General features: G+C 48.5%; 3 protein-coding genes across 3 annotated transcripts; 1 reads left to right on the top strand and 2 right to left on the bottom strand.

Moving 5' to 3' along the window:
- The first annotated feature begins 14,368 nt into the window (after positions 1–14,368).
- LOC119382081 (palmitoyltransferase ZDHHC20-A) lies at positions 14,369–20,020 on the top strand. Its single transcript, XM_037649813.1, has 3 exons — positions 14,369–14,610; positions 15,297–15,536; positions 19,450–20,020. The coding sequence occupies exons 1-3, from the start codon at positions 14,369–14,371 to the stop codon at positions 20,018–20,020; spliced, it is 1,053 nt and encodes a 350-aa protein (XP_037505741.1).
- Positions 20,021–23,717: 3,697 nt separating this feature from the next.
- Positions 23,718–33,183, bottom strand: LOC119381412 (NADH-cytochrome b5 reductase 3). The gene is made up of 4 exons (XM_049413000.1): positions 32,953–33,183; positions 29,615–29,830; positions 26,531–26,796; positions 23,718–23,931 (listed from the first exon to the last, which is right to left on the bottom strand). Exons 1-4 carry the CDS (start codon positions 33,181–33,183, stop codon positions 23,718–23,720), a joined length of 927 nt encoding a protein of 308 aa, XP_049268957.1.
- Positions 33,184–45,684: 12,501 nt separating this feature from the next.
- LOC125757414 (uncharacterized) lies at positions 45,685–47,205 on the bottom strand. Its single transcript, XM_049412999.1, has one exon. It carries the CDS (start codon positions 47,203–47,205, stop codon positions 45,685–45,687), a length of 1,521 nt encoding a protein of 506 aa, XP_049268956.1.
- Between the last annotated feature and the right edge of the window lie 19,778 nt (positions 47,206–66,983).

Here is a 66,983-nt window from a genome sequence, read left to right as displayed (position 1 = left end):
GATTGATGAAATTAAACAACGAAAGACGCCAGATGTTTTGTAAAAGCAGAACGAAGAACGCCAGATGTTTTCTTAAAGTGTAGTAGTAGTAGTTGTATTTAGCCACCTCGCCCGATCGTCAACGGGCGAGGTGGACCGGCAACGGCGCGAGGACCCTGCCGTACGAGAGTTAAATCACACTAAAAGACATACTTGCGGGCGATACACTCTAGTGAGCTTTCAACTTTTCGTCTTAATGTACATGATAAAGAAATTATTTCTACGAAAAACGCAAGGCACACCTTGAGCAATATGTTTGGTTTGGGACGCTAAATGGACCATGAGGCGATGCGAAGCCGGAGCACTTGCACGATCGCGTTCCGTTGGCTTCCGTTGGGCATGCTACCGACCTCGCGTCGTGGAACGCGCGTCCTGTCTTCCCTCTAGCCTTGCCTTTAATTCGCACAGGGCGAGCGGGGAATGCGGTCGCTCTTGGCGCTCTTTCGCTCGGGAGCGGACTTCTTCCTTGCATTTCACCGATCACAAGTGATAATGAAGGGACCACGTAAACCAACAGTACAATAAAAGTTTGATGTTTAATATACACACGATGTTTCACACTCTTTATATTATGTACTGGGCGCATTTCACGGAAGAGTTTCACGGTTTACAGATGATTCCCTCCGTAGCTTCGCCCCACTCATCATCATTCACACCGTGGATATGCTGTGATTTTTAATTCACTCATTGCTATAGCCAACAGTCCTTGATATTGTTGAACCTGCCCTTTGCTTGGCGGGGAATCGGTTACAGACATCTTAAAGGCACGTTTCCAAACATTTTCTGCACCTTTTTGTCGTTTGCTTAAGGGATAAAATGGAAAGTCAGCTTCTTTTTTTAGCATATTTTATTGTGCAGGTTACACGTAAACATATGTGGATAGGCAGTCCAACTGTGAAACATAACCCGACCTAGCACGGAGGCTTTTCAAGGTGACTTAAGCTAGGTGTGTCCTTGTAACGTTGGCCCCATCCATAGAATGTTCCAGCTTCCGCCTTCAGGTCGTATGCTCAACCGTATAACGAATATTCACGAGTTAATTTGAAGCGGCATCGCACTTGTTCGTCAAGTACTGGACTACACATGTAGCAGCAGTTCCGGTGTGATGTAATATTTCTTTTTTCTACGAGTGACCCGTAACAAGTTATAGTGACTTGTAGTTAGGGCTCCGGTGTTTTCGGATAAATCTGAAAAAATCCGATAAACACTCGCCGGTAAAATTTTTGACAATTCGGATTTATCCAACGAACTCCGATCTTAACGGCCAATAGGGCCATGTTTCGTTCTTTATCTAAGGGGCATGTTCTAGCGATCCCTGCTACAACGGCCGGTTTGGTGGATATGAGCTTTACCTCACATCGAGAGAATGTCGTAGACCGCACCCATCGCACATTTAACAAAGGGCATGTCGAGCACGGATCGAGAAAACTCAACGTATATAGGACCCCAAGGAGAACACAACATCCTGATATACAGTCCCCTGGCAGCTCTGGGGCGCGCCAGCTGACATCGAATATGCGGATCTCGTAAATATGCTAGCATCTATAACAACAAGCTGTAAGACCGTAATACGCAGAAACGTTCGTGTATAGTATTCAATTATTTGTGCTTGCATGTATATTCGTTTGTGCGTTCTAACATTCCAAACAACTAAAATACGCTTCGTGTGTTCTGATATTTTCGTGTTCAGATATCATTCAATCTAAGATATTGGAGTATTGAGAATAACGCAAAATCAAACTCCGAACTCCGGAGAATAGGTGATTTACGAGGAGTACGCACCAAAAACGATAAACACCGAATTTTCGCCAAAAAATAAACTCCGAAAAACACCCTTGGAATTTCAAGAAAAGTAAACCCCGACAACACCCGACAACACGGAGCCCTACTTATAGCCTTATAGTGCAATAGGACAGATAATTGTGTGCTCCTGTGTGTATGTAAACTTTTCTTTGGGCAATATGTTTGTTGCCTGATTTAATTACGGTCACCTGAATGGGCCGTTGTTACAAGTACCGAATAAAATTCCCTCTGTGAATGCTCGAAGGCATAGGGGTGTTGATGTCCTTTTAAGGCGCTGGCGCACTCGGTTTTTCGTACTGCGCGCGGAAAAACTGGGATATCCGGAGGTGGCCCCGCCCCATCCTCGTGACGTCATTGTGACGTCACGTAATGAAGTCGTATAGCCTCAATCTCTGATTCCGTGACATGTTGCATCGTTCGTGTTGCCGCTGCCGCTTTTCTCGTTTGGTGAGTCGTCTAAGGCGCCTTGCCAGACTCTTCACTTGAAGCAGAATCATCCAATTCGTACCACTTTGCCGAAGCGTTTATACTAATTTGAGCTTTATACTAATTTCAACTAATTATGTGGCTCCAAACTTATTTGACACACTGGAAAATTCACGCACAATCTTCTTTAGGAGTTGTCTAAGTGATGCTTAAGCGTTGCGTTTCACTGTACGTAGCTGCCGTCCCTGGAACGCCATATTCGGGAGGCATGCTGCGTGGCGTCTTACAACTGTCCAGCACTCGTCAATGCCTCGAACGTTGTCCTATGGCACGCGCATCCCGCGACCACTGAAACGCCTGTTTGGCATCAAAATTTCTCGAAGTTTGAATTTCGCTGATGTGTGCAGTCCTCCTTTCTAACTTTACGTGTTGTCCTGCAGATGGCTTTGATTCCACTTCCACGAAATTCAACGAATCCTTCATATACAGCGTGTCATTTTGCTACATTTGAACTGCACCGCGGGCACAGCGCATTCGTGCAGGTCCCATATATTTATATATATCTGTCATACATGGATGCTTAGCGTAGTGGCTAGGACACTCGCCTTTGGAGCATGAGCGCTCGGGTTCATGCACAACCACCGGAGGTAACACCTATTTTCTTTTATTAAGTTATACATATATTCGTAGCGGCGATCGTCTTATATGACGGATGGACGGACAGTTTACTCGTTAAGACGGCGCAGAAATGCTTACGCATGTAAAAACTGTCGACCACGCCCAAGCTTCAGCTCTGCAGGCAAAGTTATGGCAGCACAGCCTGCCCAAGTGTACATCAATAAAAACTACCCCAAACCAGACATTATTTGTTTGGTTTGGACCGATAGAACGAAGGAAAAGCTCAGGAAAGGTTTTCAATGAGTTTTTGCTCGCCATTTCTTATTGAACTCTTGAAGCATGTGTGGTGAGGTGGAAGAGAGGGATAGCTCTTGACTCAGACGGCTGCGGTATTACCTGCGACTCTAGAGAACAGCTGACACAATATAGACTGCATATACAACATCAGCTTATATATACATACATTAATTTATATATACACTGTTAGAGCGTTAATCTCATTTGCCCACCATGCACTCGCTGAAGCATCCGTGTCGTGGCTATTCCTCGGCGTTTTAGTACAATTTCGAAATGGTCGCGTCACTCCTGTCGGTGCCTGTAAATCGATTAATCAAAAGGGTTTAATTGATTAAGTCGATTAAATGAAAGGCGGCGACCGACGCAGATTAATCGTTTTGCAGGGCACTTTTCATGTAATTATCGATTAATCATTCAGTGATACTACTGTTACGAGAGGCACCAGGGTTTCGTGGGTAGCATGACACGAGGGCCAAAGGACTGGGCTGGGAAGATGCAGGCAGTGGCAAGGCAAAAGGTAGCCAACGAAAAAATCACAGCATATCCACGGGGTGAATGATGATGAGTGGGGCGAAGCTACGGAGGGAATCATCTGTAAACCGTGAAACTCTTCCGTGAAATGCGCCCAGTACATAATATAAAGAGTGTGAAACATCGTGTATATATTAAACATCAAACTTTTATTGTACTGTTGGTTTACGTGGTCCCTTCATTATCACTTGTGATCGGTGAAATGCAAGGAAGAAGTCCGCTCCCGAGCGAAAGAGCGCCAAGAGCGACCGCATTTCCCGCTCGCCCTGTGCGAATTAAAGGCAGGGCTAGAGGGAAGACAGGACGCGCGTTCTACGACGCGAGGTCGGTAGCATGCCCTAGCGAAAGCCAACGGAACGCGATCGTGCAAGTGCTCCGGCTTCGCATCGCCTCATGGTTCCATTTAGCGTCCCAAAACCAAATATATTGCTCAAGGTGTGCCTTGCGTTTTTCGTAGAAATAATTTCTTTATCATGTACATTAAGACGAAAAGTTGAAAGCTCACTAGAGTGTATCGCCCGCAAAGTATGTCTTTTAGTGTGATTTAACTCTCGTACGGCAGGGTCCTCGCGCCGTTGCCGGTCCACCTCGCCCGTTGACGATCGGGCGAGGTGGCTACATACAACTACTACTACTACACTTTAAGAAAAACATCTGGCGTCTTTCGTTGGTTTATTTCATCAATCAACGGCGTTTTGAACAAAATTTTTATTGTTTAATCACGCACAGGAGAAATCTCACCAGGCACTACCTTGGAGGTAAACAATGGCTGCTAATGGGAATGAGAGACAGAAGAAGTCGGCTTTTAGCTAACACTTACACTTCTACTTCTACTAACGTTTCCTACTGGAACATGCCAATGGCTGCTAATGGGGAATGAGAGACAGAAGAATTCGGCTTTTAGTTAACGCGCACGCTGCGAATTTTTTATTGTTCAACAACGCACAGGAGAAATCTCCCACCGGCACCACCTTGGAGGTCAAAGCGTAAGACTTGTTACGGACTACTACGATGACGACGACTACGAGGGACGAACGGGTGCCGCCTTAAGGAGCTTCGCCCCTAAAAAAGACGTTTAATACGAGACGAGGACAAAACACACACCAAGCATGTGGAAGCAGAAGCTCCCGACGCTCGATGCGCCGGCCTTTTATCAGCACTCAGACGCCAAGAGGAGGAGGGCGCAGCTCCGCTGTTCGGACGCGTCCGGCGTCTCCGAGGAACGCGTCCAGTCACCCTGAGAGGGACGCCAGCAAGGAAAAGAGCACTGCACAGGGGTCGCGCGTTCTGCACGTTAATGCAGCTCGGTTCTGAGGCACCTTCCCAGGTCCAGCCTGTGGGAGCCTTTACGGTGGTGGGTCGCAGCGCGATCATAACACTTCTCTAATCGATAGATTTACGCAACAAGGAGTTCTATAGGTCTGCACCGCCAGTAGTAGAGCTATCGCTCTAAAAAATATAACCAACACGATTATTTGAAGCACACGAAGCGTTATGCTCCGGGCACTGCCTCCACCCTTTCTGAATAGCACGACAGGCTGCCAGTCATGCTTTTGCGTCACGTTTCTCTTTTAACCCTATTTGAACGGGTGTCGTGGTTATTTATGATTCGTCGAATAATAATGTTTCTTTAGTGAAAATTTTTAATCGTGCCTAATCATACTTTTCCTTCATAAACAATTTTTATGAAGCATCTTGCGCCAATTTAATGCCACTTTCGTTCTAAATATCTCGTGTTTCAGACACCCTAGCCGATCGCAAAAATTAAGAACACTTTACATTCGTGGCCAACCTTTATCGGGAAATCCTTAATGCTTTTATGTTTTCGCGTTTCATGTCTTCAGCATTCGTTCCAGGGTAGACGTAACGATTGTGTTTGTAATTTGCGAAAAATATCACGACGATTTACTGATTGCTGTGAAATCCGCCTTTGCCTACTCAGTGTCTCCTCTACACATAATTATCATCACAGATGGCAAAGGCCAGAGAAGTGGGCTCAAATTGGTTGGTGCACTTCTTTTTCTATTTTTATTCACGTGTCGCTGAAACCACAAACATGTGAGCTTAGCGCCGCATCTACTAGATCTCTTAAAGGCTTATGATTTAGGCTCGTAATTGATTTATTAAGACGAAAGCCTTAGATGCCTCATAAAACGCGAAAATTGACCGTCGGCTTCGGCGTCCTGCGGCGTCGTGGACGACGCGAGTGATGCAAAAAATCATCATCACGTCACGAGGTCACCGTTACACGTCATCAAGACGGCACACATGTACAAAATTTGTGACGCCACTATGACGTCACTGTAACGTCACTTGACGTAACGTCCCATAATGACGTCATTACATGACATCATAGCTTGGTTAAAGGTAGGCCGATCACGGAGGCAGTGCAAAACAAGGTGTGGTGTCTCCAATCCTGGAGGCGGTGCAAAGTCGCTGTGGCAGACTTTTCATCCTCTTCTGGCGCGTCATCAGCTAGGACATGAACTAGTAGTGGGGAGGCTGCTAAAGACGAGGACTAAATAGTTTGAACGACGGCGTAGGTTCAGCAATATCGCGTACTAATAAACCGATCTGTGTTCTCCACCGTAGATGATTGTGCTACACCAAGTTGCAGAAATGCAGAAATTTAAGCATTCGGAGGGGGGTGGGGCAGGATCAATGCGACTAAGAAGAAAGAAGATGGCTTCGCCCCCAAGCCACCATAAGGTAGAGCCACTTTCCCCAAAACCCCTACAGTGTTTGAAATGTTGGCGATATGGCCATAGCGAAAAAGGGTGCAGGTCAGTTGCTAGATGCCGTATCTGTGGCGAGAATCATGACAGCCGCGATTGCAACTCTGAACAAGAGAAGTGCTGTTTATGTAATGGAGCCCACCCTGCTGACTCTGTAGACTGTGTGGCAAAAGAACGAGGACTTGGGGTTCTTGAAGTTGTGGAACGCAGGCGTTGCTCCCGTAGGGAAGCAGTTGCGGAACTGCAGGAAAGATCAAAAGGCTATGCAGGCGTAACAGCGCGTCATTCCGCTGCCATGGATGCATCTTTCGCAAAATCTATAGCAGAGGCCATAGAGAAAGCTACTGAAAAGGCAATGGAACGCCTTACAAATAATCTTTTTGAAACCTTGGCACAAATGATATCAAATCAAGTGACTCAAATCCTTGGTGTAGTGTCAACACGAGATCAGGAGTCTCAGGATTTTGTGACTCCAAAGCGTACGGAGATGGAAAAATTGACAGCACATCAGCGATCTGGCTCTCCGCAAGCAGGACCTTCCAAAAACTTGGGCCAAGCTGATCTGGAAACCCTAACAGATGATTCCGACGATATTACAGATATGGACGCGGACTCTCAAAAGACACTGAAGCGTACTAGGTCGCCCCCTGAAAAAATGTCTCCTCATAAGTCGAAATCAAAAAAGTACCTGTCAAAGAAAGACTATTTTGAGAACCTTTCTAAAAAAGACTTTTCGAAAACGGATATATTGGATCAAGCAGTTTCGGCTACTGTTCTAGCACCAAAATAGGCTCCCTAAAAAAAAAAAGAGGGTGACCTTAATTTTTAGGTCTGGCGGACCCATGCCGCCAATTTCCCACATGGTGGGTGCCCTCCCAAGCGACTTTGAACTTCGTTCTGCCGAGCACCAGGCCGGAAGTGCGCTTGTCCTGTAAGTACCCGGCGGCAGCAATTCTCTGCCTCCCACAGCAGAGGCTCAACTGTTTCACCAAGGCTGTGGTGGGTTAAGGTGCGCCCAGGAGTCTTTGCAGAACCTTATGGGGCCACCTTTCGAGATGAGTACCCATTAAGAACCGAGCGCCAGGTAGGTGTACTCCTCTACCCCTTTAGAAAAACCGGTGGTTTCCCGGTCGGCACTGGGAATCGAACCCGGTACCTCCCGCATCGGAAGCGGACGCTCAACCATGTAGCCACCGCTGCGGTATTGCCGATGGATTGTTTCGGCAGCCACAGATTTATCATACATTTGTTTGCAACTTTCCCCAGACCTCATTGCTCTCCAAGAAACCTGGCTTACAAATGGTCAAAAATTTTCTCTAAAAAATTATCAACTATTTCGATTGGATCGACCTGGCAGAGGAGGTGGACTTGCCTTCTTGGTATGAACTAAGTTTAGTCACAGAGCCAAGATATCTTATCGGTGTATGGCTACTGACTGTGAAATTCTCGTATTAGACGTAACATTGCCAGACTGTTTTCCTTTTTCTTTTGTTAAGGTATATTTTCCGGCAGGAGTGCAAGACACGAGATTCCTAGACGTCATGTTAGCTTCCTGCAGAAAGGACATATTACTAACTGGTGACTTCAATTCACACCACGTGTCTTGGGGTTTCAGAACAGATTTAAGTGGAAGACGCTTGTAGGAATGGGCTGTTGACAATAATCTATCTTGCTTGAATTCGCACGTTGCTACTTTTGTTAGAGGTCAATCTAAATCGGCAATAGACTTGATATTTTCGAGCTGCTCTTTAAGTATATCTTCGTGGAACACTTTAGACTGCGCTACAAATAGTGATCATCTGCCTATTGCCTTTGACATTAACTTTCCGAGGATATGTTTCGCTGAAAAGGTTGGCTCATTCGTTAATTATGTAAAATTACAAAAAAGACTCAAAGGCTACTTTGATTGCTCGCAAAGACATGCAGGAAGATATTAGGGCTACGAGCCTGTGTGCAGTATTGAAAAGATCATTAAATAATTCAACTTTTAAATGAAACTCGGGCACAGGAGGATCTTTTAGTCCATGGTGGAACGCAGAATGTATGAGGGCTTATAGAAAACGAAAAGCTGCGTGGAAACAACTGCTAGTCAACCAATGCCCCAAAACTTGGTGTGATTATAAATGCATAGCAGCTGATTTTAAACGCACTATACGCAAAGCAAACGATGACTACGATATTAACAAATTTAGTTATCTTTCTCGGGCTAAGAATAAAAAGCGCTTTTTAGATTTTTACGTTCTCGAAAGATGATTCTGCCGTCAGAAAATATGGATTCTTCAACTCTTTCACCCCGTAAACTCTCTGCATTATTAGAAAATATTGCTAAAGGATTAGAAGATAGATTTACATCAACTATGCCAAAATACATTGTGAACCCAATTGCAGGTGAGGGCTTCGAAGAGGTTAATGTAGAAGAACTGGCGGATGTAATAAGGCATTTAGCTCCTGCAGCACCTGGACCAGATGGGGTGACCTCTGCAATGATAAAAGTAATATTCGATATATCGCCAAATGAAATCCTTAATCTGGTCAATTATTCTTTGAAAAATGCTTGGATACCTGCAGGTTGGAAGCTATCCAAAGTAATTCCGATACTTAAAAAAACGGGGAATTGGATTTGCCCTTGACAATATAAGGCCAATGTCACTCACGTCTAACCTGGTTAAACTCATAGAAAGAGTTTTGAATGTCCGATTAAATAAATATATAGATGATCAATCAATACTAAACCCCAGGCTTCGGCGAAAATACTGTGCGTTAATTACTCTGGATTTAGCTAAAGCATACGATAAGGTTGAGCATTCGATACTCATTAAACAGATGGAAAATTACCGGTTTCCAAACTACATAACAGTGTGGGTTTCAGAGTTTTTAAGAGAAAGGGAATTTTATTGTTTTAAAGATGGTTGCTCATCTAATAAATATAGGCAGAAACGTGGCATACCACAAGGGGTCGTGCTGTCGCCCGTATTGTTTAATATATTATTAAGCTCCATTCCTACTCATCAGGATATTCAATTGTATGTGTACGCAGATGATATTGCTTTCTTCGCGTCAAATAATGATCTGCACTCAGTATATCAGACGTTACAAAATTATCTCAGTACGCTAGAATCATGGCTTCAAAATATTCATATGACGTTGAACGTCAAGAAAAGCGCGCTTCTTGCGTTCTCTTTTAAGGAGCCTGTCAAGATCTCGCTGATTTATAGTCAAGAGCTCATACCACAGGTAGGTTCCCTTAAATATTTGGGCATCATATATAATAAAACATTAAACTTGCGAAGTCATATTGAAGAAGTATACTCTAAGGCAACACGTGCAATGGGGTGGCTGCGGAAGCTTGGTAACCGTAGAACGGGATTGCGAAGAGATACGCTGGTAATGATTTATAAAATGTATTTGCGGCCTATCTTGGAATTCGGGTGCGTTTTATTTTCTGGCAGTGCAACTTATAAAATGAGACCCCTAGTACTATTGCAAAGGGAAGCTATGCGTTTGTGACTTGGACTTCCAAAGTTTGTTGCTAACGATGCGTTGTATATGGAGGCGCTACTACCTTCTTTGTTAAATAGATTCAAATTACTTACTGTTCAAACATTCCTAAAGATATGCGATTCGCCTCAGAGACGATCATTTTACGTTTTCATTAAAGAACCGAGTTTATTCTTTGAAAACATTGGTCGCGACTACACACCCCACAGATTATATTTGTACAAGCATTGCTAGAACCACTGAATGTAAAAATTAAACATATTGGCTCAACAGGTAATCCCAATTCAAATCTTCACATACAGTTTGACGATATTTTCCCTTCTAATGCGAAACAAATGCCATTTCGGTATCTAAATAACCAGTTAGAAGATTATATAGCTCACCTGAAAATAAGCAATATAATTGCGACTGATGCATCAGAATCACAGGAAAAGGCGGGGGTTGGCATCGTCTCTCCTTTTCTTGACTGGTCTTTTTCGGTTCGTCTTCCAGATTATACTCCTATATTCATTGCAGAATTATTGGCAATTGTTCTAGCATTACGCAAACTTCTCTCAAGTGAATCAACAGCACTGATAATTACAGATTCTCTCTCAGTATGTACTGCACTCTCTGCAACAACAAATTTAACACTCATTCGTTTGTTTAGTCACCTAATACCGGCAAACTTACAAAAAGTTCAGTTGCTATGGGTACCAGGCCACCGCGGATTATCTTTGAACGAAATGGCTGACTCATTAGCCACAATCGCCCTGAGTGGACCCCTCATCCCAATTCTACCAGATACGGCTTACGCGACAGCATTGAGATTCAGAAATGCTTGTGTGTGTGTGGGGGGGGGGGGCAAAGAGAAATAGGCGAATTCTCATTGGATAAATTTAAAGATTTTGCACCTCTAACATATGGCTGGAATGAACAGCGGTGTTTATTTCGCCAGTTACAAGTTTCATACACCAGATTACGATGTAGGATTCCGCAATTGAATTATTACCTAAATAAAGCTAGACTCAAGGCGTCCTCGTTATGCATGTTTTGCAATGAAATTGAAACAACAGAGCATTTCTTTTTATTTTGTCGCCGCTACTCTAATCAGAGAAAAAGATACCTTGTAGCTCCATCTAAGAAGTTAGGATTAGCAATGAATGTTCCAGAAATTTTATCATTTGGCGGCACTTTGTTAGGGTATAGCCACAGGGATGTCTGCTCTGCTGTATTCGATTACATAAATGAAACAAAAAGATTACCGTGTTAGTCTATTTATCTCTGTCCATAATCTTGATCCGAAATCTGTTATTATTTATCTTAGAAACTACCGAAACGATAGTCTGACCGCTTGCTCCTTCAACAATTACATTTTTAACCTAAATTAAAGATTTGTTTAGTATCATTGGTGTTTACCTTAAGCATCCTGCCGCCCGGTTCATGGCCTATCCCCCATTGTGGGTGAGCGCCATCAAGACGAAGACATCATCATCACCATCATCATCTCAAGTAATTGCGTAAGGAACCCTTTCATTTTTAACGCGATAGCGTTAAAAAGCTCGTATCCGCGAAATCCCGCTGCCGGGGTCGGTGGTTGTGAGCGGAAAAATCGAGAAAGATGGTAATAAAATAAATAATAAAAGCCTTCGGTTCGATTGAGAATCGAACCCAGGCCTTCTGCGTGTCAAGCAGGAGTTTTACCATAGAGCCACGATATTGCTTGAAGCTGCTTCGCAAAAAAAGAAAAACGCTATATGCATATCATGTAGTGGACGGAGTCTCCTTAACGTATATACGTATATGTAATATTGCATGGCAGTAGAGTAGAATCGCGCCAGGCATCAAAACGCGTGCATTGCGGAACGAGTGGACGTTTTGAAGGTCCACTCATTACAAAGCGCTCAGACATATTTAGTCATCATCAGCAGCAAAAGCATCAACAAAGTGAGGAGCTGCGTAGGTTCGCGTGTTGCCTTAGGGACGTGTAGTGGGCCCTTCGCTGATTCGCAAAAGGGAAAATTATCGCGTAGTGAGCATTTCGCAACTGTAGTTGCAGTAGGCATTTTAGGATAGTTTGAAACGGCCAATGTTACGCGCCCAGACTTCGTTTCCTCGAGGCACCATCGAGGCATCCACCTAGAACCGAAGCCATGCTGGCATTTGAGAAGGCGATGCGCACGGGACCAGATTAAGCTATCCTGTTCTACTCTTGAAGGCAAGGCTCGAGCGTCCTCCAAGTTTTTCTTATAGGCGATTTTATTGCTATGTTACGATGTGACGCTGATCAATATGAATTACGATTTTACCATTTAGAGGAGACAGCAGTTTCTTGAGCACTTCGAATCGCATGGAGCTCGAAATATGATTTGTCATGAGAAAATAAAAATATCTAAACGCCGCGGAAGCAGAATTGTCCGAGATATGCATATCGATATATAGCAGTCGCTTTTGTACTTTTATTGTTTTTGTAATATGATTAAAGACGATATACACATACATACGTTAACGTGCAGTGCATGATTAACATTTACCTGTAGATCGTGATGGGCGCACTCACATTGACGCCTAGTCGCACATCTCCGTACCGATGACTAACGCCCATGATCATGATTTAAACCTTGCGGTCGCTGAAGTTGCCACCACATATGGTGAATCCCGCGGAATGATGGCCTCAACAAACACACAATAAACACTGATATTCGATATGCACTCCTTCAAAGCGTCGTGAAACGCGAAGAGAAACGCGACGAGCGCCGTGTCTTCCCTCTAGCCTGGACTTTAATTCTGGCTGTTAAGACGGCTGGTAAACACCAATTAAGATTTTTATAGACAGACGTAACCAGTAATTTAGAAAAGCTTTGATAAACCCTCGAATCTAAAACACCATGGCCGCACGTTCCAGCGTCGCTGAAGCATCTGTACGGAGTGCTTCAGCGGTACGTACAACGAGAAAATACTAGAGAACGGGAAAGGCAACGGCGGCTGCGAGAAGACCCCGAAGCGATGGAAGCCCCACGCGAAAGATGACGTGCCCGTAGATTTATGGGAGGTACGAACGCTTGGTTTCAGCGCGAGTTTCTGTCTCTGGAGTTTGGACATCCGTGTTGTGTCTGTGACTGTCTGTGGTTTAACACGAACCTATCTGCGCTGAGACTCAATGTAGAAACAACCCAGCATCACCCAGCTAAAGCAGCAACCTAGAAGCAACCATAATCGTCCAGCTTCGCAGTTTTAAGCCTAGCGCGGCTTACTGCAAGTGTCGTCATTTTTTACAGCAGAGCTGTTATGGTCGAGGTTTGCGGTGTGTCGTAGATATAAAATTATCATCATCATGAACCGGCACGCGCGCAATGACCGCCCATGCAATCTGTGCAGATGATTAACACGAAAAGCTGAAACGTGCCCACCAGCTCTGATTCGACCCTGCCTTGGGCGACTTAGTGTCAGCAGCGCTAGTTTTTTCTAAATATTCGATTTACCGTTAGTCGGTAATGGTCGCTGCAACGCATTTAGCTTTTTTGTGTTCGGTTATATCACACCGTTGCTTTACCGCTAAACAAGCTTGTAAGAAAAAAAAGATTTCGCTTTAAGCGGCGTATTCTGTATTCGGCTCGGACAGTAGCGTACTGCAGAGTTAGGTTCTGTAGGCTTGAAAAGTAGCGAAAACTCAAGCTAAAGATAGCGAAAATTAGCGATGCCAATTTCTAACTTTTTCTAACTTTTTCACCCTTCTATGGATTAATACATTTGCTTTCGAAACATCGCCTAAATGTGAAATTAATTTTTCTCTAGGCTGCGAAGCAACGCCTTTCCCCTTCAAACTACAGGCGCAACCAAAAGAGGGCTCTACATCGTTACTGAGCAAATAGCATAAGAGACATATGGCGTCGAAAGGAAGTATCCACTCATAAAACGTTAAGCCTGTTTTAAGCGGGGTGTTTCAGCGGAGATAGTCCCAAGTCCTTGACTACACAAGCTCAATTGGGAGATCTGTGGCAGTAACTACACTTTCCCATTTACCCCTTGGATCACAGCAGCCAACCCGACACTCGGTTAGTTGGTTGGTTGGTAGTTCCTCAGAAACGTGGAACTACCCGCCGCGAGGCATCGGCCAAGAAACGGGCGGTGCCTTGTTTTAGAAAAATAAAAGCTGATTAATCAATGGAAATAAGAAAAAAAATAAAATAATAATAAACAAATTTTCGGCGCACTACTCCTTAATTTGGCTCATATTTTCTTCCTCATTGATAATCCTCCTTGTGGGCAATTAGTACAGAAAAATCTGCAAATCGCCCCGCGAACGCATATAAAACCGCATTCTTGCTTAGCCAAGCACTATTTATTGATTCCCTTTGACGGCCAGTAATGTTCCTAGCATAAAGCCCGAGGCCGACGCTAGTAGGGCAAACCAAGAAATAGAAGAAGAAGACGTTGTCCGCATGCTGCCGTCGGTCGACCGGCCAGCGACACTCGTCGAGGACGGACCCCACGTCCGCCCAGAGGACTTCTCCAAGCCTCAGCCTCTCGCCTGGCTTCCCGTGCTGCTGGTGTCGGCGCTGCTTTCGTGGGCCTACTACGCCTACGTTCTGGTCTTCTGCCAGGTAATCGTCGCGCACGAGAGCATCGCGAAGGCAGTAGTCTTCGGCGCTGGATTCCATCTGCTACTCTTTATGTGCGTATGGTGAGTCGCGCGGAGCCCACCAGGGCGTTTGTTTGTTTTGTGCGGTGCACTGAGGCGTTGCGCCTACCGCCGCCCATGTTTCGCTTTGAGCACACATATTCACAGTTTCATGGCCTCCGAGGCCGGGAGTGCGCGAGGAACAATATCGCGGAGGCCGTGTCTGACTGTACACCTGCGTTTTGCAGAACGTTGGAATCAACCACGGACATTTTAAATGCTGTGGCACACCCCAACCGCACCGATACGGTGTTTGCGTCGTGTGTGCTTTCGTGCAGTGAACAAGCTTAACGACTTAGCCGGCTTTAATTGTTTGCATCATGTTATAATAGTCCTCGGCGCCGCCATGCTTCTTTTAAAGGATCCGAATGCTTCAATATATTTCCGTGTGTAGCTGCTGGAATCCAAGAAGCCATGGTACCTTCTAACTGAAGCAAGGTGCGTGACAGGGCTATATTTAGTATTCCATAGTTACCTAAAGAGCACGGGAGAGGCACAAAGACACAGGAGTGGCGCTGAGCCACTCCTCGTCGGTCCTCTGTCTTTGTGCCTCTCCCGTGCTGTTTAGGTAGCTATGGTGCCTTCACAGGCATCCTTCGCGCCCTCGGCGGGTCCTCTGTGTACTTTTCAGTTGCTTTGCGACATCGAGGAATATTGCTACAGGCAGTGCTGCTCTCGCCATCCTGCAGGTCGTACACAAAAACGACGGGGACGGCGATCTCCGAGGTGCCACCTGCGTACCTGCTGAGCGTCGGCGAGCAACAGGCACTCGCCAACTCCCACAACAGGCGCACGCGGCGTGGTCTGCTCGAGATGCTGGCATCGGAGAGGGGCATTATCACCGTGGGACCGGACGGTTGCGCGCGCTACTGCGAATCGTGCCAGCTGCTCAAGCCGGACAGGTGCCACCACTGCTCCGTATGCCGAAGGTGGGCCCACGTATCTATGCACGTGAACTTGAAACCATACAATACCTACATAAAAGAACGAAATTAGTTAATGATTACAAATGTGGCAGTCATAGGAAGTACCATGCGCCATCTACGAGACTTATAGTAGGTCAACGTTTTTGCAGCTACATGGACATGAAACTGGGTGCCGTTAATAGCAAGATTTGTGAACTTCCACCATTCTCTAATGGGAGTGGAACCATGTATGATCATGTGGCAGTGCTGACGTCAACATTGTGCTTATTCTCGACTGTCTGCTTCACACTTCCCCGCAGTCTACCCTTTATTGAGACTCGTGTTCCTTCGAAAAACAAGTGCATTTTCTATTTTATATATCTGAAACTCCAATAACTAAGAATGGAAGCGCATGAACATAAGCAATCGGCAAAAGGGTGAACTAGAAAAGAGAGAACCCAAGAAAAAAAGTCACAGTTTCGCCGCAAGGGCGAAGCAATGAATGCGATAGCAAGAAACTAATGCTATACGAAGTGAGGCTCGCCAATAGATACTCTCAGTTTGAACAGCGCTCCTGGTGGAGAGGCGGCCGAAGCAGCGAAGGAAACTAGCGTGCTTCAAGTGTCGAGCTGTGACACTTGATAGTTCGCGCTCATCTTCTGTTTGTTCGTTTAGCAGCGTCCCTTGAGCTCGAGCGACTTTCGTACGCTCCGTAATATGAGCGCGGACATCACGGTGAAAGCTCGAAACATCCATCTTCCAATAACAGAGAGCTGAGCTAGTTGGTAAGTATTCATTCTAAAAAGACAGGGCGTGCAAACACGGACACAAGAAAGAAGTCAGGACACCACAAACGCGTGCTAGAACGTTTTCATGGTTTTCTAGAAATAGAGTTTGCCCAGTTGAAGTTCAACTTTTGTGCGGCTTTCTGCAACCTTCTACCGGACATGCCAGGAGGATATGTGCCATATTGACCGCGGAATCATGGCGTCAAGTGAGATTTTACCAGGAATGCCTCAAGGTCTGTTGTTCGACTTCGCGTGACGATCACCGCCAGAAGCAGATGTACGCCGACTGGATGAGGGTAGCTAACCAGCATGCGGAATTCATATGGAGGGTAAAACTTCGAGAACTTCAACCATGTAAGAGGAAGATTATTTCTACTGTTTCACCGCAAAATAACCTGCTAATCCTTGGAGGAGCTGCCTTAGATGATAGTCACTGCAAAACCCTAGCCTTAGGTCCTAAATACTGTTTTAAGCCGAACCTGAAGCCAATAGACGTTCTAAGTTTGCCGCGTACAATCACTAGACTTGTTCCTGAAGAAGAGCGTTCCCACTGCATTTCAGACTGCGTTGCTAGCATCAAGGGTTCTAATATGCATCTCAAGTGTTCTGATCCTATCCGGCCTTTGGTTAATTACTGTGTCGAGAAGAAACTCAAGCCAGTAGTTTCAGATAAGGAAGGGTATTTTGTAATTATGCCGGACAGTTTGTTCTCAGAAAAAGCATTAACAGCCATAGGAAAGAATTTTAGGACGGTAAAACTTAAGCCATCGGTAGTTAGGCAACGTGCTGTCGACCTTTTGTTAAGACATAATCTTGAGAGAATAGCTTGTAATGTCAAGAAGGCCAAATCACTTACTTTAGAATTGTTTTTTTCAGCCAAAACACATAAGAACGAGGTTCCGTTTCGAGCAATCGTTTCCGAGCAAGGCACCTGGCAAGTCGCTGTATCTAGTTATTTGCAGAACTGCTTAACGTCTTTGAGGTTTTCAGACCCTTTTCGTATGCGTAATTCTCAGGCGCTAGTTCAGTTCCTCTCAGAGGAGAACCCCGGCTGTCGTAAGGCCTTTAGTATGGATATTGAGGACCTGTATTATTCTTTGCCACATGAGGACTTGTTAAAATGTGTTAATGAATGTATTAACGAACAAGAGCACCAGACGGTTTTCACAGAAAAATGTGGTGTTTCTACCGGGGCATTTCTAGAAATCCTTTCCATGTATTTAAAGTCGACGCTGGTAGGTTGGAAGGAAGGCGTTTTTGTGCAGAAATCAGGGATATGTATTGGTTCTAAAGTTGCTCCGGTTCTTAGTGATTTATACCTTAGCAAGATAGACAGTCTTTTGGAAGGCGCCTTAGGTAATTCGGTTATTAAGGTTTTTCGTTATGTGGACGATTACTTGATTTTTTGTAGTGGTGAGGACTTTGAAAAGGTGGTAACTTCCGTGAGCGAAAAATTTGAATTAAATGGAGGAGGGCTGCGCTTTACTAAAGAGGTGCCTCAGAATAATGGAATACAATTTCTAGACATTTTCATAACGTTCCAGAAGAACCACGTGTGTTGGCAGTATTCTCCTAGATCTTCGAAACCGCTGTTAAATTTTTCGTCAAAGCACTCGAAAGTTGTAAAAAACGGCATCCATCTTCCCCTCACCACGAGAAAACCGCGCGAGCAGACAGCGGATGGGCAAGGTTCTCCCTGCGCAAATATAAGAAGAAGCGAGAGAGCTCGCCAACGACTTTTAAATGCGCCCGTCGCGCTCCTAGCGCCATCTCGCTGGTAATGAAGAAACGCTTATAAGCGCCTGCCGTCTCTGACTCCTGCCAGCGGTAAAGAGTGTGTATATAACGCTCGCCGTTAGCTACCTGAAGAATCTGCGATTTCTGGCGTAGTGGTTAGCGTCACGCGCTGCGGAACGAGAGGTCGCTGGTTCGATTCCGCGCTTCGGAAGCATTTTTCTTTGGGACTTTGATATATATATACATACCTATACATATACGGTGCATGACGACGGCGACGGCAAAATCCAGCCGAGACTGTCCATATAATTGCTGTCGCAATAAAAATCCGGAAAATCCCACGCACTGTGGGAACAGATGCAATGCGAAGCGGCCAGCAAAGAGCTGCGTACATCGCTTTGATTGTCTTTGAGGTAAATGAACTCGGTCATGCCATGACATCTACTTCACTATATATCCCATGTTTGCCATGCATGCATTCATGTACAAGCTGGTATATAGTACCACGCTAATGAAGCGTATAGTCTGGTATATACAATGCATGACCTGTCATTTATGTTCATCATGCACTTGTGTCATGCCATACCAATTTTAGAATATATTCAGTTAACAAAACGGCCGGAAGCGTACCATGACAGAGTCATGTAAATCATGTCGTACAGACAAGCACGTCACGATTTACATGTTACCACCTTTCATTTACGTTCGTCGTAAAGTCACGTCGCGCAATATCAAATTTGCTACATGTCCAAATAGCGAAACGGCAGCAAGCGCACCATGAGGGGGATGTATGTCATGGCGTACATTACATGCATGTCATCATTTTCATGTTACCATCTGTTACTTATATTCTTCATACAGTCGCGTAGCACTATACCAGTATCGGCGTATATCAAGCTAGCGAAACTGCCGCGATCGAACACTGAGCGTGGCATGTAAATCATGCCGTAGATGACATGCCTCTCATGATTTCCATGTTACCACCAGATAGATAGATAGATAGACACAGTCAAAGCCGCGGAAGTTGTTAAGAAATGCTTCGCAATTAAAAACACGAGGTAGTAACAGAGACAAGCACAGGAAGAATGCTGATCCTAAAAAAGTGCCGACTAGGACCAGTTTTGCAGGGTTTTGCAGCGCGCGAACATAGGAAAAAGGACAGAGCAGACAGAAAGAGCGCTGGAGAACCAGTTTGTTATTTCTACATTCCAGTTTCTTCTAGGCTCCTTTCTGTTTGCTGGTTGAGCCTCTCAGGTGCCATCTACGTACTTTTTCCACAAGCCACTCCCACGAATGCCTAAGCTGTGCACAGCACTCTGAACGTACTATTAAAATATGACATTATGATAAGCGCTCCCGCAGTGTGCCTATGCCACGAGCGCATACGTACGGCGTACCAAACCCACTCGCAGATGCATCAAGAAGATGGACCACCATTGCCCGTGGTTCAACAACTGCGTCGGCTTCAACACCTACAAGTTCTTCCTGCTCACACTCTTCTACGCGGTGGCTTTGTGCGTCTACAGTGTGGCCACCCTTGGAGCTCACTTGATTGCGTGGTTGTCGGACCCGTCGCTATTGAAGCCCTACGGCATCCACGTGGGTTTCATCTTTCTCGTGGGCTCCGCGCTGGCCATTGGGCTCGGCTCTTTCCTCGGCGTGCACCTGTCCATGGTGTCGAGGAACGAGACGACGCTGGAGAGGTTGCGCAGTGAGGTCTTCCTAGAGCCCGGAGATTCATTCGACCTCGGCAACCGTTACGAGAACTTCGTGCAGGTGTTCGGTCCACGACGGTCGCTGTGGATGGTTCCCGTGTTCACGAGCATCGGCGACGGCCTCCGGTTCGCGACCAGGCTGCACCCCACGCGAGGCGTCGTCGAGTCTCTGCCGTCAACCTTCGTGGCAACCTATTCTGCGGCCACGTACTCGACGGGCTCATCCAGCCCCGATGTCGTTGCTCCTAGCTTGAATATAGTGCGATAGCAGATTTAGATGCACAGAGACAGCTATACCGAGTGTAACGGGGCTCAAGTTTCCTTATTTTTTTCTTTGATAAAGTCTTATTAAGTTCTGATTTCACTGTCAAACGTTGTCGTTCGTTAATAGGTGAAAAGTGCACTTCCATCATGCATCCTTTTTTAGCAGTTTTTCGGCACATCCCCGAAATAAAGACCGAAAGGGCGAGAAAATCCCGCTTTTGTGTTGATCGTATTAACGTAAACATAAATTAGAGGCACCTCATGCAAGGCCTCCTACCATACTACGTACATTTATCAATACTTCCAGCAATACTGTCACACTACCACTTTGTACGAGTAGACGACACACCCATTAAGAGGCATCACAAAGTCCTGGGAGCGGAGCAACCGAGGCAGACAAATGAATATTTGGCAGCATCATGGTTGTCATGAACTTTGTCTGGGAAGAGCACGTAACGAAGGAATAGAGCTTTGGTCGGCTTGTCGTTGAAGCGCTCGCCGAGGGCCAAGGCCACAGGATTTTCTACCAACACGGGTGCATTAGTAACAGTACTGTAGTTATGCAAAAGCGGGTCAGTTAGCTCATAATCGGAAGGACACTTTTCTCAATATAAGCCAGAGAATGCCAGTTAACTTCTAGAATATGGAAGTGCCTAACCAATCTTATTTGTCTCAAAGGAGCGGGGTCATCAGAACGAAACTAAGAATAAAGGGTTCAGTATGGGGTAAGCATCACAATGTCATGATAGGGACCTGCTGCCATATTCTTGCAACCTATACCCGCATTGCATTTCGCACATTGTAATTAGACATATCGCAAACATTTTGAGGTGTACAAAAGAATTTTGAGAACTTTAAGACCTCGCAAAAATCAATGAAAAAAAGAAACGCCAGGCCTGCGCGTAAAGCGCAGCACAGTGGCAGCGAAAGCTGGAAGAGCGGCATTTCTAGAGCCCGTTCTAAACTATCTTGGGGCTACCAAGGAGGATACGGGGGGCTACTAATACAAGTACACTGGCAAGGTACCCACTACGCCATCAATCACAATTTTTGTGAAGTTGGGAAGCATCCCATACGCCATTGTTACTCATTTTGCGAAGAAGTGAGGTACCCGCTACACATCTGTAAGGCATTATGTGCACTTTGCTGATGCGGCGGCTTATGACAACGAAGAATTATGGCTTGGCCCTTTGTTATGCGCTGAAAGCTTTAAACGACCCACAAGTTACGTAATTTACATTGCGTGACTCCGGTCGTTATATCACTCTCCTACCACGCTATATAACATATGTCAACGTGAGAAAGAGAGAGAGAGAGAAAGAACTTTATTGAGGCCCTGAGCAAACGGATCACGCGGGCTTTATGGGCTTCTAAGCAACGAATACAAGTACTCTTGCGAGGTACCCACTACGCTATAAATCATGATAATTTTTGTGAAGTAGGGAATTGTGCAATATGCCATTTTTCGTCGTTCTGCAGAGAGCCGCGGTATCCGCTAAACACCCGTGAGGCATTATGTGCACTTTGTTGATGCTGTGCCTGATCATGATAAAGAATTATGGCTGAGATCTTTGTAACGACTTCGAAGCATTCAACGACCCACTCGTTCCACAACTCGCATTGTGCGACGCCTGGTTACACAATTCGCTTTGTGTGACACTTCTTTGTTGTTTTACTCTTCTATCACTCTACATTACATATGTTAATGTGGTTCCTTCCCGGCATGAAGCCTGTATAGGGTCTTTTTGCAAAGGAGTTTCAAGCACCGGCATGGCTCTGTTGTATAATACTGGGCTTCCACGCAGAGGGCCCAGTATATATAGGCACTGGATCATGACCTGCATTGTAGTGCCGATGGGAGAAGCCTCTTGTGCGTAGTTGAAAAATAAAGATTCGCAGCGTGCACGTTAACTAAAAGCGGACTGCGGTTCTCTGTGTCTAATCTTTCTTCTGTCTCTCATTTTCCATTAGCAGTGATTTTGTCCTGGGAAACACCGGCGCACACTGCATGCTTCGGCCCTCCGCAGATTTCACGTTAGTGGAGCTGAAACACCCTTCCCTACATGCTTCGCCGCTCCCCAATTTTTGCTGAGGTGTCCCTCCACGTTGCTTCTCTGGTAAATAAAATTGAACACATGAATACAACCACAGCACTTATACGTACTTTCAGCAATCTTTACATCAACCGTATAGAAGCACTAAACATGCGGTACAGTTAGACGGCCAGTTGAACATGCGGCGCTGTATACTAGGCTTCAGGACAAAGGACGACTTCGGCAATGCCTCGTTACGTGGCACAACAACCCGTCTGTCCCCCATATATGCTACCACATATGTCAAAGGAAAGAACAAGCATAATCTTCTTTGTAATTCTCATAGAGCACATGATGCTTAATGAAGCGTTTTTTCTTTGGCACTTAGGCATGTCATTTCGCATAAGGCTGACAATTTCTTTGTTGCCGACATGACGACCTTAACTTTCGTTTTTCATACACCTTCTTCAAGTAGACGGAATTGTGATTAATGTTTCCCCATTGTCCTGTCTCGTTACTCTGCTACTGAAGCCTCTTTTTTAGCTAGCCTTGCCGAACTTCAGCTAAGGCTGAAGTTCGGCAAGGCTAGTTAACTTCATTAGCATGAAGCCTCTTAATATATGCTAATATTCATGAGCATCAGGCCTCTTAAGTGGCACGCCTAATCTTGGAGCTGATGCGCACAAGATCTTAGTGCATTTTCAAAACGCGATTGGACAATAGCTTTTTTTTACCAGCTTAGCGCGCGCAGACTGATACTCTGAGAGCGACTTCTTATCGCGTGGATTCGAACCCCCAGCAGTCCTTTTCTCAAAACCAGAGCCTCAGGTCCAAACACTTAATTACATTATTTTGCGGTAGCTCGAGGGTTATGACCAGGTGGTCTAAACACCTATAAAATATAGACAATGTACAGGAAACAACTCCATCGCGACTATCTTTACCTGCACTACGCAGTGTTAAGTAATCACTAACGAAACCGAAGATTTTTAGCACACGAGATTCATGGACTTCGCTTAAAATCTGCCAATACACGCCAAAACCAAGTCACTGAGAATGGGGGCAACAGGCGATCCAATACACACCTTTTCGCAAATACATTTCGTGAGAAAATTGCACAACATTTGAGGTGGGATACAAAGTCAAAAATTCAAGAAAGCCTGCGCCAGCCATAGAGACATCATTTTTAACACGAAAGTGTTTTATGCCGAGGTCCACCACGGCTTCACTTACGTATTTCTGTCGCGGATATGACGTTGTAAAATATATATTAACTGATGGCAAAGAAGAAAAACGAAGAAAGAGTTATGTTGCCGAGAGTGGAACCTACGACCCCTTGCTCCGCAGCGCGCGGCGCGAAACCACTCGGCCACAGAGTGTACGTTGTTCAGCTTTTAACGGCGAGCACCATTTATATGCACCATTTACTGTTAGCGTACTCGGCGCTCGGTGGCTTCAGCGTGTTCTTGCTATGACTAGCGAGATGGAACGAAGAGCGCGCAGGGCGTACTTTAAAGGTCGTGGCCCCGCGCGTTCCACTTTTATAGCTTTACTACATCTGCGGCAACATAAGGTGACAGTTGGGAACGTGATTGATGTACCGCCCTTTTATTCAATAACGCGTAAAAAAATATTGTTGATGAAGTGCGGCGTTCCGTTGCCGCCTGTTCAGTAATAGAGCACTTGTTCGCTCTTGTAGCCGATGTCTGCAAGTGCTGGCCGGCACACCTTATCGATGAGCGATGGCGGACCACAGCAGAGAATGAGAGACTTGGAGTTCGGCGCGGGAAGGTGCGCGGCCATGATGTAGCGGTTCAGTGGTCCCTGAATAACGCCTGGCATCAGTTGCAGCGAAGGCATCTCGGACAACACGTGGCAGATCCTGTAACAGCCCAGAGGTCGAGCAACTTATGTCAACACGTTTTGTTGGTTTGAAGCATTCTGCTTGCCGCGGCGTCCTCTGGCTAACCATTAAGGCCGCAAGTTTATTTCGCTCTCCTCCCTGATATCTGCTGTATGCCACTCGATAGGCTTGCTCGGTCGCCTTCGCGACACTGCGCTTTTGTTTCACATGCGTGTCACGACTAAAACGCAGCACGTTGCATGGCATGAGCAGTATACTCACAAAGGGGCAGAAGTAGCATGCTACAATCAAACGTCCACAACTTGCGGAATATAACGGGCGTTTTTAATGCGTAACGCGGCCACATATACGCCTCAGCTGCAGCGATAATGGCTAAACGAAGAAGTAATTCAACGATTATTTTGTAAGAAAAGTAACACGTTCTAAATTTTTCTACTCCTGACTCTAAAACAAACTTTGTTATGAAAATCATAGGACAAACACTATTTTCAAATTATCCCCTCCCATCTTTCTTTTCGTTTTTGATGTCTCAGCGCTCCACAGCTCAGGTGGATTCTAGCAGTTAAAGGCACGCTTCTGGAAAACTTAATTCGCAGGTCAGTGAATGTTGCCAAAATTTTAAGTACACATATCTAGAATGGGGTGCTAGTTATAGAATCTACAGAACTCCCGACACATCAACTTCAGCCGCGCAAGTAGACGCGTCTGAATAATTGAACATAGAATTTGCATATTCTAGGTGCCAGTGGAGAATTCCTCAGGAGGAATGATACAGCAGCTGCGGCAACTTTTCGACTCCGCATGTAAAATCCTATTTTCCTAAAGTTTATATATATAGCGGGACGTTCGTGCGAAAGTTTTAGGCTCAAACTACAAGAAAATACGCTGCGCAAAGCTGGCGAAATATTGAGTTTTTTATCGAAAAACAAGGACGCCATCATTTCCGGGCACTGGAAGGGACGGATGTGCTAGAATAAAGCGCGTTTCCGTATCCAAAAGAGAGCAGCACGAGAACTTCCGGTCGCCGTCACATTCCGAAGAGTCACGTGACTCGAGCAAAATAACGTCATGTGTGACATCATCGGTAGAGGGGCACGTCAGCGTCAACTCTGCTTCTGGAAGCAGTGATGGGGGAAAGCTAGTAAGAACCTCGAAGCGACACGGCGTAGTTTACTGGTCCCTGCAGCGACACAGGCCAGCCACTGACTGACACTGGCAACATAGCGATACTTATGCAATGCCAGGCAGTACATTTTCCTTTCATTCAAATTTTGGTTTTCGTATTACGTCATACGTGACGTTTCTCCTCACGTCACGCGACTCCCGCATGCGACGGCGACCGCGCATTGCTCCCACGCTCTTTGGGATATGGGAACACGCTAGAATGCAAGGGTCTTCGGCATGACCTTCGAAATTTAGTCAGCTAAGTGGTGTCAGCATAGCGAGGAAAAATTTTGGAAGGGCTGGAGTCTTGCGTCATATGCCCCCATCAGCACGTGCTTGCTTATGTACGCTTTGGTGCTATTTGAATGGTGAGCACAAAAATGTAAGAATCGCGAGCTTTGCTGTCTTGCCGATTGCTTCAGTGTAGTAGATAAAGACCGACCATGCGCTATCTCCGACAGGATCGGTCACGTTTTCCGCTGGGTATCACGACGACAGACGACTGCGTGCACGGCATACCGCATAATATTCTAAGCAAGTGCTCTGTTCCTAGCTTATCTGCATAATGATATGCAATTAAACCACGTCACATTTCCCACACAATCTGCATCATGTTTTCCAGAGAATCCGTCGCGAGGTTCACGCACTAGGTTTACCGAACCAATAAACACAAGCGAACCAATAAAGCCAGATTTAGAAAACGACATTTTACCATATGGAAGATAAGCCTCACAAGAATTGGCTGAATCCGTTGTTGAGCAGACGGCATATACCTTGCATAGATTACAATGCGACATCCGAGCTGAGAAGCCCGGAGAACTCGCGGCGCTGTGTAGAGTCTTTCGATACTTACAAACACATGTCCCTTACAGCTCCCACTTTCTTGCACTGACGTAGGCCGCTGAGTATAGCGGACAGAAAATGCAGCGGCAATTAGTGAGAGGCCGGTGCAACCCATTTCCCTCTGCACAACCAGAATTTGCCATGTAAACAATGCACTAAGATATACGCAAAATTATAGGTTTTAGTTTTCACTTTATCTGGAAACTTGCAGGGACTTCCCCTAAACCGCGAAACAAAATAGAAAGTGAAGCATACACAAGTGACACTTCTCGTCACTTCTGTAATAGGTTGATGGTTCAAGTGACCGAAAGTTTCTCGGAGTTGACGCATCCTGCTGTTATCGCGAACACGTATGTACCTACATAAACTGTACGCTGATATTTTAGAAGACAACCGCAACTTCTACACAACAAAGCTGGAGACTGGATGATTCAAACATTCCATGCCTTTGTGACACGGGTGTTTTGCGTTCTGTTCGTTTATTGGTCGGCGCTGAACGAATAGCCAGCACTGGATCTGAATAGTATGAGCGACTCTGTGATTTGTGGAATGCTCTAGGTTTGGGTGCTACAGAACGCGACGACCTCAAGGTCCAGTGGGATAAGCATACCTGAAGGTTGACGAATGTGACCTGGCGTAGTCGTTGAGCTCACTGCATGCGATGATTTCCCTCGTGCTGTGGTTGACGTCGATCATGCGCACGAGCGTGCAGTCTGTGCTGTCCGCGAACATATTGCGCAGCAGCTGCAGCATCGGTGTCACACCGCTGCCGGCCGCGATTAGGCCTAGTCGTTTGACAGGGGGTAGTCGATCGCCGTGGGCGGTAACGAAGGCGCCGTGGCCTTCGTAGACGAACTTCCCTCGAGGACCCCGTATCTGTGATGCGCCAATAGTGACGTCCACATGTATTTGACATAATTGTTTAACCGAGGATATCGATTGCGTGGGTTTCGCTACAGCCTACACATATAACATGACTTTTAAACAAAGTTTGAGTAAGGTAACTTGATCTTATTGGAAGTCAAGCTTGTCGGTGACTAGCGGTCGGTGTAATGTTTTGCTATGGGACGCACAGTTTTTCTCTTTTACTGTGACCGGATTTTACCGGCTAAAAACTATTACAGGGAATCTTCGATTGTCGGACTTCTGGCAGTTCGCTAGCAGTAAGAGCTAGACAGAGGTACGCCAGCTAGTTTAGGTCGGGACAGGAAACAACGTCATGGTCACATGTGTTGGAATCCCGAGCCAATCCGAAGATGCCCAAAGAATTTCAAAATCGAACGCTGGGACAGCCAGCGTAAATGTAAACAAACGCCACTGCCGTGGCAGCAAACGAAACTTTGCGTCGAGTGAGCGTTAGTTTTTTCTCCGTTGCCCGCTTGGAAATATGGGTTAGGTTTGCGGAAGAGTTGAAGTGATATTCTCGAGCATACGTATTTGAGACATGATCACGTATGATCGCAAGATCACGCGCCACTCGCCCATCTGTGAACAAAACAGCCAGCTGGCGCACGGCGCCTCGAGAACGATGCAGGGTGAGCTGCTGCGCCGCTAGCGACTTAACAAGCTCACCTCTACGTAGTACATGTAACAATTGCTCTACAACACGACGCGAGATCTCGACGCAGGATTCGATCCCGCGACCTTCGGGTCAGAAGTCGAGCACGGTAACCACTAGACCCCCGTGGCGGTTGAACGATTCGCTGTATAGAACTAATTCGCTGGCGTTTTTTTTTTTTTTTGCCAGTTCCATATATGCGGTTTTGAATGTGTATCTGCTGTATACTATGCGAGGCAATGCAAAATTCATTTAGGGCGCCGACCTTGGCTTACCGAGGCAGTCACTTAACATAGGAAAATCAAAGGTGCTATCATTAAATTCGATTGTTTTTTTCTGAAGTATTCCCAAGAACCGTTGGCAACTGCAGCGGGCAAAACAGTCATAAAAAATTTCGCTTGCAGCGCAGGCTTTCTTTAGGCTAAGCTTGTCGTGAGTTACAGTACGGTGGCGGCAGCGGCGGCGACGGCAGCGTTGTATGGAAAAAACACGACGCTTGCGAATGTATAGAAATGCGGCCATCCAATGTGTGCTGGTTACATGCGCTGCGCCGTTTTTCAATAACTGATGCTCTCTCAGTTGTGAGTTTGTCGGCGATCAGGCGTTTTACTGATAAGCCAATCTGATCTTTTATCGAGGTCACTTGTCACGTCAGGTTGCCCCATTTCATTGCTGCCTGTATGTGAACGCGTGACCGTCGTTGTTGCCTGTAGTAACTGAAGTGTCGCGCTACTAAGCACGTGGATGAAAGTGCGACTCCCGGCACGGAAGGAGGAAAAAATTAAAAGGGAACATTGCATTATGTGACAGAAAGAAAGAAACAAACAAAAATGTTAGATCAGGAACGCACACACCAAGTTTCGCTTGCAGCGATAGAGGAAGGGACCCGAATTTTTTTTATCCTACACATTCTAAAAAAAAAATAACTCCGCATCACTGCATACCTTGGCGAGGCAATCACTTAAGATAGAAAAACCAAAGTTGGTCTGACTATATTCTATTGTTTATATGAACTATTTCAAAGAACTGTTAGAAACTACAGCGCGCAAAGCAGATCATAAAAAATTTAACTTGCAGCGCATGATTTTTGTCTCAAATGTCCTCGGAAAACTCCTCCTGCCTTGACGCCAGGAAGGGCCTTGAAAAAATATTTGTGTATATCATCCCATCAAGTGCCGGAACAAGCTGCCATACTCTCTCTCCTCTGGACGACAGTAGACATCAGATTTTCACCGACTCCCGAGTGGCGGTTAGGGCCCTTACATCTGGCTCAATTTCGGCTGAAGCTTCCAGAATTCGTAGCGAGAGGGGCATCTCTTCGCATATGATCACTTGCTGCTTGGCACATCTCGGCTCCCAGTTGTCCCCTATGACCAATCTCAGTGGACTTGCAAACTCCCAAGAGCGCGCACTAACCCACCGCGCCAGGACAGACGAGGCTCGGGGAGAAGGTCGCGTGATGTTCAAAGATATTTTATTTACTTTTCGCGAAGTTACCAAACACTACCATTCGGGCAGGCGTGCCTTCCCTCTACCACACGGGAAGCTGTCTAGGTCTCAGACAGCTACAGTTCGAATAATGCAGACCAGGTCCTATCGTAGTTTGTCTTTTCTAGGCACCTGCACGGGCCTTCGACCCCACTTGTCCGGACTGCGGTGAGCGCAGTTGCTTAGATCACATGATCTCGTAGTGGCCTTCATTACAGATACCTCAACGAACCACTAAACATAAATCCAATTCTGTGATCAAGACTTCCGATTCACTACCACACAAGGGCCGTCCACAGGGCCAACAATGCAGCGATGAGATTTGGCCTTCCGGTCATCAAGTGCGAGCGCCCCGCGGTGCTGCTCTGATCAAGCGGTGTTCCTGAGGACCTCAATATGGTTATTTGTCTGTCTGTCTGTCTGTCTGTCTGTCTGTCTGTATGTATGTATGTATGTATGTATGTATGTATGTATGTATGTATGTATGTATGTATGTATGTATGTATGTATGTATGTATGTATCTCTCACGGAAAACAAGGACGCGATTATTCCACATCCGAGAAGATCGTTTCCAATACGAAAGGTTTATGTGGTAGTATGGCGACCACACGACCCATACTTGATCAACACGAAAGGAGCAAGCATACCTGGACCTCGTCTCCAGGCTGTAGACTGTCCAGGAACTGGGACATCAGTCCTCCCTGGGGAAACCGTGGAGACACGCCGGCCTTGTACACCTTGACGATGATGTCGAAGGTTCCGCGCCGGTCACACGGACTCACGGGCGTGTAGGGCCGCATGAGGAGTCGGTTGCCGGCCAGTGCACGCACCATTATGTGCTCGCCAACGCGCACGCCCAGTCTCTGTCGTGCATTGAAATAAGGATAATGACTTGGTGTCTTTTTGCGTACTGGGAATGTTGGCAGCAAAAAGCTTGCAAGTTTCAGCATAGTACCAATGAAGAATAAATTCGGTAACAATGTTAATGTAAGTAATCGTGTTCCGTGTGGGCGGTATTGATAATGTATAACTTGTTCTGTTCTCATCTAGGTTATGATTAATGTACCCCCTTCCAAGTACAGGTATGATGTTGGTTTGCGGTTTTTACATGCTGTGGCCCATAAATCGTTGTCACGAGAGCGATGAGCGATGTGTGTTTCTGTTTACTTGTTTATTTGTAGCTGAGGGTGTCCGCGTGATATTATATGAGGGGTAGGCAAAAAATGGCAGTGGTTCACAAGCAACGTGGTAACTGAAGCGTACAGAATTGACTGATGAGCCTGTAATGGAACTGTTCATACAACTGATGTTTAATAAGTCTAAGATTACATGCGTATACGTCAATTCCATGATCTCTGCTTCGCCATCCGGCGAGGATTGAAAGTGGGAGCCACTGCCACGGTTGTTGCTTCACTTGGATTTCCTTCCCGCCAGTCTTCGGGTTGGTCTCGGGATTCGGTTCGGGCGTAGTGCGCTTCGACGCGTGCGCGATTGAGAGTTCTTTCGGGCTACACTTAATATGCCACACGGGCTCCGCTCAAAAAACCACAATAAACAATGGCTCTTTACGACTCTTTCAGACTGGGTGCTATCTGTTTGCACGGCGAGGTGAACAGGAAGCTCGTTCAGTTTTTTTTCTTTTTTTTTCACATGCATGCGCATTACTTTTAGAAGGATTTCGTAAGTGTGCGTTTGAGTTATACGGCTTTAGGATGACAATGACGTAATTTCCGGTGGGCTGGTAGAGACATAGAGACCAAATTTTTGCGGTGAGAGGAGGAGAAGGAGAAAAACTTTATATACCCCAGTACACGAGTCAAAGTCACCATTAGTAACCAGATTTGAAGCGGCATATGATGCGGTTATCCTGAGTAATTGCGTAGGTCAGCGGTTACAATAACATTTTTGACGTCGCGTTTCATCCCGTGACCACTGTACGCGAGAGGGGGGAGGCTTGCCAGAATTAGCGTTAGCAGACTGCCGGCGACGAGTTAGTTGGCTGACAGTTGGCTGAGATCTTTGATTCGGCATGACCGCTCTTGAACATTAGCACCGTTCTTTTTGGTGACGATCACTACATTTATCTTACGACAAGCTTCTTTGCCCGTTTGTCAATATGGTCCATGCCGAGGGATGGTTGGGCGCAATGCAAAATAAACGTGGAAACAAACCAACCGGCACTTTTAGTGACCCTGCATTTAGCACGTGAGAATTGTCGCTCAGGTGCTGCAGATGTTTGTACGATCGACAATCTGTTGCCATGCATACAGGTTTGCGCACAGCAATGGAGGGGGAAATGGGGGCATGAATTGATTTTTCAACTTGTAATTTTGATTCTTATTCATGGAGCCCATGTCAGCTGGTATATCTCCGATAGAATTATAGCAAATAGTGTTAAACCAATCTGAGTATAACTATAGACCAACTCTCGCTTCATAAGAATCTCCAGCCCTCTTTGGTAATGGACCTCACGTTAGCCTCACTTGCACCATTACCACTGACCGGCCAAAGGGCTTGAATTGTCAATAGCCGCTCTATAGTGCTTTGCACATCGCTCTTTATTGAAACGAATCGCGTACAACAAGAAAGATACATGCCTAAATCGTATACCGTAGTGGAAAACGTTCATACTGGCCTCTCTTTGACGAATTGTTTGACCAAATCATTTGACACTTAGTGTGAAAAAATATTACATTTTCTACTCGCACTACATCACGACTGCATGAGGATTTTTTTAAAGTAGTTTCAAGCAGAGGAGTGGCTCTGCGGTAAAATACCTCACTACCACGCAAAAGAGCTCGGCTTCAGTCCGGCTCAACCCCCCTCCCCTTCCGGTTTTTTGTTATTTCTTATTTGCATTGTTCGCATCAATCGAAACTTTTCGCTCACGGACAACAGCGATCTTTCGCTCACATGTCAACGTAGCCGACACCGCAATTTCTGCGAGATGGGCTCTTTAAAGGGACACTAAAGGCAAATAACAATTCATGTCAGAGTGTAAGCTCAATGTATGACAACTTCTAAAACGGCAATATTATCAAGAGCAGTGCCCTACTTACCCAGAAATTAGGCTAAATGTATCACATGATGAGCGCCACGAGTGGGACATTTTCGAGGTGATCCCGATGACGTATGAGCGTCTGCCTACAATAAATCACAAGTAATCAAACTAGCAGCAATAAAAAAGAACCTTCCATGCATCAAAAGACGTAATAAAATGCTGTTTGTTCGTTTCCGTTTGATTCATGGAAAAAATAACCTCTGTGGCGTTGCCATGGGGAACGGCGCGCGTGGTTCAAAGGTTCCGTTTTCGCCGAACTGTGCTTCGTCCGGCGCCCTGCTTTGCGCACGCGGTCGCGCCTCAGTGGTAGTTTCGGGATCGCGTACTGCCGCGTGTGTTTTGCGCGCTCGTGAAAGTCGCTCTGACAGAAAGTTCGACAAAATGCCGCATGCGTGTGATACTGCCGGATGCCCGAATGGTGCACAACGCCAGTGCTGCAGCAAGGAAACCGATGTGTCTTTTCACTGAGTGCCGCGGAATGAACCCTTACGCTAGAAGTCTCGTTTTCAAGTTCTCCGTCCACATCCATTGCGGCGATTGCGGCAAGCTTCGATGGCTTCGATGGCCGTCTTTGCTGCTGTGGGTCCCGCTACTCTCGCTCTGCTGCTACTAGTGTCGGCGGCCGCGCAGTAAAGGCGGGCAACGTTGGGCACGGCAGCAGTGACGTATGGAAGTCCGATTTCAAGCGGGTGATTTGAAGTGCGCTAACGCTATGCGGACCACTAAAACGTGATTTTATTTCAATATAAGCACTTCCTTGGCAAAAAAGTAGCACTAAGAGGTTTCTGGACCGCTATTTCAACAATCAGCGTCGACTTAATATTTGCCTTTAGTGTCCCTTTAACGCTATGGCGCTGATAAAATGAGTATTGTCTTTTCCAACAGTCTCGACTGCTGTGTAAGCGTGGCTCCTCGTCGGCTTACCTGTGTATATTTGGGCAGAGAGAACCGTAGGAGCTTGACGTTACGACCAATCGGCTCACGGCGCTTCAGCGCGACTGTATACAGGCTGCTGGGGTCTGCAAGGAGCACGTCGTCCTTAGTGCGACGGCGCACCTTGCGCAAGACGAACACGGCGGCCAGCAGGCCCGCAGTGAACGTTAGTAGCACGACGAATAGCTGGGGTCGCCGAAGCTTCGAGTACAGAAATAGCATTGTGGAACGACCGGGTTGGTTGGTTAGTTGGGTCCTAGGGGAATGGCGCAACCCACTACGGGGGATGGCCCACAAAGCGTGCGGCAGTAGACTTTGTGATTGGATGGTTGGTTCCTATTGGAGAATAGCTCAACCCGCTACGGGGGATCGGCCACGAAGCGTGCGCCAGTAGAATTTGTGGATATGCGAAAAAGATCATTTATAGTAAAGCAAGAATGTTAGTGGTAATTTTTATTTTTTTATGAAATGGTAAACAAGTGCTAAATAATAGAAATAAATAAATAAATTTAATTAAGGGAATGAAGTTATATATATACTTATAATATTAACATGACAGTCTCTTTGTTTCTTTTATATAACTGAATATGGCATCATATATGCCCCTGTCGCATTGCCCCAGTGCCGACACCCCAGAGAGTGTAATCCCAATATGGAAAGCTCAAGGCCAAGTTTTTTAAAGGTGGTTTCAGTAATATTTGCCTTATGTTTTGGTATCTGCGACATTCTGTGAAGTAGTGCTCCATTGTTTCTGCTTGATTACAATCATTACATTGAGGGGAAGGAACGAAACCAAGCCTGTGCAAATAAAATTTCGGTGGCGGTATTCTTCGTCGCAGTCTAGTTAGGACTACTTCCAATTGCCTTGTACTGCACCATGTGCTATTGCACGGAAACCTAAGGTGCTGAAAATTTGTATTGTTTAGGACAGAAGATTTAGTGCGTTCCTCCTGCATAAAAAATTTCGAAATCCTGCGATCGTGTTATTAGGGGACGGTCTTAGAACATTTAGGACAGGTCCTTTAAGGGATGCTGCCGCCAGAGTGTCCGCCGCTTCATTTAATATCAATACAGTGTGCCCTGGTACCCAAACCAGACGGACGTGCCGTACGTGATTGGGCATATATGAGTAAAGTTGTGTTAGGCTGCTCGACTACTGTGGCACTATCAATGCCGCGCACACAGACAAGGAATTCGTTAATATAACTGCTGAATAGATATGTCCTGGGAGTTTCCGCAAGGCAAGAATAATTGCGATTAGTTCTGTCTGGAATATTGGCGTGAAGCCGGGCAAGCTAAGGGAAAAAGACCAGTTTAGTGCTGCTGAATAAATTCCCACTTCAGCCTTCTCATCATTAACAGAAGCATCTGTGACTATTACTGAATTTATAATGGGCAATAACTTAGCATTTTTTGAAAATATATCATCATATTCTATTACTGCTGTGTCCTTGAGTGCCTTCGGGTAGATTATATCACGAAATGTTACTTGTAATGACTCCAAGAGCTTCTGCACAAAAATTATTTGAGGGCGATGTAGTCGAGACCACTCACATTCGAATTTGTGAACCGGGACACACCGCCTTTTCTTTGTCTTCTTCTTCTTCTTCTGCCTATCGACGTCACTGCGCGCTCTTTGAAGGCTCGGAGGAAAAACAGGAGGCAGGAGTTGAGAGCGCGCTCTCCTTTTGACTGTTGTACAGCACGGCAAAGCAAACGCGGCAAAGAAATTCTTGATGCAGGTGCCATCGACGAGGTCAATCGTCAACGACCCATACTGCCTGGAGTGCAAATGAAAACTACATAACTGAACAATTGCAGAAATAAAGCAGACAATGAACACCTTTAAATTGATGTCGTGATGCTAACATTAATAACATTTTATTTTAAGGCGAACGCCTTAGACGCCTCATCAAACGTGAAAATTTACCGTCGGCGTCAGCACGAGTGATGCAAAACAATCATCACGCGATAACGACATCGCGACGTCATGAGGTCGTATGACGGCATCGGGACGCCACGGGTCACCAAAATTTGTGATGGCATCCTGACGTCACTATGAAGTCATCGCGAGTAACATAACACGACGTGATATTACGATGTCATGTGATGACATCGTCGCTTTTCACTGCCTCTGTGATCGGCCAACCAATCACGGAGGCAATTCAAAACCAGGTGAAGTGCAGAAAGCTTGCATTGCCTCCGAGATCCTGGAGGCAGTGCAGCACCACGTTAGGTGCAGATAGCTTTAGGAGGGGGGCGGGGAAGGATCATTGCATCGACTGAAGAAAAATGGCTTTCGCTTTCGAGTCGTCTTAGGCGATATCATAAGAGACCCTGTGAGTTTTTTTGCAAGTAGACCTGACTCTTCAGCGGTCCAAACGGATGAAGAGTGCAACAGTATTCGAACATCATCATCATGATTAGCATCTTCAGAGTCGTTAAACCTTCACCGTGTAGTACCAGAGCTAAATGCTGACAGACAAGAAAAAAGGAAAATGAAACAGCGGGACATCTTAGGCTGATACATTCAAAGGCATTAGCACTACTCGGTTTAAACACTCTGTAGGTTTCTCTTTACCATATTTTGCATTGTTGAATTAATGTCACACGACTGAAAGACGTTTAGCCGCGAGAGAGAGAGAGAGACGAAACTTTATTTTTGTCCTTGCTGAGGTCAAGGGAGGTGAGAATCAAATCCAGGGATTTGACGCCGCACTGAAGGATTATGAAAAGCGGGTTTAAATGAGGAAGGCGACGAAAAAGGCAACAAATCCTCTTTGGTTTGCCTTCTCTTCTGAATATGCGTAAACGCACGCGCACACAAGAATGAGGTGATGCCCACTAGTTCCCATGAAATATAGGAATACAGTAAAACCTCGGTGATACGAATCTCGCGGGGTTACCAGAAATGTTCGTATGATCCGAAATTCGTATCACCAGAAAACATGGAAAATTAGTATGCGACGAAAGAAAGTTGGCATACGTTTTGATTTAGTGTTTCTCAGGGCCGCAGCGACGTCATGAACAGCTCTGAATGATAGCCAGTAACGTTTTTAGACGTCAACGATCATACTTGTACTCGTAAATATACGGTGCATGCGCGCGTGTGTAATTAATGAACCAGATGTTTGTGCCCCGTGACCGCTAGTAGCCCCTTCGTAATCTTACTACGCTTTTCTGCATCACACCAAAGTACTGCGGCAAAAGTGACTTAAGAAGCGCTTTGCACACGATAGATAGTGGCCAGGCTCCTTCGCCAAGACTGTCCGCTTCGTCTCTTGGGGTCTTCGTCCACGTTTCATGGGCCTTCATGACGGACCCGCAGCCCAAGTTTCAGTCTTGTTTCATAGAACGTCTGATTGCGGGGACATGGCTTGCTTCTACGTGGCAGGCACGTGTTAACACACAAAGACGCTGCTGCCTCGACCACAGAAGCACGCGTCAACGCGTCGGAAAAAAAAAAGCGCGACGTCAACATCATCTGTAACCTAAACGCGAAGGCGCCTAAAGGCCTCCAAGATTCGCACGCACTATCTCGGAGGCAACGGCACACCGGTGATGGTCGCGCAGCGCGCGTGCCCGCGTCCGCGTATGACTGCCGCGTCTTCCGCGACAGCGCGGGCAGCACCTGTTCGTACTAGGGCGCCTTGATGCCCGCGCGGGGGGGCGCGCATCGAGGCACTCCAGTTCGTACCTGTGCGCTAGCGGACGTTCGTATCAAACGTCGCAGGGTGCAGATCGGTTCGCAACAACCGTACTCCAATACATTGCAGGCTAAAGGGCCTTGGCCGGGACCACAGAAAAAATCGTTTCACTCTGAAATTCGTACGAGCCGTGATCGTATCACCGAGGTTTTACTGTATGTTATTGTTGGACGAGGGATATCCCGAAAGAACGCGCATTCAAGCAAACGTGTTGGTCTCCACCACCGCCTTTTTAGGTCGATAAAAGAGCAGGTCGGTTAATAACAATTATAACTGGGGTTTAACGTCCCAAAACCACCATATGGTTATGAGAGACGCCGTAGTGGAGGGCTCCGGAAATTTGGACCACCTGGGGTTTCTTGAAGTGCTCCTAAATCCAAGTACACCGGCCTTTTCGCCTCCATTTTCGCCTCCATCGAAAATGCAGCCGCCGCGGCCGGGATTCGATCCCGCGACCTTCGGGTCAGCAGTCGAGCACCGTAACCACTAGACCACCGTGGCGGGGCAAGAGCAGATCGGTTGAAAAGACAATGACGACCATGACACCTATACTCACAAGCGTTTTTTGCGTGTCTGTAATGAGTGCCTGTGTATGTCTCATTGTTCGCACCTTCACCTCCAAGTGCGGCGATATCGACCGAGGGCAACCAACTTGGCAGCCAATGCTTACTAAGCGAGTAATTTAGGTGCTGATGTCTTCTTGCTTCTGCCTCTCTCGGACTTAAAGCCCAATTGCAACAACTTCCGTTTTGACTGAACCTTAAGGGGCTGCTACACTCAAGCATAACGTCGACGTTACGTCAGCAACGCGGCCGACGGCTGCTGGCGCGCTCGGGAGCTCGGGCGTCGCTCGGCTCCGAACAGATCCTGCTGCATTTTGTGCCGTATGCGCGCGGCCGCGCCAGACTCGCATGTATGTACAGAAAACCTGCTTCGCGGGCTGTTTCGTCGGTTCCCGACAGGTGGCGCGGCGCGTTCTTCGGCAAATCACCTGAGCAAACTCGGATTGCGCTTCAACGCCAAGAAATCAGCGGTGCTGGTGTTCGCAGGCACGGACACATCTGCGGTGGTGTCGCTGCCGGAGGGTGGGCAGATTCCGTGGAGAGATGAGCACAGGTACCTCGGCGTACAACTGAGCACATCGTGCCATGTCCTAGACATCCACGAGGAAAACATCCGTCAGACATCACGCAAAGCGGCGAACGTGTTGCGCAAGCGAAGTCTCTGGGGCTGCAACCGCTTCCTGCTGGTCCGAGAAATGTGGAAGTGTGTGCACGTCCCATGCCTCTCGTTTGCCAATGCTGTGCTGACCTTCCAGTCAGGAACTAGACAGTGGCTGGAGCGAGGGCAGCGAGAGGTTGGTCGACTGGCGTTGGGCTGCCACGGGCGAGTTGCCATAGAGGCCATTCAAGGAGACGTGGGGTGGTCGTCGTATGAGGCTAGAGAAGCCAGGAGCAAGATCGCCTACGAGGGCCGCCTGCGTCTCATGAACGACCGCAGGTGGGCACGGCGCTTGTTCCGCTACACACACTTGACCGGAACGAGGACTGAATGGGCTGCGCGGTTGCACACCCTCCGCCGAAAGTTCGGGTTCTTCGCGAATCCCGTGACGGCAACCAGGGAGTGCCAATGGGCCCGGGCCGTACAAGAACAAGTACGGGAAGAAGAAAACGAAAGGGGGCGGAAGGCGATGTGTTCCAAGACAACATTGATGGAGTATCGCAAGCACAAAAGTGTTATAGAAAAGGAACGCATCTACGACACAAATGGGGGTAGTGGCCTATTGTTTGAAGCGCGGGCTGGGGCACTGCGAACACTTGTGTACCGCCGCCGATTCGACGAAGCTACCGACGACACGAGGGCTTTATGCCGGGTGTGCGAGCAGGAAGAGGAAACCATCCCCCACCTTGTGCTACGCTGTACGTTTTTGTGCCCCCGCCAGCGAGAGGGCACTACTCTGCCCGAGGCACTGGGGTTTGCGTGCACGAGTGACACGGTGTTGCACGCAGGCGATGAAGCGGCTGGTTCAGTGAACTATGCAGCAGTTCGCACCACCAAAGCAAGGCTGGTGCGGTGGTGGCGAGCGACGCAGCGGCAGTGAATTAGCCGTACAGACTTATTTACGGTGCTGTGTGTGGTTTTTTGTTTGTTTGTTTGCTTTTTTGTGTGTGTTCGCTGGCTAGGGCAAATTAATCTTGCCCGCCCGATACAAAGGGAATGGCCCCAAATCATCATCATCATCATCATTTACTGCAAACGCACTCCTCTAGATGCGATCGCACCGGCGCGTTGGAGCCGGCTCAACTAGGGCGCGCGCACATCGAGGCACCCTAGGCTCGACTGTAGCAGAGGCCGATTTGCGCCTGGCGTAGCGTCGCTGGCTCGACGTGACGAAACTCAACGTCCTCGCGCGCGCGCGTGTGGAAAGTCGGAGCCTTTAAAATCCCAAGAGTTAATCCACCTAAAATAAAGAGAAGATCGATTCAAAATATGGGTTGGGCTAAGTCTATTAGGAATAATTTATTAATTATAACATACTGTGATCTAGGAACGGTTGACTGACGTAGAAACACTTGCATCACCGTGTCTTAAGTCTTAATGACACGGTTAATACGGGCGAGATATGTACACGGAGGTGTAAGTAGGAACTTGTGATCATGATCCGCGCAGGCACATTTGGGCGCAGTCCTCCTTTGTCCGGAAGCGGTTGTCCCCGATCGGGCAGCGGTGGTGAGCGAGAACAGCTCCCGATGCCTTGACGCAGCGGAAGACGCGGCTCGCAGCTTTGGGAGCAGCAACAGCGAAGTAAGGATACCTAGTAATAGCAATATAAGAAGGAAACACATGCGTATCACGCACAACAAAAATGCAGTGTTGATTTAGCTGTACTTGCGAGAGAACTCCCCTGCAGTACTTCAGCCCGATAGCGTTAAAAAGCCGCTGTCGCAGAAACTGCGGCGCCGGCAGCGTTGTCAGTGAGGGAAAATCTCGTCGGATGCAAAGCATAAAAGGTGTGAGACATCGCACTCTGTGAAGGTAGATGACCAGCAAAGCTGTTTAGCGCACGACACTGAGTAGCATGGAGCAGACCAGTTTGGCAGCAAGACCCGGTTGTGAATGTATCCATCAAAGTTCCAACCACTGGGCAGATTCTACCGCGACACATCGACGGTGACACCGCTATTGAGGCGCATATTGTATATTATGCGAAGTTTTCTCGCCAAGCCCACATACAAGACCACATTCTCCGCTTCGCGACATGCGTCCACGGCTTTTTTTAATGAAAAGATGTACTTCAGTAAGGCGTTCTGGCGGGCTAGTTCGTTCATAGCTTTCAGAGGTTATTAAACTGCGGGAAATGATGACGACACGAGTAAGAAACACGGAGAATATCACGAGCGCAGTGTCTCTTATTCGTGTCCTCGTCTTTTTGCGCAGTTTAATAACGTCTAAAAGTTATGAAGAGGCTTTACTGCAAGGACTAATGTGGGAAAGCCAGCTTACAAAGAACAAGCTAGCACCGACCCCTTAAACACCGCTTCACTTATAAACAGAAATGCATTGCTGGGACTATACATTTCTCAATTGACAATATTAGACGGCTTCATTGGTTGTTCGCTGTTGCCCTGAGGCACGCGCGTGTCCATGGTTTTAGGGAACAATGTATTCCTAGGAAAGTGGACATTTTGCCCGCGGACCGCACGAAATCCCGGATCTGAGCCATATACAGATTCGTTGCAAAATCAGGGTTCGAGCCAGAGTACAGCCCAGGCATTCTACGTGGCAGCCACAGAGCCGCGCCAGTGTTTGAAACTGCAACGGAAAAACACCCTATATATAGACTCGTCACGTCGGGCGTAGAGTCACGTTAACAGATGTAATACTGAGTGGGAGATGCGTAGAATCGCACCGAGCGTCACACCGTGTGAATTGCATAACGAGTGCGGGGTTGATAGCCGCCAACCCATGGCAAAGGGCTCAGGTATAATTCGCGGTCATCATCAGCTTCCACGTCAACAAAGTGTGCAGCTATGTAGATCCACGTATTACCCTGCGGACGCGTAGCGGTTACTTCGCAACGGTAATTATAGCGGGTGCCCTAGGACAGTTTACACTGGCCACCGTTAAACGCACATGCGCTCGTTCCCTCCAGTGTTGCGGAATGCGCGCCTCCATTCCATTCCAATTCCATTCCGGCGAATTAGAACTTGCCGCAATTCTATTCCTTTCAATTCCTCGGAATGAAAAAACTTAGCTCATTCCCACTCCGGGAATGACCGTGCAGTTCAATTCCATTCCTGTTATTCCTCAGCGCAGGAAAGGCATCTTGATAGTTTTATCGAGCTCCATAAAGCTGATGTCATCAGATGCATTAAGAACTGCACAAGTACGCACAACACGTTACCAAGGTCGAGGGATAGTAGCTTGGTGACATATGTCGTGCACTAGAACCACACGCTGCAGACTCCTGTGATGCCACAGTCCTCAAGTGCCGCAATTGCCTCGGTTCCCATGACGCTTCGTCAAACAAGTGCCCCAAGAAACAGAACGAAAACAAGATCCTAAAGCAGACGGCGCGAGGCCGCTCGTCTCGTCGGAAAGCAGTTGCTGTCGTTACAAAGCGACGCTCCCGACGCCGTAGAGGTTCAAGGAACTCTGTGAAGCGCAGTTCACAGGTGACACCTAATCCTCTGCTTCCAAGACTAGACACGCCCGAGTCGATTTCTGGGGACGAAACCGCACCAGTGCACATGGATACTGAAGCATGGCCAGCACTGCCAAAGCTGCAGCCAGAGCCACAGCCAAAGCCACAGCACTAGACACAGCGACTCCAATGGTCGCAGCAGACACTGACCGAGTCAACGACAGCGCTGGTTCCCCACGACTTGCCCGAGAAAGACAAGGACATTGCTGCGATGCTTCGCTCTCTTCTGAACACCATATTCATGCTTTTGAATAAGCTAAACACTCCGACAGCCAGAACTGCCCTGCAACCGTTGGAGATTCTCAATCCAGTGTTTTCAGCGCTGCAGTAATCACAACGGCTCGCCCACGGCCCTCTCAAAAGCCGCGATTCCCCAACGGAATGTCAGACCTTTGATGTCTTGTAGGTCAGAGAAGCTCCAGCCTCAGTGACTGATTGTACCCCTTTGCACGTGCACTGCTCTCTTTCTCTCTCTCTTTTTCTCCTTCTATTCCCCGTTCCCTTATCCCCAGTGCAGGGTAGCAAACCGGACGTTCGTCTGGTTAACCTCCCTGCCTTTCCTCTTCTCTTACTCTCTCTCTCTACAACCACCCTACTAATACCCATAGGGGCAGTTCTCCCGCTACCTATAGTATTTGCATGGCCAGCATGTTTAGGCGAATGGTGATGTTTTAATATTGTTGAAGCTTAAATGTGTTAATGCTAAAATGACGACATAGCCTTTTTTTTTTTTTTGCTGACAAAAGTAGTGTTCAAGGAGACTAAACAGTTTTGCCACGCGTCAGGAGCGGTCTTGAATATGGAGAAAACTAAGATTTGGTTAATTGGGAACAAAACTCGCTAGATATGCTGGTATTAGTTGGAACAGTGCACCGCTCGGGCACCTTGTGCCTTTGCATCGAATACGGAACACTGGTCCGCACTGCTCGTCAGCACTCACGCTTGTCAAGCGCTCCTCGCAAGCATGGAGAACTTTCTGTGTTCACCTGTGCGCAGGTATGCAATGTCGTCCTTGTCGCAGAGGTTATTTATGTGCGCCAGGTACTAAACTGCTCATGAGATAAAGATGAGGCTGTGCATAGAGTATTCGCGACTTTCGTATGGGGGTATCAATGGGAACCAACGCGCAGGGATAATAGATCCCACCCCGAAGCAGTGGGAGTGCGGGCTGACCAGCTCTCAGCTCGAGACTCAGACACGCCTGATCTACCGGGCTGGAGCAGCAACAGTCGCTCGCAGCTTCCTGAACTTAGAAGAGGCCACGCACCTTTATTTTATTTTCATCGGCTCAAACAAACGTTTCAACAACAACAACACGTCCGGCAAATGGTCGCTAGTTCTTTGGCAGTCACTACATCATAAAAAGTGCTTAGGTGTCCTCGTGGTTTTTGAATGCTGCAATAAAGGTCGCAAGCAGTGCAAGGTGCAAAAAAAAATATTTATTTTCATTTTATGCACGGTGCGTAGTTCCGCACGACGGATACCAACGGCATAGACCCGCGGTTACGCGAAGAACAGAGCAGGCGCGTTGCTTATAAATGTAGCGTGCTTGTAATCATCCAAGCGATTTTAAAAATACTGCTTTATTGTTAAATTCGAGGCTCTGTCTTACTAATGTTTGAAGTTTGAAAAACAGTGCGTAGATGAAAACGTGCTCTATTTTCGGAAAAAGACGTAATTCCATTCCCATTCCATTCCGTGCACAATGCGCCTAATTCCATTCCCATTCCATTCATGCAAGCGTTGTCCTCGTTCCATTCCCATTCCATTCCGGGGTCACGAAAATGTGCAATGATTCCGGAGTGGCAACTCCGTAACACTGGTTCTCACAGCACGGCTAAGTTGTCCACCAAGAAGCAAGGCATAGATAGCAAGCGAATGAGAACGCGGCGCAAAGGAGGCCCGCAGGGGCGTAGCCAAGGGAAGGGGGGTTGGGGGGTTCAAACCCCCCCCCCCCCGAAATTTTTCAGTTTTGCTTGCGTATATAGGCACGCACACATACAAACGCACGCACGAACATACATAAAGTATGGTTGAACCCCCCCCGAAAAAAATTTCTGGCTACGCCCCTGGAGGCCCGATAACGCTTTCGCGTTGCAGACTTAAAGACGGAGATAAAGCGTCTTTCAATTCTTTTAATCCTCTAAGTTACCTCGGCATGGAACAGTAGTGATCACTCAGTCAACATTAAACAGGGTTGGTATTAGGAAAGTCAATACGGCTGACATCACGCAAACTACACACATCTTGTATGAAGACAGAGCATCACGACGGCATGATTATTACTACAGCAACGACTACAGGAACGAGTTGCCGACGATAATAGGACAATGACTATGCACTCCCATTATAATGTTGGTTGTATAATATATTAATTATAATGCCATATTCTTGTGACGGTAAAAAATATTCAGCCAGTTCCACGCCGTGAAAACTGTAGGACCGTGAAGCTGTGGTGATTGTGATGCTGATGACTACCGCACGAAAAAATCGACATCATCATCAATTCCTATTATTTGGTTCTTTATTCACTCCCCACCCACCCCTGGTCACGTGACCTGCGTGCCGCCTACTACTATTAATTACTACGCCGACGATCACGACGACTATATGGCACAGTGTAGAGTAAAACAGCTTCTCTGCTGTTTTAGTCTACACGATGGCACAAGGCGTAAATTAAACAAAAAAATCTTTAATAGGCCAACATGTACTCAGCAAAACAAACAAACACGGACGGGGCAGCAGTAGCGGTGAGCGTCCACGCCATAAAGTGTCATATGCGCGTGAAATGACGGCTTAATCTCTTTAGTCTCTTGTGCCATGCAAGCTCCAGAATGTATGCGGCTTTTCGCCCTGCGCAGGCAAACTGCTCATTGTAATTGTCGACAACATTGCGGAACTTTCCGATACAGAAAGGCAGCCTTGCGCCGAGCGACAACATGCGCAACAGTTCTGGCCTGCAAAACCCAGTCGCCATGGAGACGAAAAATAAAATAAAAAAATAAAACAACTCGGCGAGCCTCCCTCCTCCCACACCCTGAAGAAGCATCGTCCGGACGCTGAGATGGCAAAAAGTGCATTTAGTTTCCACATACCGCGGGTGATGTAACCAGTGATTCATTTATCAAGGGACATTGACGTCAAAAAAGCCTCAAGCAATCCATCACCACCTGTTGTAAGAGATGCTGAGAGCTTCAACCAGGGCTTAAAGCCAGGGGTGTGGGGGGGTGGGGCTCGGAGGGGCCCGGCCCCCCCTTCCATTCCTTAAGGAGGGGCTGTATATATGTGTGTATGTATGTATATAGGTCGCCGCCCTCTGAGGGCCCGCCGTCCAATGAAGGGAGACTTTAAGCCATGGGTTTAGCAGCAATCGCGCTGACTTTAGCAGTGGCTTGCGAAAATTGAAATCTCGGCACGCCTTGACGTATTGAGCGACGCCGGTGTTAAAGCGCAGTCATTATTAATTACGTCTTGTCCTTCGCGCGTGTTCAGCACATCGCATGCTGACCACTGCATACCATCTGTACCATTGGCTACTCTTATTAACGAAAGCCTTATGTCTCATGCGAACGTGACCTTGAAGGAAAAGTCGTCGGGAGCAGCCGAAGAAAAATCAAGCCTAAAAAATTACACCATCTCCCGCTAAAGGGGACCATGAGGCGATGCGAAGCCGGAGCACTTGCACGATCGCGTTCTGTTGGCATTCGCTGGGCATGGTATACCGACCTCGCGTCGTGAAACGCGAAGAGGAACACTACGCGCGTCGTGTGTTTCCTCTGGCCTGGCCGTTATTACTCACAGGGCGTGCGGGGAACGCGGTCGGGGGGGGGGGGAAGTGGTTCTTATAAAATTTGGGATATGAAGATAAAAGTGCACCCCGCAACTGTCTCTCTAGATGAGGACACCTCAGCAGTAGTGCACAGGGGAAGGGAGTGGGAATGAAAGAAAGAGTAAGAGAGAAGGGAGGGATAAAAAAAAATAATAATAAAATAAAATAGATGCATATATATAAATATACACACAAATATTAGGGGGTGGCACTCTGCTCCCGCGATGAAGGGGAGAGGAAAGAGCGGGAAGGAGGCCGGCAAGGAGAAAGGATGTAAATAAACATCTTGTGCGAAACCAGCGGACAGAAGAGAGTTCAACGCCGAAGGGAGTTGAGTAAACGGTCCGTGAGGAGCGTAGGGTTAGGCGCGTATAGCGCTTGCTTAAAGAGCACTTGCAGGGAAAAAAAAAAAAGAGTAAGCAGAGGTGATCAGCACTCACAAGGTAAGTGCGTAATCCTCGATGATTGCGCCTGTCGGAGAGTTATCCCGTGGGCGCGATGACATCATGCGCGGCGAGAGCCGCGGCGCACAACGCACGAACAGGTGAGTCGTCGGGAACGAAGGGCAGGACTGCACGAATGGCTGCGGCGAGCGCGGCCAGCACAACGTCCTTGGGGTCGGCCTGAGGAGCCGGCGCACTCGTTGTAGAGGGCGTAGGTTCGGTGGTGGTAGAGGCACAGCCGCCGGTAAGGGCATCGCGGAAGGAACGGCCCTTGGTTACAACCGAAGTGCCCTGCTTGTTGCGTACAACGTTCCCGGCGCGCTCCAGAGCTTGGCGGCGAGTCACGGAGCCATCGGATGAGGCGAGGATGACGGCGGCCTTGCGCTGAAGCTGCCAGGAAGAGCAGCGCGGGTCTGTTGAGGCGTGGTTGCCGTTGCAATTGATGCAACGTGGTTGTTCTGCTGTACAGGGTTCTGCGGCGTGGCTGGCACCGCAGCGAAGACAGCGCTCGTCAAGCGAGCAGGTGGCCGTGGCGTGTCCGTAGCGGCCGCATCGGGTGCATTGGAGAGGCCTGGGGAGGCGAGGACGAACGAGGCGCCTTTGTTTATACAGGAAAATTTCCTTGGGGACCGTGGTGCCCTCGAAAGTGATGGTAAGGCATTTGCCTCGTCTCACGCAAGAAGTCACTGGGACTGATGAGCAGATGTTGGCCGAAATTGCTTCGGCGTCGAAGCGAGGATCAACTCCGAAGACCAATCCGACGCATGTGTTCGGGGTGAGAATCTTGCTTCTGACCTTGACATCGCAGATGACGGCCACCTGTAGTAGGGAGGTGGGGTCAGAAGCTTGGTGTGTATCGACGGCGACGAGGTTGCGCCGGTAGTTGACACGAACTCGCCGCGTAGCGGGGAATCCGGAGAGGAAGCTCGCAATGTTGTCCCTCGAAAGAGCGAGGAAGTGTGTTTTCTTCCCGACAGGGCGGAAGATGATGGTGTGCCCGGAAGTGTTTGGGCACGGCATAGGAGTGGCCTGGTCGCATCGTTGACTCAGGAAGGGACGTGACGAGGTGGTAGGTTGCTCGAAGCCCTGGGGAGCGGAAGTTGCAGCGGGCGTGTTTGGCCCAGTTACGGCCGCGGCAGGGAGAACGGGCGCCGCTGTTACGGCAGCCGAGAGAGACGAGAGAGAAGGAGATGCGGTGAACGAGCGGGACGAGCCAGCTTCGCTTGAGGCCACGGGGGTGGCAGGAGAGGAGGGAGGCGTGGCGTGCTCCCAAGAGGAAGACGAGGCAGTGGACGCATCCGTTTCCTCAGTTGCTGCAGGAGAGGAGGTACTTGTTTGGGAAGACTCTCTCTCATGTATGGGCTTGTTTGGTTGTGCAGGGGTTGCGGGCTCGTGGCTTTGTTGTCGGAGCGCCGTGTTAGTCAACGACGCGAAGGTCGCCGAAGGGGGGGTGCCTGCTTGCTGTGCTGATGTATCCCCTGTTGTAGAGGGGTCGGAGACCGCGCGAGGCTGCGCTGCAGCGCCAGCGGGGCGGGGCCGCTGTCTCAAGACGGGTCCCATGTGTCGTGGTAGCCCTTAGAAGGGCTGCGCGCGGAGGCGCCGAGCGACGGATGGCATTAAATTGCGGAGCGAAAAAGGGCGCGTCCGATCACAGGCGCGCGAAAGAGAGGCAGCGTAGGAGAGGAGAGAGAGGGGGAGGGGACGCGCATGCGCTCGCCCTCATCGCAGCGCTGCGCAGGAGAGATTTTCGGCATGTACGCGCCCGCATTTAAGAGGAGCCAACCGAGGCAAGTGCTGGACTGAACGCGCGCATCGCTCTACCACTTGAAGGAGAGGACACTAGAGGAGAAGAGTAGCGTATGCGCCGTGAGAACAGAAGCGAGAACGCAGGAGAAGCGCAAGCAGGTGCTGGTAGAGAAGTGGAGAGAGTAACGCGCAGCTGTTGGATAGAGGGAAGGAGGAGAGTTGCGCATGCGTAGTGTGAGTGCGACTACTACGCCACGTGCGGATTACCACGCCGCGTAGCATACCCCCGTGCAAGAGATACTTCACATCTAATAGTATTTTAGCAAGTTACGGAAGTCAGGTACGGAGATGCGTACCGCTCCTTCTTTCTCGCTCCTTTTGCTTTAGGCACGCTCAGTTCCAGTGACAGTGCGTCCCCGAAAGACAGGTTCCTCGTTGACAATGCGTAGGCTAAGAGGCAACCATGAGGCGTGACAACCCCGCAATAATTTTTGAAAAAAAAAAGCGTTTGTTATGCCTTCGAGTCTTATAGCTTGAAAAAACGCGAGCTTGGGCATGTTGGTAATCCATTTTAACACCTATAGCGCACCGAAGGGACAGGAACACAACGATACAACGTGGGCGCAGCGCTAACTTCCAAAAATTATTTACTTACGAAGCAGTCACTTGAACATATGGGAAAAAGCAAGCAACGCACGCAGGAGCATAAGTACGAGATTATTATTATGACTATTTTTATATATTACGACACATTTGAAAGACGTGTAGCCAACGATAATATGAGAGTACAAAAAATATTTACAAGATTACTAGGCCATGTGGACGCAACCATCCTCCTCAGGTCGCCCTTTCTATCACTTTTAAAAACATTAAATTCCTTTCTTCTCAGCTCGACTGACGGCGCGCTCGCGCACATGTCCCCCAAACTCGCGATCTTCGCCGCCTCGATGATTTCGGCCATGACTGCGGGTGCGTCCCTATGCATTCACGGTGCAGTGTCATAAGGCGAAGCACAGCGCAGACAACACAGGAAATCATCGAGGCGGCGAAGATCGCGAGCTTGGAGGACATGTGCGCGAGCGCGCCGTCAATCGAGCTGAGAAGAAAGGAATTTCATTTTTTAAAAGTGATAGGAAGGGTGACCTGGAGGAGTATGACTGTGTCGACATGGCCTGGTAATCTTGTAAATATATTTTTGAACTCTCATGTTATCGTTGGCTACATGTCTTTCACATGTGTCATGATATTTTAAAAAATTACAGCATATCCACGGGTGAATGATGAAGAGCGTGGGCGAAGCTCCTGTAGCAATCATGGTCTCGGGATCGGCTTCTCGTTGAGCCCGTTTCGCAGCGGCGTCCTTGGCGCGCACCGTCACGGCATCTGCCTGGCTGCCGTCAAGCGAGCGCCCGCCGCTGCGCATCGTCCATGCTCCACCAACGATCTGACACATACGGCGACGATCCAGGAGAATGAGAGAGGCGCTCGCTCCCCGCGCATCCCCGCGCAGCAGCCAATCGGAGAGGATGCTATGAGCGTCCCCTTTAAAACGGGGCGGTGAAATGGTTTCGCGCCGCTTAGCGCCGCTACAAATTCGGCGCCATCTAGTGTTGATTCACACAAGCGCCATATTGCATACAATTCTACTGGACCAACGCCACCTAGGAAATGAGACGAGAAATGGTGATGACGACTCGGATAGAGTCACTGGAAAAATTTCAGAGTATCGCATCTGTTTTCCGCGCGCCGCCGCCGCCGCGATTGGCTTATTCGCATCACGTGACCTCTCGCCGCCATACCCCTTCCAAGCGCTTTGGGTGCAGGCGCGTTCAATGCAGAGCGTGGCCGGACATTTAGCTGTACCGCGGTCCCCAGAAGTACTTCGTCGCTTTTTTAAACGCGTCATGCAGACAGGGGCGTAAGGAGACATTTTTTTTTTTTTTTGGGGGGGGGGGCACGGCTCGGTGTGCCACCCCCTGGCTACGCCACTGCATGCAGATGCCAGAAGAGAGTAGCTCACCATCAATCGAACGTTACTGGTGAGCTACTCAGGGAATCTCGTTTGCCGTGTGGGAAAGATTAATGTCAAAGAGCGTCATTCTACGTGGCTGCATAGTTGGCCTGAACGAATTCGCCCCCCTCGAATAACACTCCTTCCTGCAGTGAACTACATTAATTTTGCTGGAAAAGAACTTGCGCGACAGGATATTTCACCTTTTCGGTTCGCTGTGGTCAGCGATATTGCAAACTACACATACCTTTCTATTTGCTCGGCCGTTTATATCTCGATCTGTTGAACAGATTACGCATGCTATCCGAGTTATAAGCGTGCCACGCACGAGAGTGAAATCGAAGATTTAATAAAATAACAACTGTTTACTGGTATACCTCGAAGGCAATTGTGGCATGATATTTGGCATTGCACAAAACAGAAGCGTGGAACTCCGTTGATAAACTTGGTGTAAGGCAATGTTATCAAGCGTATTTTTAAATTTGTTGCAAAAAATGCCGCCAATGCTGCATTGCACCGAGCGTACCCTTAAAATACTGTATAGTTGGTGAGAAATGTTACAGAAAAAAAAAAGCAGATCCCACGCATTGAGGGAGTCGATTTTATGCGAGCCCTAGGTCTATATACATACTGTGTTGCAGTAGCATGCGCTTTAAAAATTCCGGGATGTGCTATTTCTGATCAAAAGAACATAAAGCACCGTGCCGAGGAAGTTTTAATAAGAGTGCATGATGAAAAAAAAGTGTAGCAGTGCAGAAACCGAACCCCAGCAGTTTACGCGCTGGCAACGCCAAAAAAAGAAATGTTTTGTCGGAAACAGCAAAATATTTGCAAATTCATTGCAACGTTGGGAATATTGAGGAGACAAGAAATAGGAAATGAAACAATTAAGTAGTGATGTCAATCATTTTTGATGGCCTATTTTCTACGTATCGTAAGATAAGATGCACCTTACCTACCGCACGCCGATTCGCCCGTGCGTTCGGCTGCTGGCGTGCCGAATCAAGACGTCGCGCACAACTTCCAATTACCGTACACGCACAACTTCTATTACACATATCAACCAGTTGAACAGCAAGCACGGTGCGCAAGCAAGCTATGCGTCAGCGATCAGTCGAAGGACGCGATGTTGAATGTTCTCGATGTTGTTCGATAACGTTCTCGAGTGCAGTGAACCTGAACACCGACTGCAAAGCTAGCGCAAACAGTCAAGATTCATCAAATGTCGAAGTAAATGGCATCTCGCACGATGTCACTGCGCTAATGCAACGATGTTTAAAGATCCAGACCTAGCGAACACGCCCGGGCGTGACACGAAAAGAGACCGATGAAGCCATGAAGAGAGTTCGCGCGCACATGGCAACATTCGCTGTACGTTTCATTAGTTACACCGCTAACCGCGCAGTCGATCCATACCTGTCGATGACTCGAAATCACTTCTAATATCCACGTGAAGAAACACAGACATATAATGCCGTTCTGCCGAGCGTAACACGGAGCTGAGGCTAAAAGATCGGTCACTTCTCAACACACGCCAGCAACGCGCCGGACGGTCTGGAAGGGACATGGCCGCCGCCACCCAATGTTGCCCGCGTGCAGCCTACCTTTGCGGTACTCTGATTTTCCAGTGACTCTAGACTCGGATTGTGTACAGCGCCATCTAGAATATCGTCCCTGAACTGCAGTTTGTATGTACTTCTATGAGACAGCGCCATCTGCCGTTTACGCCGGACAGAGATACTGCCGTTGACGCCGGACAACGGAGACGTGACAAGGTTAGACTAAGAGGAGCTACGCCCCTAAAATAATAATAATACTCTCGCACTTAAGCGCCTGCGTGCGTTGCTTGCTTTTTCCTATATTTTTCATGTGACTGCTTCGTAAATAAATCATTTGTTGGAACTTAGCGCTGCGTCCACGTTGTATCTTTGTGTTCCTGTCCCTTCGGTGCGCTATAGGTATCTTATATCTTATAGCGAAGGCATAAGGGGTTTTTACGTTTCTCCCTTGGCAATATTGATATTTCGCTCCCCTTATATGTTGGTCAGTAACAAGAACCGTCTGGCAACTACTTAATGTCCTTGAACTCGCTTTGGCAGGGGCGGCGAACATCAGCGCAAGGTAACCCTACCGGAGTTGCTTGGCGGTGCAGGGTTCCCTGACTGGTGGCATACAGCGGCGCTGCAAGTGGCGGTCATTCTGGTCGCGAGCTCCACCGCCACAGTACTGGGAGCACTCGTTCCAGCTGGCGAACGCCTCTCCGCCGTCGGCGTCTGTCAGGGAGGGGCAGGCGCCCAGAGGAAAATCCCACGACTGGCAGTGTGAGCCGTTGAAGTACGACCATTCGTGGCGGACATCGCTCCTGCGAATCAAGGGTAGAAGCAGAAGGCATAGGGAACAAGGGCGGAAGTTTGGACGAGCTGCTTTATAAGCTTCATAGGCGCTATTTGCCTCAGGGCAAGCAAGGCTCTTTCTTCGGAAAAACAAAACTACGGTAGAGGTGGAAGAAACGTTACCCAGGAAGTACAGCACTTTTTCTTCTTACCTGTACGATTTTTTTTTCATGTAATCATCTGTGCCCTGCGCAAAACACCATGAAATTAAACCATAGATAAGGATTACCAGTGTAAGGGAGTGGCCGATCTGTTTTGGACATATATTCTCTATATTGTATGAATATGAATACGAATAGTTGCGAATTCGTTAATGCCCAACTCCGGCGACTTCCCTAGGTCAATGTATGTAAATGAAAATCGTTGATGGTGTCCTACAGCACACTTTCGACATTTACGCAAGATGCTTGAGAGATGCACAGATTTCATAGAAATAAATTTCGCTATTGCCTCGAATTATCCACTTGATTGCACTCTATTGTTGGCCATACTGTGTGTGACACTACGCATGCACGGGCCAAACATACTGGCGATGAATAGCTGACGACAGTGAGGGCAGCGGGTAGGGTCGAGGAGCAAGTCGTTCGCGAGGTAGTGTTTGCGCTAAACGTTGCTATCACTAAAATTTATGTACTGTGCAGACGGCGAAGTGATGGATAGCAAGTGATGACATTGCATGGTTCGCTGCATGTACTTAAGCGCTCGCCACGCGTCCACGCACTTGGAGCAAATGTCGATCGCGTTGACACCTGGTAAGACCTACAGCACAGCGCCCGAATTCGTGCATCTGCTCCAAGTGAACCATACGTGAGGCTTAAGCAGAATAAAACTGTTTTATGGGTCAGTTTCGCACATGCGAGCTTTAAGCCAACCATTCTTCATTTCGCACAATGCAAGAACAAAAAGCGAAAAACAACTGCACGGCGCAACATCAGCATCGGTACATTCCTATTCTCGAAGGCAGCAAGTCTCACTCGCTGGTATTTCCCTAAATGAAGGTGCAAACTGGCGTCAATGTATTTGCGCACATTGTAGGGCACTTCAGAAGAAATAAAATTGCTGTTTATAGGAGGTGGTGTTATCAACCATCATTTCACTAAAAACCAGTCTGTCGCCTCAGGGTGGCTCCACGCGGGAGGCAATTGTTTCGGCCCAGGAAACAACGTCCAACTGTTTCTCCCGGTCAGGAGTTTTGACAAGTTCATCCCACCTCGGGGTATACGATGCGCTTCCTCATTCTCCGGGTTCCCCGCATGGGCAGGGACCCCCACAAGCTCGACGGTTGCGTCGACCCGGTCTTTTTCAAGGATCCCAGCTGCCGCAGGTACGGCTACGCTTCGTTTAGCGAAATTTGTTATTGCTCGTTTAGAGTCGCTTATGACCGTCCGAACGGAAGTGCTCGTGATGGCCGGCGCGATGGCAGTTTATTCCGCCTACAGAGCGGATGGGACAATAACAGAAGCAGTGTTTAAGATTCGCCTCTCTCCAGTCACTGCACTCACTGTATAGCTGTTTGTTTTGCTGCATCTACATACACTGCCGTTTTGTCGTTCTGATACTTGCCCTGCAGGGCCCTAGCTCTGGCAGACTGTCTTTCCTCATGACGACCTGCTAACATGTTATTTGAATTAGGGCTTCACTAACAGCCTGGTGCAATTGAGTTCTTCTCGCCGATTCCATGAGCGCGTCCAACCCCAGATTGTGTAATATTTGCCTGCCCGTTTCTGTGCGAGATAAACGGGCCTGCTGTGCAATTTTGTGAGCCTCAATAAGCACTGCAACGGTATTGTAGATGCCCAAGCTAAGAAGTTTTTTCGTGCTGGCATACTTAGGGAGTCCTAGAGCCGCCTTATATGCCCACGTAGTATGCTGTCGATTTTTGCTCTATCCGAAAGGCGTGGCTCAGCAAATGGCTCGGGTTTCGGCGAGTGCAATGCCTATGGGGATTAATGACTGTCATATTCGTCGCCATCTCAGTTGTCGCTGTTTTCACAGCTTAGAATACATGGTTTTATGATACAGAGCAACCACCAATAGGAACCACTCCTAGCTCTTCCGTTTTTTCACTCGCTGCACTGGCCCGATCAGCATGCTTTGCACGCCTATCTAGCCTGTACATTCAAGTACGTCCTATGCTCGCCAGCTGCTCGATAGGGTTTCGGTTTCGTTGTTATGCTATACTATTGACAACTCAAAATTAGTTTCGAATTTACTAAGCATTTGTACTACCAGACGTGCGTCTCAAATGTTTCTGGAACATAGAATTGCCATAACCTTGACATGGTAAACAATGGAAGAAGAGTGCCCTAAGGACGTGTCATTCACGGACGATCGAAACGCACGAGCATTTCGTCCCCATCGAAATGCGGTCGCTGTGCCCCGGAACTAAAGCCGCGCCCTCGAGATTAGCAGCGCGACACCTTAGGTAACATGTGCATTATAGATGTTTCGACAAATCGACTTAATTTTTAAAGAAACGCCGCTCGTCCAAGCAGTGGATCATGCATTTCTCGTTCGACAACTATAGATCGCTTGTCTGAGCCGCTGTTGCCCTGTCAGCATATAGCGTCCGCGCTCGAACGCAATGTTCTAACGAGTGTAAATTTTATGCATTCATCATCATCATCATCATCAGACTGACTGCGCCCACTGCGGGGCAAAGGCCTATCCCATGTTCCGCCAATCAACCCGGTCCTGTGCTTGCTGAGGCCACATTATACCCGCGAACTTCTTAATGAGAAGAGGTTTATTGGCGGTGCGTTCCTGTGGTGACGCTCTGAACAAACACAGCGAGTCGGGGCAGAGCACCGTCCAGAAAGATGCCAGCGACAAGCAGCGCGAGGCGAGCGTTGGCGATACTGCTGACCGGCGACGCGTCTTCTTCTTCACAATTCGCCCCCGCCGGAAAAGAGCCATCCTGGCGACCTAGGAGTCTGAAGGCAGAGGGCTGTGGTATGGCTTGAGACGTGCCACGTGGACGAGGTCACGTCCACGCCGGCGCATGTCGTCAGATGGGGAAACTGGCTCAATGATAAAGTTCACCGGGGATGTTTGCTCCAAAACACGGTAAGGCCCTTCGTACTTTGGGACGAGCTTTGAGGAAAGCCCAGGAGCTTGGTACGGAACAGCCAGCCATACAAGAGATCCAGGGGAATAGCTGGGACTTGGAAGCGAGTCGGCGTTGTTTTCCTTCTGGCGCTGTTGTTCTTGGGATGTAAAGGTGCGCGCGAGTTGGCGGCACTCTTCCGCTTGTCGGGCAGCTTCGGACACAGGTGGGCATTCGGAAGCGTCCGGACGATATGGTAGGAGAGTGTCGATGGTGTGCGAAGGTTCGCGGCCATACAGGAGGAAGAAAGGTGAGAATCCCGTGGTAGCCTGTGTCGCGGTGTTGTATGCGAACGTTATGAAGGGAAGAACGCGGTCCCAGTTACCATGATCAGATGTCACGTACATCGCGAGCATGTCACCGAGGGTGCGGTTGAATCGTTCGGTGAGCCCGTTAGTCTGCGGGTGGTATGCCGTGGTCCGTCGATGAACAACGTGGCATTCGGAAAGCAGAGCTTCGACGACTTCCGAGAGGAAGGCTCGACCTCTGTCACTAAGGAGTTCCCGAGGTGCGCCATGTCGAAGGATGAATCGGCGTAGGACGAAAGACGCTACGTCCCGCGCAGTGGCACTTGGCAGAGCAGCAGTTTCGGCGTAGCGTGTCAAATGGTCCACAGCGACTATGATCCACCGATTGCCATCCGGTGTCATTGGAAGTGGGCCGTAGAGATCTATGCCGACGCGGTCGAAGGGGTTGGCAGGGCACGGAAGTGGCTGCAAGGCTCCAGACGGGCGTGAAGGCGGTGATTTGCGACGCTGACAGTCGGGGCAGCACTGAACAAATTTTCGTACAAAGTTGTACATGCCGCGCCAGTAGTAGCGATGGCGAATACGTTCATAGGTTTTGAAAACTCCGGCATGGCCACATTGTGGATCGTCGTGGAAGGCAGCACATATTTGTGATCTTAAGCTTCGGGGAATTACCAAGAGCCATTTACGGCCTGCGGGAGCGTAGTTCCGTCGGTGTAGCAGCCGATCACGAATGGCGAAATGGGCAGCTTGGCGGCGGAGAGATCGGGATGCAGGAGTGGTCGAGGCTCCCGAAAGATAGCCGAAAAGAGAAGCGATCCATGGGTCACGGCGTTGTTCAGTAGCTACGGAGTCAATGTCGAGAGATGTGACTGAGTGTGTGCAGTTCGTTGCGCAGGCCGAGTCTGGAGGTAGAGGCGAACGAGACAAGGCGTCCGCGTCAGAGTGCTTGCGTCCGCTGCGATAGATGACGCGAATATCGTACTCCTGAATTCGGAGTGCCCAACGGGCTAGTCGGCCAGACGGATCTTTCAACGTGGCGAGCCAACAAAGGGCATGGTGATCCGTTACCAGGTCGAACGGGCGACCGTACAAATACGGGCGGAACTTGGTAAGCGCCCATACTAGAGCTAAGCACTCCTTTTCAGTGACGCTGTAATTGGTCTCTGCTTTTGTCAGCGTGCGACTCGCATAGGCGACGACGTATTCGGAGTAGCCGGGCTTACGTTGGGCGAGGACAGCGCCAAGACCGACCCCACTAGCGTCTGTATGCACTTCAGTTGCAGCTGTTGGGTCGAAATGGCGAAGGATGGGAGGAGAAGTGAGCAGACGACGGAGCGTAGCAAACGCGACGTCGCACTCAGGAGACCAGGAGGAGAGGTCTGTGTCGCCGCGTAGGAGCTGGGTCAACGGCGACATGATGGACGCGAAATTTCGGACGAAGCGCCGGAAGTAGGAGCATAGTCCGACAAAACTTCGAAGCTCTTTGATGGTAACAGGCTTCGGGAACTCGGCGACGGCACGAAGTTTCGCAGGGTCGGGTAGAACACCGTGCTTAGATACTATGTGGCCTAAGATGGTCAGCTCCCGCGCGGCGAAGCGGCACTTCTTAAGGTTGAGTTGCAGTCCAGCGTTGGTTAAACACGTCAAAACCTGTCTGAGCCGATGTAGATGGGTAGGAAAATCGGGAGAGAAAACGACAATATCGTCGAGGTAGCATAAACACATAGACCACTTGAGGCCACGCAATGTGTTGTCCATGAGTCGTTCAAACGTGGCAGGTGCGTTGGAAAGGCCAAAGGGCATCACGTTAAATTCGTACAGCCCGTCAGGTGTAATAAATGCAGTTTTCTCGCGATCAGCTTCAGCCATCGGAACCTGCCAGTAGCCAGAACGTAAGTCTAAGGACGAGAAGAATTCTGCTCCTTGAAGGCTGTCAAGGGCGTCGTCGATGCGCGGCAAAGGATAGACGTCTTTCCGCGTCACCTTATTTAAGCGACGGTAGACGACGCAAAAGCGAATAGACCCGTCCTTCTTTCGAACTAGCACGACAGGAGATGCCCAAGGACTGTGGGATGGTTGAATAACGCCACGGCGTAGCATATCTTCGACCTGGTCGTTGATGACGCGACGCTCTGCAGCAGAGACGCGGTACGGTCTTTGACGCAACGGCTGGTGCGAACCGGTGTCAATGTAGTGGTGGACTTCCGACGTGCGGCCCAACTGCGGCTGAGAAACATCGAACGAAGTTGTGAAGTGTTGGAGAAGTCGAAGAAGCGCGGCGCGTTCTTCGGCAGTCAGGGTATCAGCGATTGAACTCGTGAATATTTCACTCGACGAGCCCTCCTGTGTTGAAAGGGCAAGAAGGTCGCTCGAGTCAGTATGACACGATTCGTCTGGCACGTTCAGAAAGAACGAAGGGTCAAGCTCTTCCACGCGACCGAGACATTCGCTGACAAGCAACGTAACCGGTGCGGAGAGGGAATTGTAGACAAAAATATTGCTGTGGCCGGCAGCGATGTCAAGAGCAGCAAAAAGCAGTGGGACGGCTCTGCGACTCATGAAGGTGTCGGAAGGTGTGAACAAGACCGTAGCATCGTTGAGGCCACCGCAAAAGACAGGGACAACGGCAAGAGAGGCAGGCGGAATGTCGGTGTCCTCGCGCACGACGAGTTTAGGCAGCTGAACAAGAGCGTCGTGGAATGGCTCTGCACACAGCGGCGAAAATTCAACTTCAGCGCGTGCGCAGTCGATGACGGCATTGTGACGTGATAGAAAATCCCACCCGAGGATGACGTCGTGCGAGCAGGCAGAAAGAACAATAAACTCCACGACGTACATAGTGCCTTGTATGAATACGCGGGCAGTACAGGATGCGAGAGGTGTGATGTGCTGTGCGCTGGCCGTGCGTAGCGACAGTCCAGAGAGCGGCGTGGTCACTTTGCGTAGTGAACGGCAGAGCTTGGCGGCTATAACAGAAACGGCTGCGCCGGTGTCTATAAGGGCAAATGAAGGAAAACCATCGACAGATACGGCGACTACGTTAGCAGGGGAAGTGCGAGGACTTGGGCAGTTCGAAGATGGCGCAGTTCTTGCCTCTTGAACTGCGGCGTTTAGTTTTCCTGGTTCGAGGGTCCGGGTCGGCGACGCATTGGGGAGAGCGATCGCCGTCGAGGAGATGGTGAGCGGCGCGACGGAAAGTCAGGTGGTCAGTGTAAGCATCCGATGGTGAGGGTCCGGTAGGAGATGGGCGCATGGGATGAGCGCCGTATTGGAACGGCCGGGTAGCGTCGCTGTATGTTTGAAAGCGACGGCGACAATATCGAGCAACGTGCCCTGGAGTACCGCAGGCGTAGCAAATGGGTCGATTGTCAGGAGTCCTCCAAGAAGTGCTGACTCGCGGCTCGGCCCAAGACGTAGGAAGAGGTGCAGATTGGTGGGCATATTGCTGCATAGGTGGGTAAGGCTGCTGGGGAGGCCTACGCACCACCTGGGCATACGTAATAGGTGAGGCTACGGGCTGCATAACCGGCGCATATGTAAGAGGCGCGGCCACGGACTGCTGATGGTGAGCGACGGGAACGGCTTGAGCGACCTCTTCGGCAATAACAGTGCGGAGCGTTGGCGGCAGACGAGAGGGCGGCTCCTGTGTGAAGGGGACCAAGGAAAGTTGACGAGCAACTTCTTCGCGCACGAAGTCCTTGATCTCCTGAAGCGTCGGCGAGTGCTCGGGAACAGCACCAAGACTCGAGAGCGAGTCGGCGTGCGATGAAAATGGCCGAGTCAGGGCGCGCTGCTTCCTCAACTCGTCATAACTTTGGCATAAAGTGACGACTTCCGAAACTGTGCGAGGATTCCTGGCCAGGAGCATCTGAAATGCGCCATCGTCGATCCCTTTGAGGATGTGCTGAATCCTGTCCGACTCAGGCATGGCGGGGTTGACACGGTTACAAAGATCGATGATGTCTTCAATGTAACTTGTGAACGTTTCGGACGGCTTCTGTGCTCGTGTGCGCAAGCGTTGTTCGGCGCGGAATTTACGGACAGCGGGTCGGCCAAACACTTCAGCGAAAGACGTCTTGAATACTGACCATGTCGGGATGTCGCTTTTGTGGTTGTGATACCACATTTCGGCAACGTCAGTGAGATAAAACACGACGTGGGTCAACTTGTCGGCGTCATCCCACTTGTTGTGTGCGCTCACCAGTTCGTAGTTTGTGAAACAGTCTTCTACGTCGGTCTCACCGGCACCGCTGAAAACCTTGGGGTCCCTCAGCCGAGGAACTCCGGTGCCGCTGCCGGACTGGGCGGACGGGGCCGGTTGGTCGACGTTGGTTGTCATGACGGGCGGAAGTGTTCTGCTTCGCAGCTCCAGGTTCAGTTGACGGGGACCCTCAGCACCCTCCACCAATTGAGAAGAGGTTTATTGGCGGTGCGTTCCTGTGGTGACGCTCTGAACAAACACAGCGAGTCGGGGCAGAGCACCGTCCAGAAAGATGCCAGCGACAAGCAGCGCGAGGCGAGCGTTGGCGATACTGCTGACCGGCGACGCGTCTTCTTCTTCACATTAATCTCATCTGCTCACATAACTTTCTGTTTCCCCCTCGCGCGTTTGCCTGCTCTTGGAATTCAGTCTGTTACTCTTAATGCCTACGCGCTACATGCCCTGCCCATGCCCATTTCTTCTTCTTGATTTAGACTACAATGTTCTTAACACCCGTTTCTTCTCTGGCCCACTCTGCTCTCTTCTTGTCCCTTAAGGTTACACCTATCATTTTCTTTCCTATTGCTCGCTACGTCGTCCTCAATTTAGGTTGGACCCACTTTGTAAGCCTTCAGGTTTCTGCTGCGTAGGTAAGTACCCGTATGATACACCTGTTATATACTTTCCTCTTGAAGGACAGTGCTAAACTACCATTCATGATTTGAGAATGCTATACATTTATCGCCGTTAACTCAGCATCACTCATGAGCAGTTCGAAGTGTTGCGATTGTGTGAAACGCACGGATGTGCCACGCATCTGTGAGGTGTCTACCTGGTGCATTTTGAGAAGGCGGCAGCTTGGTAGCACTTCTCAGCCGGCACTGCGCTGTCGACGCAGCTCTTTCGGCAGCTGGCGTGTGATTGGAACCTGTTGCGGCTGTGGTTGCAGACGACGGTGCTGTCAGTGGCCGTCATGACGCACGCATTCACAGCCGGCTGGTAGTAGTACTCGTTACGGACTTTAACGCAGTATGTGTGTAACGCCACGGAGCAGCCGTGCCTTGTTGATTGCTGCAAAAAATAAAGGTTAGCACAGTGCATCTGTACTCTTCAATGATGGCAAAATGTCCAGGCTAAATAAAGCGCCCACGCTTGTGTTTCTTTATGGCACTGTAGAATATGTAGGCAGCCACAGTTGTCAAACGGCGGGCGCCCATGCCTACAGCATTCACTTGTATACATCCAGCACTGGGACTGCCGCACTTGTTCTCATGTTGCCAGCATTGGCTAGCACAGTTTAATGTCGGCTAATGTAGACTGAACAACGGCTAAATGATGGCTAATGACTTTAGTACTGTCGTATAGTGTTTAAAGTATGGTATTTCAATAGTGCGTAGGCACTTTCATACAAATGCCCAGTAGGGAGTTTCTGCTTCAACGTCTTTCGTTCGCCGAATGCATAGCGAGCGTTTTATATGCTGTGCCGTTATATCTTAGCTCCACAAGTGTATGCGAGCTTAGTGGCGATGCTTTGCTTTTTACGCAGAGAAGCCTTTACACAGTAAAAGAAAAGCAAGTGTGTGTAACAACCCTCTGTTTGCTCATTATCCCCGCCCCCTCGGTGCATCCAGCATTATATCAATGTAAAGTCAATAATTAATGCAGCAGCACCCAAGTCATACCATTGTTACGTTTCCCACTAAGCAATTATCTATTAAGATATCACTTGAGGTAACCACAAAGCAATTAGGGGACTGCCCTCCCTGTTATCGCTTTTATGGTCGCTTTTCAAGCCGGCAAAGTGGCTCCCCTATGATTGGAAACTTCTCCGGCGATCCCGGGGGAAACTTGAAGCGGGCTCACTCTTCTTGAAAATCGCCTTTAAAATCTCACTTCGAGTCCAGGCACCACCGTTGCTAACAGCATCTCTAAGCGGACCGGGCTCTCTTCTCCCTTGAACACGGTGTACCCTTGAACCGCCTTGCCGTGGCAGAAGAGGCTAGGACTTTTTGCTAATCGATTGCCTGATTATAGGATCCTCAAGCGAAACCTTCCTGCATAGCCTTCCTGCAGATACCTTAGCACAGAAGAGAAAACAATGACCTCTAAATAACAACTCGAGCGACATCCCCAAGCAGAACGCGCTGTTGTCTTCCCGGTATGCCGACGGTACGGAAAGGAAAGATAAGGCGCCGGCTGCCTTATGTTCGGCGATCTGGAAACGGGAAAAGACCATCCGGGTCATCGTGGGAAACGAAGAGGAGAAGGAGGAGGAGAGGTTTGCAGATGCGACTTTCCAGCATGATGAGGAGGAGGCTGTAATTGACTGCTACTCCAGTCATAGAGCCACGTGATCGGTGCGTGCGCGCTCAAGCGCACGTGCCCCGTCTGTTAAATCAGCGATATTAACCATGGAGCAAGGAAAAATAAGGAGAGGCCCTGACGTCACATTCGTGAAGCCTCCACATCGCAAACACCCGCATCGCCTCCTAGCGAAGGAGCCTCGAAACATTTCGCGATTTCCGTCGTGTCGTTTGCAAGCGCATGCGCGATTCGAGCCTTCTTTTTTTTTCGCCGTGCAAGCGGCGCCGCGGCGCAGTCGATTCACGCATGCTGCTCCTTGTGTGCGTTCTTTAGGAAAGCTACGCAATGCCCAGCTGTTGCATATGGTTGCGTATACCCAGTGCGAATCGCGTGCACTGCGTAAAGTACCGGGTGTCACTTTTCATGTGTACGTTCACGTTCGCTTCATTGCTGATCACTGATGCATGGTATTTGCATGCGAAGCTCTCGGATGTGCGCTCTGTTGCTTCTTACTCATTGTGTCAACTCAGAACACACGTGCACTTTTGTTTTTGGCGTCTGACGCGCCGTACATAACATGCGCCGAAGGCATCGTACGTTTTTAGAGGCTGTGTCGTTCAACGAAAGGGCAATAAACCTATGTTGTTGTTATCGGACTACGTGATGTATGTATTGTGCGGTGTGCGCTCGCTGCGTGCTTGTTGCTGTGTGCGTACCGGAATTACAAACTTTACGTGCACGATCGCGTATACAATACAGCGGCGTCCTTTTCGACGCGAAGCTACGTCAACTATAGGTTGGCGTTGCGCCGAATAGCTACTACGTGCTCACTCCATATACACGAACAAAGAACCGCTAATCCGGCAACAGATCAGGAAATCGGGCTACGAGAAAGGGAAGGCCTAACGCCCAGCAGAACGCGTAAGTCACTGCTAGGTGAGTTCGAATACGATGATGCAGGGGCTGAAAGTTTTTGATCACGGCACGTACGGGTATTCTGTACTGTTGCACAAAAACGCTCCACGAAGAATTTCAGCACGCAGCGCTCGGGCCTGCCACGCACGAACAGCCTGGTAAACGTCTGCTTGCAACATTTTACTGCGTGCGAACCGCACAATACGCGCTAAGTTTACGCCGGGACTACAAATCTGCGCAGAAGCTAATCACCGCGGAGAGCACGCCGCGGGGCGTCTGCTGCTTTGTTTGCCCCATACCGGTTTGTTTGCCCCATAAATCTGACGTCACTTCCGCCACACTTTTCGCAATGCATTGAAATACGATAGGGCCTCTCCTTAGTATTCCTTCCTCCATGATATTAACTCGGAGGCCAAGAGGAAGCAAGCGATTGAGGAAAGGCGAAGAGAAGAACCGCGCGGGGGAGCTGGGTAAAGGAAAGGAGGCGTAAAGTCACGGAGGAGGAATGAAGGTAGAAACGCGCTTAGAGGATTTCCAGCTGTTGGTGCGGGCTCCCTGTGCCCCACAAGTGTACCGAATTTGTCTGGTGTTCGAAAGGCAGAGAGCCGAAGAAGAAGGGAGAGTACGGAGGAAAGAGCCAGGAGAGTGCGGAGCAGAGGCAGAGAGCCTAGGGCGGGTGCAGAACGGTAAAGCAAGCGGCGGCAAACCGAGCGCGAGTCGACCGATCCTGAAGGCCGATAAAGAAGAACTACCTCACCGGCCCCAAAGTCGTCGCCAAGCGCCGGGCACGAGCTGGGCAAGACCGGCAAAAGCCGCAGACTAGGCGCGCTCAGCACACTCCGGAAAAACGTGGTAGGGCAAAGAACCGCAACACACAGACACACGCACACACACGACGACTACGGGTTGGAGATTGTCAGCGACTGGCATCGACCAACTCTGCACATTTCTGTAAAAGCATTTGCTGTTTGCTTTTAGTCCACGATGCCCGACTCTGATGTCGTCTCTCTCTTCCTGTGGTGAGGTACATCTAGAGTAGGCGTATCGCATAATCACGTTCTGCAACTTACGTCTTTATAGTTAGAGCCTGCTAAAAAATCCACGCATACTATCCGTTAGGAGTTGACGAACTGATACATAAGCGAAGAGTTTTATTGCGGTTTGTATGTTTCCCTCCTACAGTGTTTTCGGACGGCTTGCGCATGGCGTCTTCCATCGTCTTTCTAGCGCTAGTCAGCGTCTGAAACGGCCCCATGGCACGCACCCCCTGCGACCACCGAAACGGGTGCTTTGCATCAAGTTTTCGCGAATTTGGAGTTGTCATGATGGGTACAATCCTCCATATCGGCTTGACACCTTGCCCTGCAGAGGGCTTTTATTCCATTACCACAAAGTGAACGGAGCCCCCACACAAGGCGATCGTTTTTACATTTGTTTTGCACGACCGGTGCAACCCAACGCAGTCATATGGTTCGGATATGTCCACGTCTTCTGCTGAGTGATTAACTTTATGATGAACGACAATTACTAATAGAGGTGAGTGTATCGGTTTAGCATTTGACAACCGCAAGTGAGTAAGAGCGATACAGCACACTTCATGCTACTTCACAGATCATAAGGTGACGCTTGTGAGTGCGGATACTCAGTTGCTGGGATAGTGTGTGCAGTTGCGCTGTGAATCAAGTGGACAATATGCGTTGCTGGAAATGGATGTGCTGTACTGCGAGAGTTGGATTTCATAGAGAGTGAATAAAAAGTGCAAGTAAACAATACAACTGGCGTGCTGTGAGTTCATTGCAATTTAACAGAGAGGAAGTGATTTGAAAGCTTACGTACACATTTTAATATACGTGATCCTTGCAGAGCATTGGTTGCATACGACTCTGGCCGCAGGTAAGGTAAACGATACTTCAACGTTATACAAACGTCAATGTAACAGTTCATAAATGCAAGCAGAATATACATGATCGTCAATGGGATGTCCTTCGTAAGCTTAACAAAGTTTAAAGAAATTGCAATATAAAGTCTAACAAATGTTGACAGGACATCAGCACTAAGTTGACATAAACTTATCATCACATTGGCAGCGCGTTCATCAAAGTTAAGCACATGAGCAGAAAGTTAAGCACATGAACAGATCGAAAGAAGGTCTACGTAAGATTTCACCTGTACATTCTTAGAAAGTGCTAAACAACCAGAATGTCTTTTGTTGAGGCTTTTGTGCACACTATATTTGTACCAGTGCGCATTACTACCCACCACTACGCGAACGGGACAGTCCGCAGAACTTTAAAACCGCGCGATGGGGAAAAAAAAGAATGTGGGAGAAAGCCTCTGCATGCGCCGGTTCTGCCAACTGCGATTCGCAGTCCGCGTTCGCGGCATCTCCTGGCGTTTATCCTTATAGATGCAAAGCATCTCTTGCTCGGAGGTATGTCCCGCGGCCTTGGCCTGGGCGTCCGCACTCGCACTACGCATGCGCAACTCTCCTCCTTCCCTCTCTCCAGCAGCTGCGCGTTTCTCCCCACTTCTCTCCCAACACCTGCTTGCACTTCTCCTGCGATCTCGCTTCTGCTCTCGCGACGCATGCGCTACTCTTTTCCTCTAGATTCCTCTCCTTCAAGCGGGTAGAGCGCTGCGCGCGTTGTGCAGCGCTTGTTTCGGTTGACTCCTCTGAAATGCGAGCTCGACATGCCGAAATTCTCTCCTGAGCAACGCCGCGATACGCGCATGCGCATCCCCTCCCCCTCTCTCTCCTCTCCTGCGCTGCCCCCTCTCGCGCGCCTGTCGACCGCGTTCCCCGCTCGCTCTGTGAGAATTAACAGCCAGGCTAGATGAAAGAAACGACGCGCGTAGCGTTCCTCTTCGCGTTCCACGACGCGAGGTCGGTAGCATGCCTAACGAACGCGAACGGAACGCGATCGTACAAGTGCTCCGACTTCGCATTGCGTCATGGTCCCCTTTAGCGGGAGATGGTGTAATCTTTTTTTTTAATTTTAAACGGTTTTCTTTGCATGACGTCCCTAGCTAGCACGAATCGTTTTCTTTTATGCGCTATGAATATTACATTGAGTTAAGATTTTCGGTAATTCGGCTCGAGAACGACTATAAAGCTCCAGGAAAGTGGACAATTGGTGAGTTAGAGCTGAGTTTGACCTAGATGGAATGATGACTTATAAACCTGTACCTCATTATATGTGTCCGAAATGGGCTCTTCCGTCGCTTCAGGAGCTCCAGGAGGAGCAGCGGCCAGCGCTTCCGTCTCCTTGCCGGCAGTTTCAGACATTGCGTCCTCATCAGCGTACCTCGGTCCGTGGTGGTCCGGGTCCCATCGCGGCGTCGACGACCTTAGTATGGCAGCTTTCGATGCACCGACCTCGCCGCTTTGTGTCGAAGCCTCTTTGTGACGAGCGAGGATCCTAGTATGCACTTGTACATCGGAGTGAGGGCTCCACGTTGTGGCGGGCTCCAATTCGTTGTGTTGCACGAAGCCGTGCGCTTTGTGGGGCCAAATATTCGCGCTAATGTCCTCGCTCATCATAATTAGGCTGATGGCGCCAATCAGGAGCGTCGCGGCGAGCGCCGTGATCACAAGGGCAACCTGTGTTGGGGAGTGCTACGTCAGCTATCTTGTAAATCATCATCATCATCAGCCTGTCTACGCCCACTGCAGGGCAAAGGCCTCTCCCATGTTCCGCCAATCAACCCAGTCCTGTGCTTTCTGCTGCCACGTTATACCTACAAACTTCTTAATCTCATCTACCCACCTAATTTTCTGTCTCCCCCTCACTCGTTTGCCATCTCTTGGAATCCAGTGAGTTACCCTGGATCTTGTAACATCTTGTAAATAAACAGTGACAAAAAAAAAAGAACCAGTAGAGGTCAAGTCTAATAGTAAATAGTTTAAGTGTCGAGTATTCGGAATGATGTTTTGCTTTCCTAACAGTAATCTGTATTGGTGGCGAGGAGCTGCGGAATTTAGACGGGTCTACCGGCCTTAACTCTCCATCTCTCCGGTAAGAAATGAACTGTCTCATGGTCCATCCTTGCCCCACCTGGTTGTCGCTTTTCTTAGTATGAAAACCATAACTAAAATACAGAACCAATGCCACCGGCCTATAGCCGTCAGGCATATTATGAATGAACTCACAATTCACTACGAAGGAATCACAATGTAATGTACAGCCGTCAAATAAAATGGGCTTTCTCATGGACATAATTGAGGGAATGCAGGTTTTGCAGAGCACATAGTCCTACTGCGCGCTTCACTACTCTGCTGCTATAAAACTCTAACTCCCTCAGCTACGTTAGGAAATACTCGAAAACACATCGTTTCCACAGCAACATACAGGGAGAAGGCGGCAGATACTAAATTATTCGAAAGTTTATTCAATATGGCTTCTATTTAAAT

This window comes from Rhipicephalus sanguineus, chromosome 2, assembly GCF_013339695.2.
Source record: "Rhipicephalus sanguineus isolate Rsan-2018 chromosome 2, BIME_Rsan_1.4, whole genome shotgun sequence".
NCBI lineage: Eukaryota > Metazoa > Arthropoda > Arachnida > Ixodida > Ixodidae > Rhipicephalus > Rhipicephalus sanguineus.
Note: the sequence above shows the minus strand (reverse complement) of the source record. Positions and strands in the feature narration are given on the sequence as shown.

What these genes read in the sequence shown, in the direction of transcription:
- LOC119381412 (XM_049413000.1), bottom strand. Translation starts at nt 33,183, where the DNA reads ATGCTATTTCTGTACTCGAAGCTTCGGCGACCCCAGCTATTCGTCGTG. An exon ending in CTCTGCCCAAATATACACAG is followed by an intron (nt 29,831 to 32,952) that starts GTAAGCCGACGA and finishes AATGCACGACAG; the next exon opens with AGACTGGGCGTGCGCGTTGG. An exon ending in AGCCTGGAGACGAGGTCCAG is followed by an intron (nt 26,797 to 29,614) that starts GTATGCTTGCTC and finishes GGCGCATCACAG; the next exon opens with ATACGGGGTCCTCGAGGGAA.
- LOC119382081 (XM_037649813.1), top strand. Translation starts at nt 14,369, where the DNA reads ATGCTGCCGTCGGTCGACCGGCCAGCGACACTCGTCGAGGACGGACCC. An exon ending in CTACTCTTTATGTGCGTATG is followed by an intron (nt 14,611 to 15,296) that starts GTGAGTCGCGCG and finishes GCCATCCTGCAG; the next exon opens with GTCGTACACAAAAACGACGG. An exon ending in CACTGCTCCGTATGCCGAAG is followed by an intron (nt 15,537 to 19,449) that starts GTGGGCCCACGT and finishes ACCCACTCGCAG; the next exon opens with ATGCATCAAGAAGATGGACC.
- LOC125757414 (XM_049412999.1), bottom strand. Translation starts at nt 47,205, where the DNA reads ATGGGACCCGTCTTGAGACAGCGGCCCCGCCCCGCTGGCGCTGCAGCG.